Below are 72089 nucleotides of genomic sequence, written 5' to 3' on the forward strand. Positions count from 1 at the left end.
TCGAATTTTGATGTTGGATCTTTTGAGCTCATACTTAGAATAATCGAGGCCCCCGAGATTGGGTTCTACCTTGATTTTAGGTCGATATCTCCTTTGGGGCCGATGCTTATGATAGTAGGAAAACCTCAAGGTCTCGATACCTCCTGAATTTTGCGTGATAGCAATGCTCATGCGATCTGATAATGGGACCCCCGGGGTGGTCCTGCCAGTACATTTCCCAAAAAAGGCGATGCTATCATGGCCAGAATTAATTGGTCTTCTATGTAGGTGAGCAGTTGCTGTCTGCCTTTATATATTCACTTGCTTACTTCACAAATGGAGATTCTACTATTCTGAGTAACTATTTCTTCCATGGAACATAGTTCTTTGTGCTAGTTCTCCCGTCGTTTCAACTCAAAGCCTTTGCCCAAATATTCATCCTCCTTTTCCTATTTTACCTTATCCATGATTGCTACATCGATATCTGCCTATCAAGGAGATGGGAGTTCTGCCTCTATTCCGTGTCCGGTTGGTGGTACAACTCCAGTACCTGATGAGCGGGCCTCGAGATGCTTTGTCTCGAGAAGAGACTTTACATTGGAGAGACCTCCCAATGTTCAAGGGCATCAGGAGCACGCATCAAGGTTCATCTCCTCAATAAAGGAGGATCACCTCGAGGTGATTAGAAAAGATTGCAGATGGGGAGAAGGAGTGGCACTGCAGGTACCTTCCTCGGAGGAAAGTATCATGACCTATGTCGAGGGGTTTTTGAGTGTGTATACGCATCCTTTTATGTCGAGTCCTCTCGACAGGGTCATACTTGAATTCTGTAGGAGATATCAGGTTATCCTGGCAAAGGCTCACCCATCCCTTTGGAGGATAGCGATGGGGTACTTTGCAGATAAGGCCGGGCTCAACTTCACCCTCAGCCATCTCGTTAGGTTATATCGTCCGCTGCATTACCGGGGCTTGATTACTCTGCAGCATCGATCCACTCGGTCCCCTATCATTAACGACGAAGAGGATGTGGACCGAGGGTGGATGAGTCGGTTCGTTCAAGCACGGACGATCGATACCATCCCTGGAGAGTTTTTGCCTTTTCCTGAGAAATGGAATTTCACACTTAAGCGTCATACCTGTATCTTTATTGCTTTGTCCATAGCGGAGGCGGGCTCTATAAAGGCATCTTTCTATTTCATTCTTTGTAGCGATTCCTTGGTTGCCGAATGAGGTCCCTAATCTGGATGAATGGTCCCGCAAGCTGGCAGCTTGTTTGACCTATGATAAACATAGGTGGCGAAACCTGTCCAAGGGGAGATGGGAGGCAAAGCATCATGGTAGGCATTTAGTGGCTTATTTCCTCAGAAAGGTACTTTTCCTTTTAGCGCACTAACTCTCCTGTCGCAGGTGTTGGAGATTTTTCTGAGATGACGTAGTGCCCCCTGAGGGAGGAGGAGAGACCTCCGACCTCTGGGTCGAGGGTCGATAATAAATAGAAAAAGTCTCCGAGGTGTGAGGATGCTTACAGCGGGGCGAGTCCTCTTCCGAGGTTCAAAAGAGGCGAGTCGGTTGATCTTCCGGCTTTGGAGGCCTCTATTTCCGAAAGATTATTTCCCGTTCCCGTCGAAGGTACTTCGAGGAATGAGGGTCATGCAGAGCTCTCTTCTTTTTCTACCAAAGGTGCTTTGTGGATACTAGGTCATCAGACATAGGCTCGGCTTTTGGTGAGGCTCAATGGCTTGACTTATGGTAAGCTTTGGTAGTCAGTATATGCTTATCTTGGTTTCGCGCCCTTTCTTTCTTATTGAATTTTCCTTTACAGGCCTTTGACAAGCTTAAGTCTGAGCTGCTTCACCATAAGGCCAGGCTACGGAAAGCTTTGGATAGGGAGAAATCCCTTAGGCTCCTTTATGTGAGGAAGGAAAGCGAGCTGGTATACCTGCGGTGTGAGGCGAGTCGAAGTCGGAACTGCGAAAGCCACCTCGAAAGACAGGTAACCTGCATTTCGTGTCGATGTATGCTCCCCCTTTCATTTTCGGAGATTAATGTTTCGATATTTCAGTTGGAGAGCAAAACAGAGGAGCTGGAACGACTTTGGGGCGAAGTTGGCCGGGCCAAACGTGAGTTTAACAAGTTGAAGGCTCAGGTAGATGCCCAAGTTGTGGCCAAGGAGGATGGTTTGGCTAAGGCTTCTGCCATCGAGGTGCAAGTCTAGAATGCTTATGCGAATGATTCTGTCCAAGCAAATATGATCACAAGTCTCAAGTCTGAGCTTTTGAAGGCGAAGGCCAAGTTAGTGAATGCCCGGGCTGAGGATGTAATGAGTAGCACTAGGGCTAACCAGAAAGTGGCGGCCTATTTGAAGGGTGCTGCCTATCCTAGAGCTGAGCTGTGGGAAGCTCTTGATCGTGAGAGCAATAGTAAAGAGTATGTGAAGTGTAAATCTTGGAAGCAAGCCCTCGAGGAAATTCATGCCAGGGGCTTCGACCTTTCGGAAGAGATCAAGCAAGCCAAGGCGGAAGAACATGATGCTAAATTCCTTCTATGTGATGCCGAGGATGGCGAGGATGGGGCCATCGGGCCATAGTCTCTAATGGGACGTATATTTCCTTCTTTATTTCTGTATACATTATTTTCTAAGCATGTTGTAAATGGAGCTTGTATTTTTTTGCATGTATGTATAAGGAGGAAACCTCGCGGTTTTGTTTCTCCTGTATTTCTTTTTGTCTTGATTTTAGCCAGCTGAACTGGTCTTTGAGTTGAGAGGAATCCTTAGATTCGTGATATGACCTTGGGGCTCATCAGGTTGGCCCATAGGCTCTTACGCGCTTGGTCGATGCGACTTTTTATATGGGCTACTGACAATGGCTCTTACATTTTTGCTCTTAGGCATATTTAGTTAACTGTTTTGGGTTCAGTCTTCGAATCGGGTTTTGACTCGAGCTCATTCGATCCTTAAGTTTTCGAATTTAGAGCTGGCCCTTAAGATCTTACGCGTTGGGTCGGTATGGCCTTTTGTGTGGGCTAGCGACAATGGCTCTTATGCCTTGGATAGATGTGACCTTTTATGTATGCAGGCTGGAAATAGTGGATCTTACGCCTTAGGTCGATGCAACCTCTAAAATAGGCTTTAATTTTCCCTCATTAAGGATTTTTTGAAATATTGTTTGCCCGACTCTTCGATGGTTTAATAAAAAACCTCGATTATGAGTCGTTATATGGCGATGATCGAGCACCTTGGGAGGTTTGGCTCAGAGGCTGAGTATCTTGAAGCCAGTGTTTAGGAGCTGACGTGATCGAAGCTCTTTCGCCTATGTCGAGGGTAGCATGTTTAACCGGTTTTTTCTTAAGTATATTCGAAGTAATTGAAGGACTGTGATTTTATAGCGACGGTCGGGCGTCCCCGAGTTGCATTAGTTTGGCTGGTACAGCCTTGTGATAGGAGTCATTTGTGTTTGGCCGGAGCCTTTAAGTACCGAGTGAAGTAGTTTTGACATCTATATTGAGGGTATGTCTTTTTAGGGGTCTTACAAGTTCGATATATAGCCGAAATTTTGAGATCGGGTTTATGCCTTTAGTAAGGTCTTACAAGTTTTACATGCCTTTGAGGTCTTACAGTTTTGGATACTTGGTACAAGTATTATTCATGCCTTGCTTGAGGTCTTATAGATATTGTTGCCTTATATACGTCTTACGAGACCGAGGCTGCCCTCATGTGGACTTACGACCTCAGGTTTTGATAAGTCGATGGAGATAGCGATTGACGATAGTCCCCAAGTCATCGAGGGTTTCTTTTCTCGGGAGACATTACTTGTAGACTCGGTATTGCCTTATTGAGGGCTTACGATTTTGGAATTGCCAACCAAGAGGTCATGTGGTCTTGAGTTTTTGACGCCAGTCCCTGAGTGTTCGGGACATTTTTGGCTCTGGAGCCACTTTGTGATCTTGATGTTGCCTCATTGAGGGCTTATGAGTTAGGAGCTCCGACCTGGAGGTCGCATTGTTTTAAGTTATTGACGCCAGTCCCCGAGTGTTCGGGGCGCCTCTCGGCTTTGGGGCCATTTTTTTGTAAAAATATCGAGCTTCCTTGAAATGCAAAATGATTTTGGGAAGTATTCTTTGATTACTTGGTACAGGTATACATGTTTTTGCCATTGCGATCTTGGTTTTTCTATGCGGACACAGTTCGTTTGACCCGTTTGGCTTGGTACATTACTTTCCTATTGAGCCCCCGTTTGGCGTATCTTGGCTTCTCCGAGTAGGTGACCTTTCGGGGGGGTGGCCCCCAATATTTGAGTTTGGTTGCAAAAGAAGCCTTGAATACTTGTTGGATCTTCCTTAGGTAGCATATAGATGTTGCCTCGTTAAAAACCTTGCCGGTAAAACCCTTTTTGGGATAAAAACCCGGTCGAAGGAAAAGAGTGCAACACATGCCTTTTGAAACCTAAGGCCTTCGAGTTGGAGAGTGCTTTGGTTGTTTCAATTGGATACCTGCACTCAGATCAGCATAGAATATAATTAAAATAGAAAGGATACGGTCATACCTTAGTGTAGAATGTGCCGGCGATAGTTTGGGCCCTGATACGTTTTAGTCGCCTGTGATGAGGACGCGGTACGGTCCCCCGTTTCGCTTAGTCGGGGATAGTTGAGAGTGTAGTTTGTTATTGCTATTTTACTATTTGCTTATCCTTCGACTCCTTCGAAGGTGGAGGTACCGGTGTCGGGGATACATCGTGTACCGTGAACATTTCTTTCACCGCATGTTGTTCCTCTAGACGATCTTAATCCCATCCTTTGTGGGGAATTTCATCATTTGATGGAGGGTGGATGGTAATGCTCTCATGCAATGTATCCACGGCCTTCCGAGCAAGGCGTTGTACCTCATGTCTTCCTCGATGACATGGAATTTGGCATTTTGGGTTGCGGCGGCCACGTTGGCTGGAAGGGTGATTTCCCCTTTTGTTGTTTCGCTCGCCATGTTGAATCCATTGAGGACTCGAGAGGCGGGTACGATTTGGTCATGCAGTCCAAGCTACTCTACCACCCTCAACCTGATAATGTTGGCCGAGTTGCCTGGATCCACAAACACACGTTTAATCTGAAATGTATTTACAAGAAAAGAGATTACCAGTGCGTCATTGTAGGGCTTAGACAAGGTCTCAATGTCCTCGTCACTGAATGTGAGGGCATCCTCGGGTATGTAATCCCGAGTTCGCTTTTCTATGGTGATGGATATTTTTGTTCTTCTCATCATGGGCTCTTGTGGGGCATCGAGGCCTCCCAAGATCATGTGGATGACATGTTGTGGCTCATTCATTTCGTTCTTCTTGGCTGCCTCTCTTTCCCGGAATTGGTTTTTGGCCCGATCGTTGAGGAATTCTCGGAGGTGACCTTTATTGAGTAGTCTGGCTACTTCCTCTCAGAGCTGGTGGCAATCCTCGGTCTTGTGGCTGTGCGTATTATGAAACTCACATACTAAGTTATGATTTCTTTGCGAAGGATTTGATTGCATAGGCCTGGGCCACCTGGCATCTCTAATTTTGCTGATGGAGAACATGATGTCTGATACATCTACGTTAAAGTTGTACTCCGACAGGTGAGGTGCCTCCGTTGGCCCTATGTTCTTGTCGAATCCAACTCTATTGACGAATCCCCGAGGGTTTTGGCCTTGGTCCATCCTTCGGTCATTGCGGGGTATGTTACGCCTCGAGGCATTTCTCCTGTTGTCGGTGTATGGCTGGTACCTTTCCTTGTTTGGCTTTTGCTCCTTCGCCAGAAGCCTGCTTAGGTATACCGAGCCCGAGGGGGCTCCTAGTTGCTCATCATCGGCCCTAATTTTTGATTGATATCGGTTGTGAACGTCCGACCAGGTCACAGCGGGATACTCGACGAAGTTCTGTTTCAGCTACCTTGAAGCCACCGAGCTTCGTTAATTCAGGCCTTGAGTGAAGGCCTATACTGCCCGGTCGTCTGAGACTGGTGGTAGTTCCATTTGAAAGCGAGATACGAACTCTTGCAGCATCTCGTTCGACCTCTGCTTGATTTTGAAGACGTCAGACTTCCTTGTTGCTACTTTGATGGCACCGGCATGTGCCTTTATGAAGGAATCTGCCAGCATGGCAAATGAGTCTATGGAGTTAGGAGCTAGGTTGTGATACCACATCATGGCCCCCTTCGAGAATGTTTCCCCGAACTTCTTTAGTAAGACGAACTTCGAGAATGTTCTAGTATATTTAGTATGGAGCAACAGATGTTTACAAAATGACAAGGATCCCTTTATATAAGAGGGAAATCCGAACATAGTACAAATGCATTAATTACAAAGATATGGGGCTGGTACAACCATTAAATGCCTTGATTCGCCTTTTGAGCTAGTCCACAAGACTTTACCTGTCATATGCACGTACCTTGGGAACTCCACTCTAATCTGCTTAGACCAGTAATTCACAATCTCTTGGGATCGATCATTAATTATACTATCTCAAAGTTGACCATTGAGAATTCTCGAAGTCGATCACAGGAAGCCCTTGAGATGCCTCGATGCCCGTGAAATCGAGCCGTCGATTTCCACCTTATACATTAATCATTAACCAAAATAGTACTTAACATTAATTTAAACTAAAAAAATATGAAGTGCGGAAATTTTATAACAGTTTAAAACACTAATACATGACTACCCCAAAAGATCTGGTGTCACAATCCACGAACTTCTAAGAATTTTCTACAAACACTAGTTTAAAAAAATACATCTGTTCTCGAAATGAGACAGACAGTAAATCTAAGATAAAGGGGAGGGGACTCCAGGGTTGCGAACACCGACAGATCTACCTTGGGTCTCCTGTGGACTGAAGCAGCAACCCAAACTCTAATAAGTGCGGTCCAGTACCGGGATCTGCACAGAAAGTGCTGAGTGCAATATCAGTACAACCGACCCCATGTACTGGTAAGTTCCGAGCCTAACCTCGGCGAAGTAGTGATGAGTCTAGGACACGACAAATAACACAAACTTGTGTAGTTAAATCATATACGAGAAAATAACAATAACAGAAATTTAATAGTTAATGACGGGAAGGGGGAAAGCATGCTGAGGGGAACTATGAATATTCTGAAAATAGTGCAGTACAAGAACACAGTAAATATCATGCTTTTAACCGACGAAAGTAATAACATAGCAATCACGTGCACGACATCACCGTTCATGTTTTTGCTCTCATCCTTACCATAAGAAACAACAGAACAACGCGACATCACCCTTCGTGCATTAACTCTCGCATAACATGGCACGACATCACCCTTCGTGCATTATCAATATCAGAATATGGCACGACATCACCCTTCGTGCATTAACACTCATAGAATATGGCAGCATCACCCTTCGTGCTTTATCACTCACTCACAAAATATTGCACGGCATCACCTTTCGTGCTTTACACTCTCCCTCACCCAAACAGCAGAAACAATAACAACCCAACCAGGGAATCATCAAAAAACAACAACGTCGTTTCAACATTTAACTTCTAAATATAAATGTCAACTTGAGTGAATACTTAACATGAGTAATAACCAGTTAAACCATGAACAATACGTATAAAGAAACACAACGATCACAAGTATAAGACTCACTTGCATGCTATGACCCGACAACAATGTATAGATACTCGTCACATCACCTATACATCGTACTCAACAACTAAACATGTAGCAAATAAGGCAACAATACCTAATCCCTCAAGCTAAGGTTAGCCACAACACTTACCTCGATTCCATAACAAAAAACAAGCCTCAATTACCGCTTCACCTATCGATTCCACCTCCAATCCACTCGTATCTAGTCATAATTAACTTAATATTATCAATTATAACTAAAGAAATCGATTCCAATGCATAATTACAAGTTTTCCAACATTTTCCCCAAAAAGTCAAAAATCGACCCCGGCCCGCTTGGTCAAAACTCGAAGTTCGTACCAAAACCTGATTACCCGTTCACCCTCGAGCCCAAATATACAGTTGGTTTTGGAATTCGACCACAGTTTTGAGGTCTAAATCCCCAAATTTCGAAATTCCTAAATTCTACCCAAAAACACCCAATTCCACCATGAAAAGCCCTAGATTTTGTGATGAACTCTTGTAAATAGATGAAATGGATTGAAAGAAATAAGTTAGGAATCATTTACCTATGATTTAGGAAAGAAATAGTCTTTGGAAAATCGCCTCTTGAAGTTTAGAGTTTGAAAATTTGAGAAATGAATCAAAAATTCCGTCCAAAACTCATTTTGAACAGTTGCAGGTATCACATTTGCGATCACAGGTTCGCAAATGCGGACTTTATTTCGCAAATGCATAGGTTAGCCTTCCGTGCTGGCATCGCAAATGGGAACAAGTTTTCTCATTACAAATGCGACACTGCGCTTCGCAAATGCGAAGGTCCCCTCCTAGCCCTACTGATCGCAAATGCGAAGCTTCTTCGTAAATCACTTCGTAACCTATCCAAAACTCACCCGAGCCCTCAGGGCTCCAAACCAAACAGGCACACAAGTCTTAATACATTATACGAACTTGCTCATGCGATCAAATCGCACAAATAACACCTAGAACTATGAATTCAACACCAAGACACATGAAATTTTCAAGATAGTTTCAAACATCCTATTTTCTCAACCAAAGGTCCGAATCACGTCAAATTATTTCCATTTTTCACCAAATTTCACAGATAAGGTTTAAATATTATAACGGACCTGTACCGGGCTCCAGAACCAAAATACGGAAATGGGTACCAACAAGATCGAATCATTTAAATTATTGCATTTTTAGTCTTATCAATTTTCTTCAAAAATTCATTTCTTGGGCTAGGGACCTCGGAATTTAATTCTGGGCATACGCCCAGGTTCCATATTTTACTATGGACCCTCCAAGACCGTCGGAATACGAGTCCAGGTCTGGATCCATTTACCCAAAATGTTAACCGAAGTCAACTAAAATCATCATTTTAAGCCAAAAATCATCTTTTCTTAAGTTTTTCACATAAGGGCTTTCTGGATATGCGCTCGCACTACACACACAAATTGAGGAGAGATAAAATGAGGTTTTCAAGGCCTCAAAGCATGGAATCGGATTCTAAAACAAAAGATGACCCCTTTGGGTCATCACATTCTCCACCACTAAAACAACCGTTCGTCCTCGAACGGATATAGAAAAGTACCTGAGTCGTTGAAAAGATGGGGATATCTGCTCCGCATATCGGACTCGGACTCCTAGGTAACATCCTCAACAGGCTAACCTCTCTACTGTACACAAATCGTAGGATAACTCTTCGATCTCAACTAATGAACCTGCCTGTCTAAAATGGCTACTGGCTCCTCTTCGTAGGTCAAATCCTTGTCCAACTGGATAGTGCTGAAAAATAATACGTGGGATGGATCGCCGTGATACTTCCGAAGCATGGACATATGAAATACTGGATGTACCGCTGATAAGCCTAGTGGCAACACAAAGTCTATAAGCCACCTCTTCCACTTGATCAAGGATCTCAAAAGGCCCGATGAACCTAGGGCTTAAATTGCCCCTTTTCTCAAATCTCATCATGCTTTTCATGGGCGACACCCGAAGCAACATTCGCTCTCCGACCATGAATGTCACATCACAAACCTTACGGTCGGCATAACCCTTCTGCCTGGACTAAGCTGTACGGTGTCTATCCTGAATGATCTTAACCTTATCTAAGGCATCCTGTAATAAATCTATACCCAATAACCAAGTCTCTCCCGGCTCAAACCATCCCACCGGTGATCGACACCATCTACTATACAATGCCTCATAGGGAGCCATCTGGATGCTCAACTGATAACTATTATTGTAGGCAAACTCCGCTAATGGCAAGAACTGATCCTAGGAACCTCAAAATCAATAACACAGGCGCAGAGCATATCCTCCAAAATCTGAATAGTATGCTCGGACTGTCCGTCCGTCTGAGGATGAAATGATGTGCTCAACTCGACCCACGTACCCAACTCACATTGTATTGCCCTCCAGAAATGTGAGGTAAACTGCATACCTCGGTCAGAAATGATAGACACAGGCACACCATGAAGACGAACGATCTCCCGGATATAGATCTCAGCCAATCGTTCTGAGAAACAGGAAACTGCCACAGAAATAAAATACGCTGACTTAGTCACCCTATCAATAATAACCCATACTGCATCGAACTTCCTCTAAGTCTGTGGGAGTCCATCAACAAAATCCATAGTGATACGCTCCCACTTCCACTCAGGGATCTCAATCTTCTGAAGCAAACCATCAGGTCTCTGATGCTCGTACTTTACTTGCTGACAATTCAAACACCAAGCTACATGCGCAATAATATCCTTCTTCATCCTCCTTCACCAATAATGCTGCCGCAAGTCCTAATATATCTTGGCGGCGCCCAGATGAATAAAATATCGGGAACTATGGGACTTCTCTAGAATCAACTCACGAAGTTCATCCACATTAGGCACTCAAACTCGACCCTGCATCCTCAAAACTCCGTCATCTCCAACAATAACCTGCTTAGCACCTCTGTGCCGCACTGTGTCCCTAAGGACAAGCAAATGAGGATCAGCATACTGCCGCTCCCTAATACGCTCAAACAAGGAAGATCGAGTGATTTTACAAGATAGAACACGATTAGGCTCAGAAACATCAAACCTCACGAACCAATTGGCCAAAGCTTGAACATCTAATACAAGTGGTCTCCCACCAACTGGAATATACGCAAGGCTGCCCATACTAGCTGACTTCCTACTCAAAGCATCGTCCACCACATTGGCCTTCCCGGGATGATACAAGATAGTGATATCATAGTCTTTCAATAGCTCCAACCACCTCCTCTGCCTCAAATTTAGCTCCTTCTGCTTGAACAAGTATTGCAAACTCTTGTGATCCGTGAACACCTTACATGACAGGCCATATAAATAATGCCTCCAAATTTTCAGCGCGTGAACAATGGATGCTAGCTCCAAATCATGAACCAGATAGTTCTTTTTGTCAATCTTCAACTACAGCGAAGCATATGCAATAACCTTGCCATTCTGCATCAACACCACACCAAGTCCTATACGCGATGCATCACAATATATTGTATATGGCCCTAAACCTGTGGGCAACACCAACACCGACGCCGAAGTCAAAGCTATCTTGAGCTTATGAAAGTTCACCTCACACTTGTCCGACTATCTGAATGGGGCACCATTCTGGGTCAACCTGGTCATTGGGGGTGCTATGGATGAAAACCCCTCCACAGACCGACGGTAGTAACCCACCAAGCCTAAGAAACTCCAAATCTCTATAGCTGATATAGGTCTAGGCTAGTCCTTGACTGCCTCAAACTTCTTAGGATCCACCTGAATACCCTCTACTGATACAACGTGACCCAAGAAAGCAACTGAACTCAACAAAAACTCACACTTTGAAAACTTAGCATATAACTGGTTGTCTCTCAGAGTCTGAAGAACGATTCGAAGATGCTGCTCATGCTCCTCTCAGCCGCGGGAGTAGATCAAGATATCATGAATGAAAACAATCACAAAGGAATCCAGATAGGGCTTGAACACCCGGTTCATCAAATCCATAGATGTTGCTGGGGCATTTGTCAACCCAAATGACATTACTAGAAACTCATAATGCCCGTATCGAGTCCGAAAAGCTATCTTAAGGACATCGGATGCCCTAATCCTCAACTAATGGTAGCCAGACCTCAAATCAATCTTTGAAAACACCTTTGCACCCTGAAGCTGATCAAATAAATCATCAATCCTCGGTAATGGATACTTGTTCTTGATGGCGACTTTGTTCAACTGCCGATAATATATGTACATCCTTATTGATCCATTGTTTTTCTTTACAAACAACACTGGAGCACCCCAAGCCAAGACATTGGGCCTAATGAAGCCCTTATCAAGCAAATCTTACAATCGCTCCTTCAATTCTTTCAACTCTGGCAAGGCCATACGGTATGGCGAAATAGAATTGGGCTGAGTGCCCGAAGACAAATCAATACAAAAGTCAATATCCCTGTCGGGTGGCATCCCCGGTAGGTCTGCAGGAAAGACCTCTAGAAACTCATGAACAACTGGTACGGAATCCATGGAAGGAACCTTTGCACTGCAATCGCAAACATAAGCCAAATAATCCAAACACCCCTTATCGACCATACGCCGAGCCTTCATATAAGAAATAACCCTACTAGTAGAATGACCAGGAGTCCCTCTTCACCCTAATCGAGGCAACCCCGGCAAGGCTAAGGTCACCGTCTTGGCATGACAATCTAGTATAGCAGGATACGGTGACAGCCAATCCATCCCCAAAATGACAACAAAATGGACCATATCAAAAACTAGGAGATCTACACGGGTCTCAAGACCCCCAATAATAACCACACCGAGCGATAGACACGATCTACAACAATAGAATTACCCACTGGCAGGGACACATATACAGGAGCACTTAAAGAATCACGAGGCACAACAAAATATGTAGCAAAATAAGATGACACATAAGAGTATGTAGACCCTAGATAAAATAGAACTGAAGCATCTCTACTGCAAACTAAAACCGTACCTGTGATAACGACATCAGATGCCTTAACCTCAGGCTTGGATGGGAAAGCATAATATCGGGGTTGGGCCCCATCACTCTGAACTACATCTCTGGGATGACCTCCTACTGGCTGGACTCCACCTCTAGCGGCCCTGACCTCCACCTATAATAACTCGACCTCCACCTCTAGCTGCCTGAACCCTACCTCTAACTAGTTAAGCGGGCGGTGGAACACCTGGTACTGGAACCATGGCATGAGAACCCTGATGCTAAGAACTGCTCGATGCTCGAGGGCAAAATGTAGCAATGTGCCTCGGATTGCCACAAGTATAACAAGATATCGGCTATTGAGATTGCTGACCCTGAAACTGACCCTGACGGCCTGGATACTTACACTGAAAACTCTAGAGCAGAGGTGCACTAATAGGAGCTAGTGGTGCACTGTAGGGTAGCTGATCAGAATACTGCATATGAGGGCCACGACCACCTAGAGCACCATGAGAAGCCTGAAATGCTGAATGAAACGGCCTGGGAGGATGGCCCCTACCAAAGGAATCCTGCCTCCAGATGAGGCACCACTGAACCTACCAGAATGACGAGGCCTCTTGGCAGACCCTTGACCACTCCCCTAAGCGAGAACTGCCTCAACTCGCCTGGACACATTGGCCGCATCCTATAAAGAAATCTCGCTCCCTGTATCCTTAGCCATCTGCAATCTGATAGGCTGAGTGAGTCCCTCAATAAACATCCTCACTATCTCTCTCTCTTGGTGGTGAGTATAAGAAGAGCATGACGAGTCAAATCAACAAACCTAGTCTCGTACTGAGTGACAGTTATAGAACCCTGCTGAAGATGCTTGAATAGCCTGCAGTAGTCTTCTCTCTGAGTGGCAGGAAGGAACTTCTCGAGAAATAGCTGAGAGAACTGGTCCCAAGTCAAGGCAGGCAACCAAGGTGGTCCTGTCAACACAAAATTATTATACCATCTCTTGGCGAACCCTATCATCTGGAATACAGCAAAGTCGACCCCATTGGTCTCTACTATCCCATGTTCCGCAACACCTCATGGTAGCGGTAAAGATAATCCTGGGGGTTCTTAGAAGCTGCCCTGCTGTAATGAACCAGGAAAAGTTTGGTGAATTTATCCAACCTCAACAAAGCCTCAAAAGACATAGATGATCCACCAGCGGCCTGAGCTGCAACACCTGGCTGAGCTACTCTTACTGGCTGAGCTGCTGGAGTCTAGAATTGAGGAGCCATCTGCTCCGGAGTGTGGGTAGCGGGAGTCTAGGCTCCTCCACTAGTCCGACAGACGGCTGGTGCTACAGGAAAAGTGCCAGTCTGAGCTACACTCTCCATAAGGCCCACTAGGCGGACCAAAGCATCCTGAAGTACTGGGGTAGCGATGAACCCCTCGGGAACTTGAGTTGGCCCTGCCGGAACAGTATGAGTCGGAACATCATCATCGGACTCCACCTGAGGCTCCGCTGCTGGTGCTGCTGCTCGAGCTCTAGGTTGAGCCCTGCCCCTACCTCAACCTCTAGCACGACCTCGGCCTAATCCTCTGCCCTTCGTGGGAGCTGCCATTGGGGGCTCGGGCTACTGATCAACTGATGAAGTAGTACGTGCTCTCGCTATCTGTGAAAGAACATAGTAGAAGTTTAATTAGCATTGAGAAATCAAATCGTATGACAGAGAAGAATAGATGTGAAGTTATTTTTAAACTCTGTAGCCTCTAGGGGATATGCACAGGCTTCTCTGTACCGATCCCTTAGACTCTACCTAGCTTGTTCGTAAATTGTAAGACCTAGGAAACCTAGTTCTCTAACACCAACTTGTCACGACCCGAATTTCCCACCGTCGAGATCGTGATGATGCCTAACTCTTACAATGCTATGCAAGCCAACAGATACAGTTCTAACACATTAATCATTAAACAAAATAGTACTTAACATTAATTTAAACTAAACAAATATGAAGTGCGAAAATTTTATAACAGTTTAAAATACTAATACACGACTACCCCAAAAGATTTGGTGTCAAAATCCATGAATTTCTAAGAATTTTCTACAAATGCTAGTTTAAAAAAAATACATATGTTCTCGAAATGAAAGAGACATGAAATCTAAAATAAAGGGGATAGGACTCCAGGGTCTGCGAACGCCGACAGATCTACCTTGGGTCTCCTGTGAACTGAAGGCAGCAACCCAAACTCTAATCAGTGTGGTCCAGTATCGGGATCTGCACAGAAAGTGCAGAGTGCAGTATCAGTACAAACGACCCCATGTACAGGTAAGTGCCGAGCCTAACCTCGGCGAAGTAGTGACGAGGCTAGGACATAAAAAATAACACAAACCTGTGCAGTTAAATTATATACGAGAAAATAACAATAACAGAAACTTAACAGATAATAACTGGAAGGAGGAAAAACATGCTGAGGGGAACTATGAATATTCTGAAAATAGTACAATATAGGAACGTAATAAATATCATGCTTTGAACCAACGAAAGTAATAACACAGCAATCACGTGCACGACGTCACCCTTCGTGTTTTTACTCTCATCCTTACCATAAGAAACAACAGAACGACACGGCATCACCCTTCGTGCATTAACTCTCTCATAACATGACACGATATCACCCTTCGTGCATTAACACTCAAAGAATATGGCACGACATCACCCTTCGTGCTTTATCACTCACTCATAAAATATTAAACGGCATCACCCTTCGTGCTTTACACTCTCCCTCACCTAAACAACGGAAACAATAACAACCCAACCAGGGAATCATCAACAAACAACTACCTCATTTCAATATTTAACTTCACAATATAAATCTCAACTTGAGTCAATACTCAACCAATATCCAATACCAGGAAAACATAATAAGACTTTTTTAATATGAGTAACAACCAGTTTAAGCATGAACAGTACGTATAAAGAAACACAACGGTCACACGTATAAGACTCACTTGCATTCTATGACCCGATAACAACGTATAAATACTCGTCACCTTACCTATACATCGTACTCAACAACTAAACATGCAGAAAATAAGGCAACAATACCTAATCCATCAAACTAAGGTTAGCCACAACACTTACCTCAATTCCATGGCCAAAATCAAGCCACAATTACCGCTTTACCTCTCGATTCCACCTCCAATCCACTCGTGTCTAGTCATAATTAACTTAGTAATATCAATTATCGCTAATGAAATCGATTTCATAATTACAAGTTTCCCAACATTTTCCCCAAAAAGTCAAAAACTGACCCCGGGCCCGCTTGGTCAAAACTCGAAGTTCAGACCAAAACCCGATTATCCATTCACCCTTGAGCCCGGATATACAATTGGTTTTGGAATCTGACCTCATTTTGAGGTCTAAATCTCCAAATTTCAAAATTCCTAAATTCTACTCAAAAACACCCAATTCCACCATGAAAAACCCAAGATTTTGTGATGAAATCTTGTAAAAAGATGAAATGGATTGAAAGAAATAAGTTAGGAAGCATTTACCTATGATTTGGGGAAGAAATGGTCATTGAAAAATCATCTCTTGAAGTTTAGGGTTTGAAAATTTGAGAAATGAATCAAAAATCCCATCCAAAACTCGTTTTGAACAGTTCCAGGTATCACATTTGCGATCACAGGTTCGCAAATGCGAACTCGCAAATGCGGACTTTATTTCGCCAATGCGATGGTTGACCTGGCCTGCTGGCATCGTAAATGCGAACACTTATTCACAAATGCGACGCTGACCTTCGCAAATGCGAAGGTCCCCTCCCAACCCTACTGATCGCAAATGCGAAGCTTCTTCGCAAATGCGATGCTCGCATTTGCGAACCAGACCTGCAACATACTAGAAATTTTCTTAAGTTTCAAATCACTTTGTAGCCTATCCAAAACTTACCCGAGCCCTCGGAGCTCCAAACCAAACATGCACACAAGTCTTAAAACATCATATGAATTTGCTCATGCGATTAAATCGCCAAAATAACACCCAGGGACCTCGGAATTCGATTCTGGACATACGCCTAGGTCCCATATTTTACTACGGACCCTCCAAGACCGTCGGAACACAGGTCTATTTACTTAAAATATTGACCGAAGTCAACTAAAATCATCTTTTCTTAAGTTTTTCACATAAGGGCTTTCGGATATGTGCTTGTATTGCGCACGCAAATCGAGGAGAGATAAAATAAGGTTTTCAACGCCTCGGAGCACGGAATCAGATTCTAAAACAAAAGATGACCCTTTGGGTCATCACATGCTCGAATTAACTTTCGACCTCTCAAATTAACATTCGGCCTTCTCGCCCAAATTAACATTCAGCCTCCTCGTCCGAATTAACATTCGGCCTCCTTGCTCGAATTAACATTCGGCCTCCTCGCTCGAATTCAACACGCATTCGACCTAGCTTGAACTTGGTTCACAGCTAGACCTCGTTCGAGTTAAATATTGCAACGTTTGACTTCGCTCGGACTAATCAAAGACACTCGATCACGTTTGAATTAATGCCTACCAACGATTCCTTTGAAACCATCAATCGAGGAAAACATTCAAGAAAAAGAAAAACAAAATGAGGAATAAGCAGAAAAAGTAGCATTCCAAATCAAAAGAAGTATCAGAAAAGGCATCTTACAAGGGCCAAATTGCCTGTCCAGATCTGAGGACGTTAATGACCTCCTCTGATGCTGCCATACTTGCCAAAGCCGCCATCCTGGCCTCATCGGCCTTCTCCAACTCTACTGTCTTCTCGATTAACTCATCACTCGAGTCATTGGCCCTGATCGAACTCTGCTCAAGTTTAGCCCACTGGGATACCACTTTGACCTAAAGATTGGCACCCTCAGCCGAGATCCTCACTAATCGACCTCCCTATCCGAATTTCTCGAACTACGATTAATGAAGTCTGCTCACCGAGCTCTACCAAAAGACGACCTCGATAAGCAGAGGGACTAACTGTATGGGTCAAAATAAAATCAGAGAAATTCGACATGCAGCGACAATTGACTGAGGTCGAGCAGTGATCAATAAGGTCGCGGTCGAGCAGTGATCAATAAGGCCGAGGCCGAGTAGTGATCAATAAGGCTGAGTTCGAGCAATGATTAATAAGGCCGAGGTCGAGCAGTGGAGATAGATGTACCAGCTAGTTTTGCTTTGAAATCTTCAAAGGGAATATTCTACTGGATATTCCCTTTAATTGTACTTTTTAGGATTTTCTAGGGATATTCCTTATAAATAGGAAGAGAGGACTTCTCAAAAAGGGGGCAAACTCTCTCTCTAGAAAATATATAAACACATTTCTCTAGAGAGAATAAATTATCTGTCATCCCTCTAGTATTTTTTTTTTTACAAATATTTAAATAGATGTTTGTGCACCCCAAGTCAAATTATCATATGAACCAACGGGTTATTTGGTGCACCTCTTTACGTGAGATTAGTGGTTCAAATCTTACGCCTATCTTATTGTATTTTCCTCTCTTTTTCTAGAACTAGGTTTCATCGGGGCGTAAGCCCCATAGGTATTTAATTTTTAATATTTTATAAAATAATATAATGACAATAAATATTTATAAACAGGTAAAATTGCATAAAAATTGAGAAAAACTATAAATGTGTGAAATATATATATATATATGCGCTCTAACCCCATAAAAAACTAGTCAAACAATCTATTATACGTTACTTCACACACACACACACACACAGATATATATATATATATATATATATATATATATATATATATATATATATATATATATATATATATATATATATATATATTTTTTAGAAAATCAAGATAGAACAATGATGATTTATTGAATTCTTGAATTGTGTGACCATCTTTTCTATAAGGCCGCTTGGTACACGGACTAATTTAAGCTACTAAAGAGATGGAGCCCAAAGTTTGATGGGATATAGTGGGATATTTAGGATTAAGTTTGAGATTAAATTTATACTATGTTTGGTTGACGGTAAATTTATTCCAGGATAAATTTATACCATTAACAAAATATAGTATAAATTTAAACACACATAATATCCCACCTTATCCTGCGCACCAAATGAATAAATTTATACCGTCAACCAAATATAGTATAAATTTAAACACACATCATATCCCACCTTATCCTGCGCTCCAAATACCCCTTAAAAGTTGAACCCCTAAAATTTATATCCTTGATCTATCTCATCATAATAGTGCACTCATCTTATTAAAATTATGAATTTATGTCAGTGTGAGAAGTGTGTTGAAGATATAATTAAGTAAATAAACGTATATTTTTAGTGACGGCTTAAACTTTTAGATGATGCGGCAACACATTTCAACATAGTTGTTCTTGGATAACAAAATTTCTGCCAATTAGCCTACTCTTATATTGAAAAGGCCTTTTTGTTCTTCAATCTTTAGTTTGCTGAACATTCCTTTATTACTTTACTTGGTAAAAAGTTTGCTAATCTATTTCCATCAAACACAATAAGTACCATATTTACTTAGACTGTCCTTCCAAGCTAACTTGTATATAAATGAGACATAAAGCACAAATGCTAATACTTTCTCTTTTCATTTTATATGCTAGTGTTTGAATGAGAATAGATCTCAAGAAAGAAAGACATGTCATTAAAGCATAAAACGAGAAGTTTAAAATTAAAAGAGTTTCTAAATATAAAATTATGTCATTGTTTCTTAAAGAGACTAAAAAGAAAATATTATCATATTAATCGTAATAGATGGAGTACTATTATGGCATACATTGACAAGTCACCCATAGATTATTTTTGAATTAGTGCTTGGTTTATTCAAACTACTATCCTCATAGGCGAATGTAGTGTACTACTTATGGGTTCAACTGAACTTATAACTTTTGATGCGGAGTAAAGATTTGTATGTTAAAATTCATTAAAAGCAAAAATAGTAGATATGAACCTATAATTTTAAAAATATAATGGATTCAATGTTAAAAACCTTAAAATTGAACCCACAGGCTTTAAATCCTGAATCCTGATTATATGTTTGTGCAACTCACTTTGTGCAGGTGCCATTTTGTGCCCATTTATCCTCCTTATAGTCACCATAGGAAACTTTGCCATAATTTTGGGTCTTTGGCCAATGCACCTGTTCTATGCATGTTACTCTCTTTTGAGGTATGTGTTAGGATTTTATCCTGATATTCTTCCCATATTGAATTTTACATTTTCTTAAAGGAATTTTTTTACCATAATTGATTGTGAAACTCTATAAATTCTTATAAGAAAATAATATAAATCTTTAACAATTCATTTCTTACAGAAAAAGATTGTGAAACTTTATAAATTGAGGATCCCTTGTTCATACACAATAACAAATAGCATTTTCAATGCAGTTATTAAGAGAGTCTTGTTTTGGGCATTATTTATTCTCTCATAGGTTGTTTTTTTCTTCTTCTGCATTAGTAGGTTGATGTAGGTTAATTGACCAAATCATATTAATATAGTATGTCTCTTTTAATATACTTTTTTGTGTCGTCTGATTTATTGTCACCAAGATTTGCTTTATTAGCTTCCGCATGACGTCTTATTATTTTTTTATCCCGACAAGTGGTATTAGAGTTAATAGTAGGCTATATAGTTGATATTTACACCTTAATATGACCATACTTTATTGTTGTTTTATAGATAAATTGCCAATAAAATGCTTTAAATAGTGTTCTTTTGTTTAGCAGGGAATATTATATGAGAGGAAGCAACATGGAGTGTTTTGGAGGCGATAATGTAAAAACAAAAACGCCCACTTAAGAAGTACTCGAACACAAATAGTGTTTTGTAAAACCCTTGTAAGCTTTAGAAACTCGCCCAACTGAAGAGGGGAAGCTAATTTTATACTACTTTTGGAGGAAGAACAAGTGTGAGAAGATCAACCAACCATTAGAGTTTTTCTATCTCCTTTTAATTCTGCAATTTTATATTATGAATAATTTAGTAGTTCTCTCTTATTTTGTTATGAGTAGCTAAATATTTATCTAAGGTTGATGGAATCAATTGTTAGTTGAAGTCTTGACTCAAGTTGTTATAATCGAGCCAGATTTATGATATGATTGTTCAACTATGTTTTGTATGGTGATTAATTGAATGGGCCCTTGATTAATCGTGTCTAATTGCCTTATATTGCTTGAGAAAGAATATTAGGTTAGATAGCTGTTGAACAACACCACTTTTGGGTAATTGAAGAGATTCATTACTTGAATTTAAAAGTGGGTTTAGAGATAACAAAACTTTGGTGGGATAATTTAGAGTTGCATAATCATAGTCATCTAGAGTAGTTCGAGAGAATGCTCTAGCAAATTATTGTAGTTGATCGAGAGATAATTACGATAGCCCATAACTCTTAATCCTCATAGAGTATTACGGTGAGATTATAGCGGAAGAGTCAAGACCTAAACTAGCAATTGGGGAAATCACTGCCCTAGACACTTTTTACCATTAAATTATCTTTGTTTTAGCTTATTGTTATTTTTAATAGTAGTGAAGTAGTTAAACAAAAGAATCCAGTGTTTATTGATCAAATATGTTGCATCTAGAAATTGATTGAGTTGATAATAACATTGCCGAAAAGTGTAATAGATAAGTTAGTTCCTTAAGGATTCGATTCCAGACTTAAAACCAGATTATATTTGCAGCGACCGCTTTATCTTTTAAAAGTCATAGTTGGGCGTTATCAAATTTTGGTGCCGTTTCCAGGGAACTAACGGTGTTACTTATTACAACTTAGAAGTAGTGTTAAAAATTATTAGTTCAAATCAAATTTCAAAGGTGTTAAAAAAAATTCATTGAAATTCTAACGTTTGAACTCTTGTAGAATTCAGGTGTATGCCTAGAAATTCTTCGAGGACTGGTGTGACGACCCGACCAGTCGTCTCATGAGTTACCGTTCCGTTTCCCCCATTTCAGCTTCTTTATGCTTCGTTATCTGTATTTTATGTGATCGAGTTGATTAGTTTGAGTTCGAAGCGGATTTGGTAAGAAATGCGACGCTTAGTCTCTTTTAAGAAGGCTTAATTTGGAAAAGTCAACCAGGTGTTGACTTATGTGTTAGAAGGCTCGAAAGTGAGTTCCGATGGTTCGGTTAGCTTCGGGAGGTGATTTGTGACCTAGGAGCGCGATCGGAATGGGTTTTGGAGTTGTAGAGAAGATTTAGGCTTGAATTGGCGAAGTTGATATTTCGGCAAATTCCGGTTGATAGGCGAGATTTTGATATAGGGGTCGGAATAGAATTCCGAGAGTTGCAGTAGCTTCATTGTGTCATTTGGGATGTGTGTGCAAAAGTTCAGGCCATTCAAACGAGATTTGATAGACCTTTTGATCGAAAGCATAATTTAAGAGTTCTTGGAGTTCTTAGGCTTGAATCCTATGTTAAATTGGTGATTTGATGTTGTTGTGAGCGTTCCGAAGTTTTGAGCAAGTTTGAACGATGTCATGGGATGTGTTGGTGCAATTGGTTCGAAATTCTGGGAGTTCTGGGTAGGTTCCGGGATGTTTTAGTGCAAAAAATCATAGCTGTAGCTCTACAGGGGTTGCAGGTTCCGGAACTCACTCACGTAGTCCGCACAAAAATAAGTGCACCCGCGTTGAGTGCTGTGTGGACCGCACAAAAGCGGTCACGGCCGCGGTAGGCGTAGCGCGGACCGCACAAAAGCGGGCGCGGACGCGGTAGGCGTCGCGCGAACCGCACAAAAGTGGGCGCGACCGCGGTAGCTGAAAGCTGAGGGGTACCTATAAATACGAGGTCTTGGGTTTTATTTAATATTTTAACCTAGAGAGCTCGGATTTTGGCGATTTTTTGAAGGCTTTTCAAGAAATTCATCGCGGTAAGTGATTTTAACTCAGATTTGGCTAGAATACATGAATCTATCACTGAATTCATCATTTAATTCGTGATTTGAGATGGAATTTGGGAAGAAAATTGTGAAACCTTTCAAAAATGTAAAATGATGATTTGAATGACCAAATGGTATCGGAATTGGATAATTTTTGTATGGTTAGACTCGTGAGGGTATGAGGATTCTGAAAATGTAAATTTTACCTGATTCCAATATGTGGGCCCGGGGCTCGGGTTTTGCTAATTTCGAGATTTTTGATATTTTTCGAATGTTTTCGCTTGGGCTTTGTTCCCTTAGCATATTGTGACGTATTCGTTCTGATTTTGGATAGGTTCAACGTGCGTGGAGGCCAATTGGAGGGGTAAAGGCGTCGCGAGCTAGAGAATTAGCTAGTTCGAGGTGAGTAATGGTTGTAAAGGATGTTCTGAGGGTTTGAAACCGCGGATTGCACAACATAATGCTATATGGAGGCAAGATACGCGCTGGATGATGAGCGTGGGGTCTTTCACTACTGGGGATTGTGGCTTGGTCCATCCCGATTGATGATTTTACCGAATATTTGACTGAAATTCATTTGTTATCATCATGATTTGGGTTGATTGCCATATTTGGGCTTCGTGCCAACTATTTGAACCCTTCGGGGATTTTTATCACTGTTTTCCTCAATGCTTGACTTATTATTTGAACTCAGTCCTACTGATATCTACTGTTTTACTAACTCAGCCACTTTTACTCAGATTTGAAACTTAAATGATATTTCTACATCATATTTTGGGCTGAGAACTACTGCTTTTACTAATGCCCAAGGGGCTTGTGATGATTTTGGACTGAGTGAGGCCGAGGGCCATATGTGAGAATATGCTGAGTGATATAAGGTCGAGGGCCTAAGATACTTTATATGCCACGAGGTGGCTTGAGTAGTGTGAGGTCGAGTGCCGAGTGATGATGCCACGAGGTCGCTTGATATAGCGCTTGGGCCATAAGGGGCCCCTCCGGAGTCTGCACACCCACAGTGAGCGCGGGTACCCATTGTTCTGAGTGATTGATGCTATGCCCGAGGGGCTGATATGAGTGATTGTGAGGTAGCCCGAGGGGCTGATACTATTCCGAGACTGAGCCCGAGGGGCTGATATTGTACTGAGAGTGAGCCCGAGGGGCTGATACTATGCTGAGCGATTGATACTGTGCCCGAGGGGCGAATTTCTACTTGTTATTTACCTGTTAAATTACCTGTTTTACTTGTTTTAAAAAGGAATATCATTTGATTCTTCACTGATTTACTGCTTTAAATTTTTTTACTGCTTAATATGGAATTGCTTTGTGTCTTTACGTGTTTTCATACTTTCAGCCATTATTTATAATTGTTACTCACTGATTTGGAGTACTCACATTACTCCCTGCACCATGTGTGCAGATTCAGGCATCACAGAGTCCGCTCCTGAGTGCTGATTTCTCCCAGTCCAGGTAGTGATTTGGAGACTACGAGGTAGCTGTTGGCGTTCGCAGCCTCGTGCATCCCTTATCCTATCATTTCAATGTTTTTTTCTCTGAACTATTGTATCGGATTTTGTGTTCAGTAGACTTGTATCCGAACTTCTTAGTTGCTCATGACTTGTGACACCCTGGTTTGGGCTATGTCGGGATGGTTCCTGTTGTTGTTAACGTTAAAATTCCGCAATTTATGAGTGTTATATTATATGTTATTACTGTTTATGATGATTAACTATTTAAAAGAGGTGTTCCGTTTTGGTCTGGCTGGCCTTGTCTTCACGAGAGGCGCCATCACGTCCGGGTTCGGGGATTGGGTCGTGACAAGTTGGTATAAGAGCCTAGGTTACTTAGGTCTCACGAGTCATGAGCAGGTTTAGTAGAGTCTCGCGGATCGGTATGGAGACGTCTGTATTTATCCTCGAGAGGCTGCAGAACCTTTAAGAAAAACTTCATATTCTTGAAACTCCTGTCGTGCGAACTTGTTGATCTGAACGCTAAACTTCTGTTTTTCGATTCTCTCGCAGATGGCGAGGACTCACGCTACCGGACGAGGTGGACGACCACCAGTGCCACCACTGAGGCCACTAAAGGCCGTGGACACGGTCGTGGATGTGGCAGAGCAGCAAGGGCAGCACCTGTTGACCCACCAGCTGCCCCGGCTCCGGATCAAGCTCCAACTATGGGTGCTCCAGCAGCACCAGTTCAGGGACCAGTTGTGCCTATCGTGGTTCCGGTCTTTAGGAGGCCTTGGCACAGATCTTATTAGTTTGCATTGGCCTGGCTCAGGCAGTTTCAGTCACTACAGCAGCAGCTACTTCACAGGCCGGGGGAGGCAATCAGACCCCCGCTGCTCGCACACCTGAGCAGGTAGTGCAGGGACTACAGACACCGGGGGCACCTCCAGCTCAGCCGGTTGTACCAGCTCAAGAGTTTGTTGTGCCAGTTATGCCGGATGATGAGCAGCGTCGTCTTGAGAGGTTTGGTAGACTCCAGCCTCCGTCATTCAGTGGTGCCGAGGGCGAGGATGCCCAAGGGTTTCTTGATAAGTGTCAGTGGATGCTCCGTACAACAGGGATTCTTGAGACTAGTGGTGTGGCATTCACCACCTTTCAGTTTACTGGGGCTGCCTTCACATGGTGGGAGGCGTTTGAGAGGCGTAGGGCGGTTGGAGCAGCACCCCTTACTTGGCAGCAGTTCTCCACTCTCTTCTTGGAGAAGTATGTGCCGCAGTCCCGGAGAGAGGAGCTGCGTAGACAGTTCGAGTGGTTGCGACAGGGGGATATGACTGTGTCACAGTATGAGTCGAGGTTTTCTGAGTTGGCTCATCATACCATTTGGATGGTTCCGACAGATCGTGAGAGGATCAGGAGATTTGTTGATGGCCTTAACTATCACCTCCGTATTCTTATGACCCGAGAGAGGGTGTTGGGTGCTACGTTCGAGGAGGTGGTCGGTATCGCTCGCGATATTGAGACGGTTCGCCGTTAGGATCGAGAGGAGAGGGAGGCATAGAAGCCTCGATGATCTGGTAGTTATAGTGGTGCTTCTTCAAGGGGCCAGTTTCAGCATGGTAGAGGCCGTTCTTTTAGGCCTGCTCAGTCAGCCCGCCCAGAGTATCGCGGGGCATCTTCGGGTCATGGTCATCATGGATCTCAGCGGGGCCAGTCATCACTCAGTGCCCTTCCATCCTAGAGTTCATCTCGTGCCCCGTCAGCTTAGGGTTCTTCTATGCCGAGTACATCAGTTGGTCACTCCGGTGCGAGGGGTTCCTTTCAATCCCCTTCTCTAGCACCTGGGAGTTGTTTTGAGTGCGGAGAGTTTGGACATGTGTGGAGGCAGTGTCCTCATCGTGTTGCTAGTTCGTCCCAGTAGAGGGGTCAGCCCTCGACTTATGCTCTAGTTACTTCACCACCCGCCCAACCATCTAGGGGTGGAGGTCAGGCAGCCAGGGGTCGCCCCAGAGGGGGAGGTCGATTAGGGGGCGGTCAAGACCGTTTCTATGCACTCCCGGGCAGACCCGATGCCATTGCTTCGGATGCTGTCATTACAGGTATTGTTTCAGTTTGTCACAGAGATGCCTTTGTATTATTTGATCCCAGTTCCACCTTTTCTTATGTGTCATCATACTTTTCTCATTATTTGGGTACGCCCCGTGAGTTTCTTTCTTTGCCTGTTCATGTATCTACCCCAGTAGGCGATACTGTTATTGTAGACCGTGTGTACCGGTCATGTGTGGTGACTATTAGGGGTCTGGAGACCCGAGTGGATATATTGCTATTGAGCATGGTGGATTTTGATGTCATTTTGGGAATGGATTGGCTATCTTCATGTCGTGCTATTCTAGACTGTCATGCTAAGACAATCACTTTGGCTATGGAGGGTGTACCACAGATCGAGTGGCGTGGTATGACTGATTATATCCCTAGTAGAGTGATCTCTTTCTTGAAGGCCCAACGTATGGTTGGGAAGGGTTACCTTTCATATCTAGAATTTGTAAGGGATGTTAGAGCTGAGACTCCTAGTATCGATTCTGTCCCAGTTGTGAGGGATTTTCCCGATGTGTTTCCTGCAGACCTACCGGGCATGCCACCGGACAGGGACATTGATTTTGGTATTGACCTGGGGCCGAACACTCAACCCATTTCTATTCCGTCATATCGTATGGCACCAGCAGAGTTGAAAGAATTGAAAGAACAACTTCAGGAACTCCTAGATAAGGGGTTCATTCGGCCTAGTGTGTCCCCTTGGGGTGCACCGGTTTTATTTGTGAAGAAGAAGGATGGCACGATGAGAATGTGCATTGATTATAGGCAATTAAACAAAGTAATAATTAAGAACAAGTATCCTTTTCCTCGCATTGATGATTTATTTGATTAGCTTCAGGGAGCGAGGGTATTTACCAAAATTGATCTCCGTCCGGGTTATCACCAGTTGAAGATCAGGGATTCAGATATTCTTAAGACAGCTTTCAGGACCAGATATGGTTATTATGAGTTTCTTGTTATGTCTTTCGGGATAACCAATGCCCCAACAACATTCATGCATTTGATGAACAGCGTGTTCCGGCCTTATCTTGATTCGTTCGTTATAGTTTTCATTGATGATATCCTGGTGTACTCGCATAGTCAGAAGGAGCACGCGGAGCATTTGAGAGTTGTGTTGCAGAGATTGAGGGAGGAGAAACTTTATGCAAAGTTCTCCAAGTGTGAGTTTTGGCTCAGTACAGTGGCTTTCTTGGGACACGTGGTGTCCAATGAGGGTATTCAGGTTGACCCAAAGAAGATAAAGGTTGTTCAGAGTTGGCCTAGACCGTCCTCAGCCATAGAGATTCGTAGCTTTCTTGGATTGGCAGGCTATTATCGCCGGTTTGTTTAGAGATTTTCATCCATTACATCGCTCTTGACCAAGTTGACTCAGAAGGGTGCTCCATTTGTATGGTCGGACGAGTGTGAGGAGAGATTTCAGAAGCTCAAAACAGTCTTGACCACAGCTCCAGCGTTGGTTTTGCCATCAGCTTCAGGTCCATATACTGTGTATTGTGATGCTTCTAGAGTTGGGATTGGTTGTGTGTTGATGTAGGAGGGTAGAGTTATTGCTTATGCTTCTCGTCAGTTGAATCCCCATGAGAAGAACTACCCTGTTCATGATTTGGAGTTGGCTGTCATAGTTCATGCATTCAAGATTTAGAGGCATTACTTGTATGGAGTATCTTGTGAGGTGTTCACTGATCATCGCAGTCTTCAACATTTGTTCAAGCAAAAAGATCTTAATTTGAGGTAGAGGAGATGGTTGGAGTTTCTTAAGGATTATGATATCACTATTGTGTACCATCCGGGAAAGGTCAACATGGTGGCCGATGCATTGAGTCGAAAGGCAGTGAATATTCCAGTTGGGGAGAGACCCCTTGTAGTTGATGTTCAGACCTTGGCCAATCGGTTCGAGAGATTGGATATTTTGGAGCCCAGTCGGGTGTTGGAATGTGTGGTTTCTCGGTCTTCCTTATATGATCGTATCAGAGAGCGCCAATATGATGATCCGCATTTGCTTGTCCTTAATGACAGAGTCTAGCATGATGATGCTAGAGATGTGACTGTCGATGATGATGGTGTGTTAAGGATGCAGGGCCAGATTTGTGTGCCTAATGTGGATGGGCTTAGAGAGTTGATTCTGGAGGAGGCCCATAGCTCGCGGTATTCTATTTATCCGGGTGCCGCGAAGATGTATCAGGATTTTAGGCTGCACTATTAGTCGAGAAGAATGAAGAAAGATATCGTGGGATTTGTAGCTCGGTGTCTCAATTATCAGCTGGTGAAATATGAGCATCAGAGACCGACTTCAGCAGATGGTTATTCCTGATTGGAAGTGGGAGAGGGTCACCATAGATTTTGTGAGTGGTCTTCCTCGGACTTTGAAGAAGCTCGATGCTATTTGGGTGATTGTGGATCGGCTGACCAAGTCTGCGCACTTCATCCCTGTGTGTACTACCTATTCTTTAGAGCGGTTGGCAGGGATATATATCCGAGAGATTATTCGGTTGCATGGTGTTCCGGTCTCCATCATCTCAGATAGAGGTACTCAGTTTACTTCGCAGTTTTGGAGAGCCGTGCAGAGAGAGTTGGGTACTCAGGTAGAGTTGAGCACAGCGTTTTATCCTTAAATAGACGAACAGTCCGAGCGTACTATTCGGATATTGGAGGACATGTTGCGTGCTTGTGTTATTGACTTTGGAGGTTCATGGGATAAGTTTCTACCACTTGCAGAGTTTGCTTACAACAACAGCTACCAGTCGAGTATTCAGATGTTTTCATATGAGGCTTTGTACGAGAGGCGGTGTAGATCTCCGGTTGGTTGGTTCGAGCCTGGCGAGGCTAGACTATTGGGGACAGATTTGGTTCAGGATGCCTTAGAGAAGGTGAAGGTGATTTAGGAGAGGCTTCGTACAGCGCAGTCGCGTTAGAAGAGTTATGCAGACCGGAAGGTTCGAGATGTGTCCTACATGGTCGCTGAGAAGGTCTTGCTGAAGGTTTCGCCCATGAAGGGTGTTATGTGGTTTGGGAAAAAAGGCAAGTTGAGTCCTCGGTTCATTGGGCCTTTTGAGGTGTTTCGGAGGATTGGGGAGGTGGCTTATGAGCTTGCTTTGCCACCTAGCCTGTCAAGTGTGCATCCGGTATTTCATGTTTCTATGCTCCAGAAGTATATTGGGGATCCGTCTCATGTTTTGGACTTCAGCACGGTTCAGTTGGATGATTATTTGACCTTTGATGTGGAGCCAGTAGCTATTTTGGGTCGCCAGGTTCGGAAGTTGAGGTCAAAGGATATAACTTCAGTGAAAGTGCAGTGGAGAGGTCGGCCCGTGGAGGAGGCTACCTGGGAGACCGAGCGGGAGATACGGAGCAGATATCCTCATCTGTTTGAGGCTTCAGGTATGTTTCTTGACTCGTTCGAGGACGAACGTTTGTTTAAGTTGGGGAGGATGTGACAACCCGGCCAGTCATCTCATGAGTTATCGCTCTGTTTCCCCCATTTCAGTTTCTTTATGCTTCACTATCCGTGTTTTATGTGTTCGAGTTCGCAGAGGATTTGGTAAGAAATGAGACACTTAGTCTCTTTTAAGAAGGCTTACATTGGAAAAGTCAACCCGGTGTTGACATATGTGTTAGAAGGCTCGAAAGTGAGTTCCGATGGTTCAGTTAGCTTCGGGAGGTGATTTGTGACCTAGGAGCGCGATCGGAATGGGTTTTGGAGTTGTAGAGAAGATTTAGGCTTGAATTGGCGAAATTGATATTTCGGCAAATTCCGGTTGATAGGCGAGATTTTGATATAGGGGTCAGAATAGAATTTCAAGAGTTGAAGTAGCTTCATTGTGTCATTTGGGATGTGTGTGCAAAATTTCAGTCCATTCGGACGAGATTTGATAGACCTTTTGATCGAAAGCATAATTTAAGAGTTCTTGGAGTTCTTAGGTTTGAATCCTATGTTAAATGGGTGATTTGATGTTGTTGTGAGTGTTCTGAAGTTTTGAGCAAGTTTGAACGCTGTCATGGGATGTGTTGGTGCAATTGGTTCGATGTTCTGGAGTTCCGGATAGGTTCTGGGATGTTTTAGTGCAAAAATCATAGCTGTAGCAGGTCTACAGGGGTTGCAGGCCCCGGAACTCACTCACGCGGTCCGCACAAAAATAAGTGCGCCCGCGTTGAGTGTTGTGCGGACCGCACAAAAGCGGGCACGGCCGCGGTAGGCATCGCGCGGACCGCACAAAAGTGGGCGCGACCGCGGTAGCTGAAACCTGAAGGGTACCTAAAAATACGAGGTCTTGGGTTTTATTAAATATTTTAACCTAGAGAGCTCGGATTTTGGCCATTTTTCGAAGGCTTTTCAAGAAATTCATCAGGGTAAGTGATTTTAACTCATATTTGGCTAGAATACATGAATCTATCACTGAATTCATCATTTAATTCGTGATTTGAGATGGAATTTGGGAAGAAAATTGTGAAAGCTTTCAAAAATGTAAAATGATGATTTGAAGGACCAAATGGTATCGAAATTGGATAATTTTGGTATGGTTAGACTCGTGAGGGTATGAGGATTCTGAAAATGTAAATTTTACCCGATTCCGAGACGTGGGCCCGGGGCTCGGGTTTTGCTAATTTCGAGATTTTTGATATTTTTCGAATGTTTTCGCTTGGGCTTTGTTCCCTTAGCATATTGTGATGTATTCGTTCTGATTTTGGATAGGTTCGACGCGTGTGGAGGCCAATTGGAGGGGAAAAGGCGTCGCGAGCTAGAGAATTAGCCAGTTCGAGGTGAGTAATGGTTGTAAATGATGTCCTGAGGGTTTGAAACCGCGGATTGCACAACGTAATGCTATATGGAGGCATGATACGCGCTGGATGATGAGCGTGGGGTCTTTCACTACTGGGGATTATGACTTGGTCCATCCCGATTGATGATTTTAACGAATATTTGAATGAAATTCATTTGTTATCATCATGATTTGGGCTGATTGCCATATTTGGGCTTCGTGCCAACTATTTGAACCCTTCGGGGATTTTTATCACTATTTTCCTCACTACTTGACTTATTATTTGAACTCAGTCCTATTGATATCTACTGTTTTACAAACTCAGCCACTTTTACTCAGATTTGAAACTTAAATGATATTTCTACATCATGTTTTGGGCTGAGAACTACTGCTTTACTAATGCCCAAGGGGCTTGTGATGATTTTGGACTGAGTGAGACCGAGGGCCATATGTAAGGATATGTTGAGTGATATGAGCCCGAGGGCCTGAGATACTTTATATGCCACGAGGTGGCTTGAGTGATATGAGGCCGAGTGCCGAGTGATGATGCCACGAGGTGGCTTGATATAGCGCTTGGGCCGTAAGGGGCCCCTCCGAAGTCTGCACACCCACAGTGAGCGCGGGTACCCATTGTTCTGAGTGATTGATGCTATGCTCGAGGGGCTGATATGAGTGATTGTGAGGTAGCCCGAGGGGCTGATACTATTCTGATAGTGAGCCCGAGGGGCTGATACTGTACTAAGAGTGAGCCTGAGGGGTTGATACTATGCTGAGCGATTGATACTGCGCCCGAGGGGCGGATTTCTACTTGTTATTTACCTGTTAAATTACCTATTTTACTTGTTTTAAAAAGGAATATCATTTTATTCTTCACTGATTTACTGCGTTAAGTGATTTTACTGCTTAATATGGAATTGCTTTGTGTCTTTACGTGTTTTCATACTTTCATCCATTATTTATAATTGTTACTCACTGAGTCGGAGTACTCACATTACTCCCTGCACTATGTTTGCAGATTCAGGCATCACAGAGTCCGCTCCTGAGTGCTAATTTCTCCCAGTCCAGACAGTGATTTGGAGACTACGAGGTAGTTTTTTTCTCTGAACTATTGTATCGGATTTTGTGTTCAGTAGACTTGTATCCGGACTTCTTAGTTGCTCACGACTTGTGACACCCCAGTTTGGGCTGTGTTGGGATGGTTCCTGCTGTTGTTAACGTTAAAATTCAGCAATTTATGAGTGTTATATTATATGTTATTATTGTTTATGATGATTAACTATTTAAGAGAGATATTTTGTTTTGGTCTGGCTGGCCTTGTCTTCACGAGAGGCGCCATCACGACCGGGTTCGGGGATTGGGTCGTGACAACTGGAGAACTGCTTGAAGGACTTTCAGACCTCGAGAAAATATTCAGGGCATTAAACCTTGCCAACAGGAGGATCCAACAATCAGAACAACCACATCAGCTTGACTTTGACATGGGTGACGTAGAGAACGTCAACGGAAACATCAGGGATGAGCAAGCTGACCCAAATGTTAGAGTGGTGGCACCTCTTGTGCCAGAAGCTGCACTTTATGATTGGGCTAAACCCACAGCTGACAACCTAGCAACTGCCATAACTGTACCCACAATATAAGTAGAGACATTCTAGATCACCAACAACATGCTGCATCTGCTGCAAAATAAGTGATTGTTCTCCGGGTCACACATTGAAGACCCTCAGCAACATTTGAAAAAATTTATGTCAATTTGTGTGACTTAAAGGCAGCCAAATGTGACCCCAGAAGCTATCAAACTATTACTGTTCCCATTCTCTATGACTGGGGAAGCTCAGACATGGCTGAAATCGCTCCCAATCAATTCCATTGTCACCTGGGAGGAATTAGTAAAGCAGTTTTTGAATAAGTTCTACCCACCCAACAAGATTGTAAGGCAGATTGATGAAATATTGCAGTACAAGCAGCAACCGACTGAGACCTTGCAAGAAACTTGGGAAAGATTTAAAGGGATGCTGGTAAAGTGTCCTCACCATGGCATTCCAGACCAAATGCTTGGCCAGAGATTCTACATGGGATTAGCTGACAATCTAAAGGCCAATGTGGATGCTTCAGCTGGAGGTGCATTTTTGAGTAAGACATTCACCGAGTGCAAGGTCCTTCTTGACAAGATGTCCTAGAATTCGGGATGGATGACTAGAGGTACAACACTGGAACTCATAGTACATTCAGTGCCCCTTGATCTAAATAATTCGCAGGCGGAGAACATGGCCACACTTCTAACCCAGATGAGTATTTTGACAAAGAAGATAGATGAGATGGGTACCAAACAGGTGCATATTGTTGACACGACAAATGGAGGACTGTGTACACCCTATGTTAATCAGTCCTATGTGTGTTCATGGAGCGGAGAAGGTGAAAATCAAGGGGCAAGGGAAGATATGAATTATGTTAACAACTTTGGGGGTAAGAGACAAGGAGGACAACAGTGTAGACCGACATCAAATCAGTAATACAGACCCAACATGCCTCAGCATGGGGGCATGCAAGCTCAAGGCCAAATGGTTCCATACCACCCGAGACAACAAGGATACCCACAGCAGAATCAGCAACAGTTGACATATCAGCCACCTCCTCAGCAGCAAGATAACAACATGGTAGAGATCAGGGGGATGCTCTAGTAACTCATTGGGACAAACGGTAAGATGCAAGAAAAGTTGGCAGTACATGATTCAACTATAAAAACATCGAAACTCAGTTAGGGCAGTTATCTATGGCTTTAAACAATCACCCCCAGGGAACATTGCCAGCGGATACAAATATTAACCCCAAGGAGCAAAACCCGAATCAGCTAATGGCAGTAAGTTTTCGGAATGGGAGATATTTAGACAAAGAGCAGGAGGTTGCACAAGCTAGCAATGAGACTACGCCAGCCACGCTAATTCCACTAGAGGTAGATGAACCAACAAATTTGACTGAAGTGGTAGTTGAACAGGGCTAAGATGAAAAGGATAAGGCTAAGGTTAATGAACAAGCTACAGAACAGGTGGTGCCTCCTGTTCCACAGAACCCCAACAGAGAGAAGCCAACAAGCAGTGTACAAAGGGTGATACCTGCACCATTCCCTCAGAGACTGGTAAAACAAAAGAAGGAGGATCAATATAAGAAATTCATGGAGATGCTGCGTCAAATTTAGTTGAATATTCCTTTAATGGATGCCTTGAGGGAGATGTCAGGTTATGCAAATATGATGAAAGACCTAATGTCACGGAAGTTTGATTTTCAGGATCTATCCACAGTAACTCTGACGCAGACCTGCAGCGCGGTAGTGACCAGACCGATGGCTGAAAAGATGTCCGACCCAGGTAGCTTCACTATTCCGTGCACGATTGGGAGTTACGCCTTTGCAAAGGCATTATGTGATTTGGGATCCAGCATAAATTTGATGCCTTTGGCTGTATACACCAAACTGGGCATTGGCAGAGCTAGACCGATTTCGATGCTGCTGCAGCTGGCTAACTGCACGGTAAAACGACATACGGGGATTCTTGATAATGTATTGGTGCAAGTGGGGAAATTCGTGTTCCCTGCAGACTTTGTTACTCTGGATTTTCAGGTAGATGAGGGGATACCTATCATTTTAGGTAGGCCATTTTTGGCCACTGGGAGAGCCCTGATCGATTGTGAGACTGGGGAATTAAAAATGAGACTGAATGATGAAGAAGTCATATTCAATGTTCTACAATCTATGAGGAGACCCGGTGAATATGCGAATTGCTCTCTAGTGGAGGCAGTGGATGTGATCCTGCAAGAAGATGATGTGGCCCTGACTGATAAAGATCCATTAAAGGCATGCATGATAAATTTAGAAGAAATGGATGGTGAAGGGTTGGCCGAGTGGGTCATAGCACTTGAAGGCCAAGGGATTCTGGACAAGGGAACCTCAGTTCAAGTCCCTTGAGTTAGAAAAAAGGGCTACACCTCCAGCAAAACCATCGGTAGAGGAACCACCCAAGTTGGAGTTGAAGCCACTCCCAGCTCACCTCAGGTACGTTTTCTTAGGCCCCGATTCTACGTTGCGTATTATTATATCATTCGGTTTGTTAGATGTGCAGGTAGAATAGCTCTTGCAAGTACTGCAGGAAAGCAAGACTGCCATTGCCTGGACCATGGCAGACATAAAGGGTATCAGCTCAGCCTTCTGTATGCACAAGATTCTCTTGGAAGAAGGGCACAAACCTTCTAGAGAACATCAACGAAGGCTAAACCCGAACATGAAGGAGGTGGTAAAGAAGGAAGTGATCAAATGGTTAGATGCGGGAATCATCTTCCCCATCTCTAATAGCAATTGGGTCAGTCCTGTCCAATGTGTGCCGAAAAAGGGGGAATGACTATTGTGTAAAACGAGAACAATGAGTTGATCTCAACTCGTATAGTCACGGGACGGCGAATTTGCATGGATTACCGAAAATTGAATACATCCACCCGGAAAGACCACTTCCCCTTGCCTTTCATTGACCAAATGTTGGACAGGCTGGCCGGGCGCTCGCACTTCTGTTTCTTGGATGGTTATTCGGGGTACAATCAGATATCAATAGCCCCTGAAGATAGAGAGAAAACATCCTTCACTTGTCCATATGGCATCTTCGCCTTTCGGAGAATGCCTTTTGGGCTTTGCAATGCACCGACGACATTTCAACGGTGCATGTTAGCCATTTTCACAGACATGGTGGAGGATATTATGGAGGTCTTTATGGATGATTTTTCTGTGGTGGGGGATTCATTCGAGGACTATCTTCACAACATAAGAAGAGTGCTTAAAAGATGTGTGGAGATAAATTTAGTGTTGAACTGGGAAAAGTGCCATTTTATGGTACATGAAGGGATAGTCTTGGGACATCGAGTGCCTAGTAAGGGAATTGAGGTCGACCATGCCAAGGTTGACGTGATTGAAAAACTACCACCGCCCACTTCGGTCAAGGCGGTGAGAAGTTTCCTTGGGCACGTCGGGTTCTACAGGCGATTCATCAAAGATTTCTCCAAAATTGCTAACCCATTATGCAACTCCTTGAAAAGGATCACCCCTTTGTGTTTTCTAATGAATGCAGGTTCGCATTTGAGGAATTGAAGAAAAGATTGGTGACTGCACCCATCATTGTTGCACCCAACTGGGAGAAACCATTTGAGCTCATGTGCGACGCCAGTGACTACGCCATAGGAGCAGTCTTGGGGCAGCGACATGGTAAACTGATGCACCCAATTTATTGTGCAAGCAGAACGCTGAGCGGTGCACAACTCAATTACACTGTGACGGAAAAGGAGATGTTGGCTGTTGTTTTTGCATTCAATAAATTCAGGTCATATTTGATTGACTCGAAAGTTATTGTTTACACTGACCATACAACAATTAGATACCTGATAGAAAAGCAGGAGTCAAAGCCACGCTTGATTTGCTGGGTTCTTCTGTTACAAGAATTTGATCTGGAAATACGTGACCGGAAAGGGACAGAGAACCAAGTAGCTGATCACCACTCAAGGTTGTAAGGAGCTGAAAAGAAGGTAGAGGTTGAGGATATAACAGAGACATTCCCGGATGAACAATTACTGACAATGACAATGGAGGAGGCACCTTGGTATGCTGATATTGCTAATGATTTAGCAAGTGGTATTGTACCTTATGAACTCTCCTCAATTCAAAAGAAAAAGTTCTTTCGTGATTGTCGACATTATTATTGGGATGAACCTCTATTGTTTAAAATATGTGTAGATAACATGATCCGGAGGTGTATCCCCGAGAAAGATCAACATTCTATTTTGCAGGCTTGCCATGCTTCACCATATGGTGGACACTTTGGAAGGATTCGGACAACAGCTAAGGCGTTGGAGTCAGGCTTGTACTGGACTACTCTGTTCAAGGATGCCCATGCTTGGAATAAAAGCTGCGATGAATGCCAAAGAACTGGTAACATATCCCGTAGACACGAGATTCTAATGACCACAATTCAAGAGGTGGACATTTTTGACATGTGGGGGATTGACTTCATGGGTCCATTCGTCAGCTCGTATGGTAATAAGTACATATTGGTAGCAGTTGACTATGTCTCCAAGTGGGTCGAAGCAGTAGCTCTTCCGACCAATGATGCTAAGGGAGTACTAGGCTTTCTAAAGAAGAACATTTTCACACGTTTTGGTACCCCAAGAGCTATACTCAGTGATGGCGGAACCCATTTCTGCAATAGAGCATTTGCACGACTGTTGGAAAAATATGGAGTTCGTCATAAAGTGACCACCCCGTACCACCCACAATCGAGCGGGCAAGTTGAAGTGTCCAATAGGGAGATTAAAATTGTCCTCACAAAAATAGTGAATGCAACAAGGACTGACTGGGCAAAGAAATTGGATGATACATTGTGGGCATACCGCATAACCTTCAAAACCCTAATTCGGATGTCACCGTACAGGTTGGTGTTTGGTAATGCATGCCACCTCCCAGTTGAGCTAGAGCATAAAGCACTTTGGGAATTGAGGCAGTTGAACTTAGACATGGAGACAGTAGGCACTAACAGAGTCACGGGATTACATGAGCTCAAGGAATTCAGGTTCCAGGCCTTTGAGAGTGCTAGATTATACAAAGAAAGGATGAAATTAATGCATGATAAGCACATCTTGGATCGAAACTTCAAACCCGGAGATCTAGTATTGTTATACAACTCGAGATTGAGATTGTTCCCAGGTAAGTTAAAGTCCCGATGGTCAGGACCGTTTAGAGTGGTGCAATTGTTCTTGAGTTGAGCTGTAGATATTGAATCAGAAGACGGGACAAACAAGTTCACAGTAAATGGGCAAAGGTTGAAACATTACCTTGGCATGTCTGATGAAAAAGGCGATAGAGTGGTAATCACTTTGGGAGAGCCCCAGTACGCGGATGAGGAGTGATGATCAAATGTTTGCATCGTGCCGCGATGTTAAATCAGGCACTGCGTTGGAGGCAACCCACGAGTGTGTTGATTAACTGTTCATGTAACATAAAAAAAAAACTAGCACCGCGGTGGAAGGCAAACATTCTGCCTCGAATTTTTTCTTCCCACCGCGACGCGGTGGAAAGCAAACATTCTGCCTCAAATTTTTTCTTCCCATTGCGACCGCGGTGGACCGCGGTGAGGCGTAAACTTTCTGCCTCAGATTTTAGAACCCACCGCGGCCGCGGTCGACCGCAGTCGGTCCAGGTAATTTTAATATTTTTTTTCTGTTTTTCTTCATTCATTTCTTCCTCTTTTAATTTTACAACCCAAATCCCCCCCTCTGAAACCCAAAACACGACCCCTCCCTCATATTCCCAATTTCTCTCTCTCTCTAAACCCTACCCTCCCCGATTCCTCTCTTCTTCTTCTTCTCCTTCACTCACACCACCCATATCTCCAATTCCTCTCCTCTTTCACCCTTTAAGGTAAGGTCTTAACTCTTCTCTCTCTTTTCTTTGGCACTGTGTTGTATTGTGTTGTAATTTTAAGTTGTGTTGAGATGTAGTTGTTGGTATACTCCTTTTCTTCTTGTTTTTGCTTTTCTATTTCGTTTTTAAGTTTGCTTGGTGAAGGGGCTGTGAATTGCATGTTTGAACGGTGTTATTGGCGGGTGAATGAATAACGTAAGTGTGGGGTGTGTGGTGTGGTAGTATACTTAATTGGGGAAGAATTTGGATGTACCCATGAGGGCTAGATGTGACTGGGTAGTGCCTTGCTCACAAGGTGTTTGGGAAATTGCCCTAATGGGGATATAAGGAACTATTGTGACATGGGTATGGTGAAGTCTGAGTAACCATCCCTAGTCACATATTTTGCGCACTCACTAATAGGCATTCCATTGTATGACAGGTACAATGAGCTCCTCCAGGAAGAGACGAAACACCGTACCATCCATCAGTGGACCGGGAAGCTCCTCACGATCTAGGAGCCAAGCCAATGCACCTCAGTTCAATAACACTCGATTTGTCTCCAGCGCAGCGGAGAATAGGTATAACCAGAAAGCAGCCAAGAAGCTACAACCAGAGGTACATATTGATCGAATGGCTTTGGAGGTGGAATGCCCCAATATGTTGAATGAGCTGCAGCGGTGTCAGCTGGACATCTTCTTCAAGGTACCGGAGGAGGCTAATGTTCGGTTAGTAAGGGAGTTCTATGCAAACCTGCCAGAACATGATAATGGGGTTGTGATGGTGCGCAATACCCCGGTAAATGCATCCCTTGATGCCATCTTCAGGGTATATAGGCTGCCTGTGTTTCGGGGTGACTTTGATCCTTATCGTACTTTTAGCAAAACACGGGCCTTGTGGGGCACTCTTCTTGATACTATCTGTGTGTTGGACGGAGAACACCTATGGATCAAACACAGGATTACTCTCAACTCCCACTGTCTGAATTGGGACGCCAAGTGTTGGCTCACCATTGTCAACAGTCGATTGTTGCCATCCAGCAACACGACGGATGTTAATCTACCACGGGCGTCCGCAATCCACTATTTTATGTCCCATACTGATTTTGATGTGGCCCGGCTCATTCATGACGAGATGTTCATTCGATCACCTAAGCTAACCAAGGGCCACTACTTCCATTCGTTGATCACCCGGCTGTGCCGTATTGCTCGAGTCCCTGAAGACTCTCGAGTTGATGGGAGATTTCCACTAAAAGCCCCATTCCGGGTGACAAAAAATGGAATTGGACGAGAGTCGGTGGTGAATGTTGATGAATCTGATGATAATTTGGCTGATGATGATGATGATGATGCTGAGGTAGCTGAGGTTCCCCCTCCTCCGAGAGTTGATGTGGCAGGCCCATCACAGGCACGCCGAAGCACCCGTATAATAGCTTTGGAGTAGGATATGGCTGGGTTGCGTACCTCAGTCACTGATTTGGGTGTCCGTGTTGATGCGGTGGCCGAGAGACAAGTGAAATCGGAGAAGAAATTCTTGGGCTAGTTGAGAGCGCTGGGACGTGCATGCAACGTGAACCCAGACACTGTCTCCGATCAGGAGTGAGCCTTCAGGAAGTTCCTTAATCTCATTGTTCTTTAAATTTTGAGCCATGGGGACATGTCATCATTTTAAGTGTGGGGTAGGGATACTTCATTGTATGTTTGTAATTGTAATAATTGACTGTTTGATTTTGCTTGTTTTGTCTTGTTTTGATTGTTTTGGTGTAGAGTAATAGTTCATTAGGAAAGCTTAAATAGTAAATGACTTGTCCCGACAACAGATCTCTTTCGGCGGGGTTCTTGAGGGACTAAGTCGGAAAAAAAAGTGGAATATGGAGACTCTTCCTGATGACGGATCCGTTAGACAATTTTCTTGAGGGAAGTAGTCTAGAGAAAAGACCAAAAAGATTTTTTTAGGTAGTGTAGTAACTCCCCCTTGGTTTTTCTTTGGGCCACGATTCTTTTCCAAGGGTTTAACTTGAACCGGGTATAGGTAGTTTTGTTTTTGATCTTCTTAGTTTTAGGTTAGGAGTACCTAAACACGATAGACACTAGAGTCCAACACCTAGCTTCATTGGTTAAATCCTGTTAGAGTGCCTTAAAATTGTACGTTTGCATCTAACTTGAACACTCAAAAGAGAATGTCTTGATAACCCAATTCGGAGTAAGACATGTGCCATGTGTGTGTGAGTTTTACTGTATTCCATGTTTCATATTTGATGCCTAGAACTTGCCCTGTGTGTGTTCAAAGCAAAATAGTAGGTCTTTCAGTTTTAGAAGTGATATAGGCACTCTTTGTTGAGCCAGATATATAAAGTGACCCACCTGAATGCAAGACATCGTAGTTAACCTCGTTGAGCCTATAAGCCTAATTCTTTGGCAACCACATTGTAAACCTTACCCAATTGTTTGAATAGCTAGTTGTTTGAACCCTTTTACCTCCCAATAAGCACTTGAACGATAATGGAAATATGCAAAAGGAAAAATGTGGGGTGGTGGTTTGGTTTTTGAGTGGAACCATTGAGATAGAGAAAATAGGAAGAAGTTGAAGCGTAAAAGAAAAAAAAAGCACCACGAATATATATATATATTATTCACAATGGTTGAGAAGTGGTGGCTTGTACAAATTGTATCTAATGGAAGGGGATGTTTTAAACAAATAAGGTGGAGTGTTGGTTGGCACAACTATGATCTTTGAGTTAATGTAATTGTATTAAAAAGTGCTTAAGGAGGTTAGTCACTATACCTAAATATATCCTACCTGTTCCTTAGCCTACATTACAACCAAGTAAAGTCCTATTGATCTTAGACTGAATGAGCTCAATTAGTAAAGTATTACACTACGGGCAAGCCTATGGTGCATCTTTGTGGCATGTGAACGTTCTTTCTGAGAGTGAGCGAATTCTGTCTATCTCAGTTCCTACTTGTTTTAATTATAGTTATATGTGGAACTACTCTCTTGTGTGATGTGAGGGCATGTGATTCACAAAGGAAAGGTAAGTCTTGACTCTTGTATAGAGTAGTTTGAGTAAATGTGGATGTGCATGGTACAAAAGGTTTGACTCTTGGAGTAAAAGTTGTTCACTACTAGGTGCAAATTTTTTGTAAAATGTTCATGGTGTTAGCTGTCAAAGGAGAAGCTTGTAAAATGACCATACTTTGTTGTTGTTTTATAGATAAATTGCCAACAAAATGCTCTAAATAGTGTTCTTTTGTTTAGCAGGCAATATTATATGAGAGGAAGCAACATGGAGTGTTTTGGAGGCAATAATGTGAAAAACGAAACGCCCACTCGAGAAGTACCCGAACACAAAGAAGCATAAATGGTCGAGGCAAGAAGGCCACCGCGACCCCAGTGGCACCACAGCGAACCGCGGCAGATTAATGAAGGGAGACAGAAAGCTAAGTATTCACCGCGGTTGGCCGCGACCACGGTGAACTGTTCACTCCGCTGGAAGTTGTGGACCAAAGTGTAATTTCGGGGAAACTTTTGTAAAACCCTATAAGCTTTAGAAACTCGCCCAACTGAAGGGGGGGGGAAGTTAATTTTAGACTACCTTTGGAGGAAGAACAAGTGTGAGAAGATCAACCAACCATTAAAGTTTTTCTATCTCCTTTTAATTCTGAAATTTTATATTATGAATAATTTAGTAGTTCTCTCTTATTTTGTTATGAGTAGCTAAATATTTATCTAGGGTTGATGGAACCAATTGTTGGTTGAAGTCTTGACTCAAGTTGTTATAATCGAGCCGGATTTACGATATGATTGTTCAACTATGTTTTGTATGGTGATTAATTGAATGGGCTCTTGATTAATCTTGTATAATTGCCTTATATTGCTTGAGAAAGAATATTAGGTTAGATAGCTGTTGAACAACACCACTTTTGGGTAATTGAAGAGATTCATTACTTGAATTTAAAAGTGGGTTTAGAGATAACAAAACTTTGGTGGGATAATTTAGAGTTGCATAATCATAGTCAGCTAGAGTAGTTCGAGAGAATGCTCTAGTAAATTATTGTAGTTGATCGAGAGATAATTACGATAGCCCATAACTCTTAATCCTCATAGAGTATTACGACGAGATTATATCGGAAGAGTCAAGACCTAAACTAGCAATTGGGGAAATCACTGCCCTAGACCTTTTTACAATTGAATTATCTTTGTTTTAGCTTATTGTTATTTTTAATAGTAGTGAAGTAGTTAAACAAAAGAACCCAGTCTTTATTGATCAAAAATCTTGCATTTAGAAATTGATTGAGTTGATAATAACATTGCCGAAAAGTGTAATAGATAAGTTAGTTCCCTGAGGATTCGATTCCGGACTTAAAATCGGATTATATTTGCAGCGACCGCTTTGTCTTTTAAAAGTCATAGTTGGGCGTTATCAAGAGTCAATAGTTCAACAAGGTTAGAGATTTATTCAAGGTGGTTCGGATCAAGTTATAACCAATTTGACGATATAGAAGATTCTTATCTGAAAAAAAAAAGAATGAATACTACATGTGGAAACACACTTTCAATCATATATTTTCAGCATACATGTTGCTGCATCTTTAAACCAAAAATTATTTTTAACTCATGTGTACGAGTTCCAATTTTCAACTCCTGCTTTCTTTTAATGCATGTGCTCCAGATTTTAACTCATGCATTTTTTAGCACATGAGTTCCTACTTTTAACTCAACTCACTTTAACACAGGGCTCCAATAATTTTTAATCCGTGCTCACTTTTAATGCAGGAGACTCCAATTTTCAACTCATACATATTTTTAATCATGACAAGCAATAGTGACGAAGATTATACGAAGAAGACGGATCAGGTTTGTCACGAAAATTCTCCATATTATATCTTACCTTTTCTTGAAGGAAAGGAAAAAAAGTTTACTATAATTGTTTTTAAAAATATAAATTGAGAATATCTCCTTCATACACAATAACAATTAGAATCCACAATATCGTTCTTAAGAGAGTCTTGTTTAGAGGGGAGAATTTATTCTTTCATAAATGTTTTTCTTCTATCTTAATAGATTGATGTAGGTCAATTGGTCAAAATATATTAAAATAATATGGCCCTTTTAATATACTTTTTTGTAAAAATTGCACGGGGCGCCCTATTTGGTCACCCCCATTTAACCTGCACGAGGCGCCCTTCTTCTTCCTTTTGCTGCTGTTGGTGCTGCCATGAAACTTTAGTTCATGGGATGATTGCCATAAGTATGTTTATCAGATTATTTAAAAATAAATTATAAATAATTACGTAAGTTAGTAGACAATAATTTGTAAATATTTGAAAGTAAAGGGGGGGTGAATTGTAGCCTTTTTAAATTTCTAGTCGACTACTCTTCAGACCTAGTCGACTTATGCGGAGACAGCCTGCACATAACTGCTAGTCCTTTCGATTTAAACAAGTGTTAATCACAATAAACAGTAAAGGAACAGAATATAGTATAAGAGCGATAAAGTAAATGACTCCAGAAATTTTATACTAGTTCGTAACCAATATGGTATCCTAATCCAGTCCTCTTGGGTTGCAAGAGTGTTGTCTTTTAGATCTCTTCATAAATTGAATTGAGTACAGCCTTTGTGATTTTCAGCGATCACCACCAACGCTGACAGGGTTGGTTTTCACTCGCCAACAACGACCCTTTGGTTTTCACTCGCTCACCAAAGAAACGAACAATGACACAACCTCTAGGACACACTGCCTCTCCAATATTTATCTGTCTCTCTTCTCTCTTTTGGGTACACAGTAAATCTACTAAAGTGAATTACAATGCTTGTTAAGAGCAGAATAAAGAACTTGTAGTTGGATAGATAATTGTATAGAAGGCTGCGGAGTTTGCTGTTGTAAGTGTCTTCACTTTTATACTTGGTCATTGAATATTCTAGCCGTTGCAGCGGTCTTCTAAATTTGGAAAAGGATTTCCTTTGCTGTTGCTCCAACTTTCCTTTACTGCTTCTTACCCTTTTGAACATGATCACAATCTACAAGGCAGATTTGGATATCTTCTGTTAATGCAAACTTTCCTTTTGAATTGGACAATTTGAATTTCCAATCATGATGCCAATATCAATTCCTTCTTTGAATAGATCCATGATTAATAATTCTCTGCAATATATAATCTTTATGAATATCTACTTGAGAATAGTCATAATGATTCAATCAAAATCCCCATGATTTACTTTTCCATGATTGTAGTAATTTATTTATTGACTCTAGTAACTCATGCTTCTTTCCATAAGAATAGTACTTTCCATCTCATCCCGTAGTATATATTTTGAATAATAAGCTTCTTTGTGCAACATTCCTTAAATGCAAGACTTGGCCAATTCCTTGTAGTACTTGTTCTGGTAAAAATATCTATCACGACCCAAACTCCGCTCCGGTCATGATGGCGCCTCTCGTGAAGACAGGGCCAACCAACAAACCCATATCGCCTTTTCAAAAATAGTTAAACATTAATAAACAGTTTAAATATAATTTAATGATATAATTAACGGAAGCACAACCTGACACATCCCTAACCGGGGTGTCACAAGTCACGAGCATCTACTAGGGTATAAATACAACTGAAAGCCTGGAGTGTACAAATATAGACTAATGAAATGAGGAGAGAGAAAAGCAGTGATGCGAACGCCGGCAGCTACCTTGCTAAACCCTGGTGACTCTGCCTCCGATCAGCCAAAACATACCTGAATCTGCACACAAGGTGCAGGGAGTAATGTGAGTACTCCGACTCAGTGAATAATAATAATAAATAAAGACTGAAGGCAAGAAATCACGCAAAAATACAAGGTATTCCATACTGAAGCAGTAAAATCACTTTAAATAGTAAAACAGTGAGAAATCAAGTGAAAATCCCTCTTTTCAACAAGTAAAGCAAGTAGTTTACAAGTGAGTAACAAAAATGATAGAAATATAAACAGCCCCTCGGGCAAAACATGTACAACAAGTGAGTAACTAATTTTTTCCTTGCTTCACATTAATTGGAATGTGAAGATAAGGTACATTCTCCATTATACTCATTTCCAACTCGACCATCTACCAGAGGCTTAAAAATGCTTGACATGCTTTTGGTTAGTATTACAAAACAAAAATATGCTCTTGTAAATACATCTTTGGAAAGAATAATCGTCGGATGATAAACATGAATTTGTTTCAAATGGTAACTAGTCTTAGTCACATGAATGTGATTCAAAGAACTTTCAATTCCAGAGAAAGGCTAGAGAATAATGTTATGTAGTTTTTTCAAAATATTTCAACATCCATATAAAAATACTTTACAAACATTGTAATAAGCATATGAAAAATGCTATTCTAACAAAACTTTCAAGGAAGAAACAGACTTTCTTGTTGTGAAACCTTGGGCTACACATAATTTTTACAACCTTACCAATCTTATCCGGCTTTAGATATCCATGATTGCAGCTCATTTGCTTGGTACTGGATTTTCATACTGTTGATTCTTTCAGCTTCGCTCAACAAATTTTTTATTGCTAGAATCCAGCATTCATCGTTTAATGCTTCTTCATGACTGTCTAGTTCAACTAGTAGAGATGTGTCACTAGCAAATTAATTCACACTATCCACTCTAATTCTCCATCCTTATTCATAAATTGCATAGAAAAATATTAGTATAAAGAAAAACGCGCATGATGAGATTTATTTACAACTAATGAATAAGAAATATGTAAGATAACCAAAAAATTGATTTTTCTTCCTTCCCATAGCTCAGACAGAATTTCATTCAAGATAAGATTCAATGTAAATATTAAAGCACATATAAGCCAACGATGATAATTTATGCAAAAATGATGCTTTCTTTTCAAGTCTGCATTCAGTTCAGGCACCAAACTAAATAAGAGAAGAATCATGTATGACAAAGAAATTATCGAACAAATACTTTAACTTACATCTATAATCATCATTTTCTTATTAAGGTATATAACCTAAGCAAAAGTATAGATAAACATCAATAGAAACATATACATGTACCTTCCAAGCTTTTGAGTCTTAGTAATGGTCGAGTATCTCCATATGTGCACAAGTTACTGAGGCATCAAGGTTAAAACAATCTTCTCAAAAATGAATGAAATATTGAAACTTTCACTAAAAGAATGAATATAAGAAGTAATTCTCTTCACAAGTTATTTTAAGCTCACAACTACATGAAAGGAATGCATGCATGCATACTTGCTTATCCTAATACTTATACAAATGGCATGGTTCATGAAATATATTCGTTCTTATTTAAATCTATAAGTCACGGATAAGATTAACACCAAACATAATAGTAGTATGTTGTAGCTAGTCGACTCAAGCAATATTTAGTTGTACATAACAAAACAAATGTTACTAGATGCGTATCCCCTTATAAAGCATCCGAAGGAATTTGAATAACCTTTAGTGATACCAATCACTTAAGCTTTACCATCACATGTAATAGTTCCTTCATCATTTTTAGAGTATGTATGAACGTTGAAGCCTTTTTAAGCATGTGCCTTGACCAGCCATTATGCAAATTTCATTTATCCTTTTTTATGGCTGGACTCAGAAATCCTGCAAAACAGATTAATTTATTTTTGGTACCTAAATCTTTTTGGGTCCTTCATGGTTAGTAGATTAAATAATTCGAGATGCATGTAACTGTTTTGGTCTCCAAACATATTTTGATCTAACATAACCTTTGGCATAATTACATGCAAATACTTTATGTCCAGAATTGCCACAATAGTTGCATATAATGTGAGAATAAAAGTGTTTACGTACAACTGCCTTATTAGTTGACTTGGAGCTTTCCTCAGTTAACTTGTTCAAAGTAGGACGTTTAGCAGTAGATCCCTTTTCAGTCGACTTATAGATGTTAAGCCAATGAGACGACTTTGATCGATCAAAGTAGTGGATGGGGGATTTGTGCAAGCTGCTTATTTGTTTGCGAAGCTCAAAATTATCTTCTTGACGTAAGTTGTTCTCCACCAGATATGCTTTAAGCTGAGTATCCCACTTATTCTTTTCATTTCTCAACTTGTTGTGTTTTTTAAGTTGGATCTCCCAATCTTTCTTCTCATGCGGCAGCTTCTTATATTCTTCAAGTTGGATCTCCCAATTCTTTTTCTCCTTGCTCAACTTATTATATCCATTTAGAACTTTCTTACATCCATTGAGAACCAATTCGATGTCATCCTGCAATTCATCACATTTATCGCAATACGTAGTAGGAGTGGGGCATACCTTGTTAATTTCTCCCATTGCCATGAAATATTGATTCTCCATTCTTTCATGATTGTTTTCTTCTTCATATTCATCCTTGTTGCTCCAAGATTTGTGATTCTCTTTTTGAGATCACAATCCAGAATAACATTAAAGCACGCCTCGTCAGTTTCTTGTCTTTTCTTGAGACATATGTTTGTCATTTCTTCTTGATCATCCTCGTCGCTCCAAGATGAGATTCTATGATTTTTCTTCTTGATGTTGGGACATTTTAATTTCATATGTCCAGGTTTACCACATTTGTAGCAGTATGTATTCTCTTGTTGTTGAACCTCATTCTTTTGATTCTTTTGATGAATCTGGATGGATTGAGATTTTTTATTCTGTTTCTTTCTACTCATGTTTTTTCTCGTCCTGGGTATCACGCCCGAGTCTTCTCGATCTTCACCATTTTTAGATTCTTCAAGAGTTAAAGTGGATTCAATTTCCTTAACTTTGTTGGCGTCCCCGTGGATATTTTCCAATCTGTCCCATATATCTTTAGCAGTCTCACAGGTGGATATTCTCTTATATTCTTCTTCACTAATCGCACAATAGAGCATGTTGATTGCTCTAGCATTTGTTTGTATAATATTCAACTGTTCTTCTGTGTAGTCAAATATGGATGCCTTTTTTACAAGCTTCTTTTCATCACTGTTGTTCGGAATACGTCTGGGTCCATTCTGAATAACTAGCCAGGCTCGATAATCTAATGATTGAATATAAACTTTCATTCTTTCCTTCCAATGGCTATAGTGTTGACTATTTAAGTAAGATGACCTTCTTGTTGAGTATCCCTCTTGAAGTAAGGTCCCAACAATTTTATGACCTGCCATGGATCTTTTCTCACGTGCTGTTAAGCAAAAAAAAAATGATGTGAGACCTGCTCTGATACCAATTGAAAGTACAAGAGGGGGGGGGGTGAATTGTAGACTATTTAAATTTCTAGTAGACTACTCTGCAGACCTAGTCAACTTATGCGGAGACAGCCTGCACATAACTGCTAGTCCTTTCGATTTAAACAAGTGTTAATCACAATAAACAGTAAAGGAACAGAATATAGTATAAGAGCGATAAAGTAAATGACTCCAAAAAATTTATACTAGTTCGTAAACAATGTGGTATCCTAATCAAGTCCTCTTGGGTTGCAAGAAGGTTGTCTTTTAGAGCTCTTCGTAAATTGAATTGAGTACAACCTTTGTGATTTTCAGCGATCACCACCAACGCTGACAGGGTTGGTTTTCACTCGCCAACAACGACCCTTTGGTTTTCACTCGCTCACCAAAGAAACGAACAATGACACAACCTCTAGGACACACTGCCTCTCCAATATTTTTCTGTCTCTCTTCTCTCTTTTGGGTACACAGTAAATCTACTAAAGTGAATTACAATGCTTGTTAAGAGAAGAATAAAGAACTTGTAGTTGGATAGACAATTGTATAGAAGGCTGCGGAGTTTGTTGTTGCAAGTATCTTCTCTTTTATACTTGGTCATTGAATATTCTAGTCGTTGCAGCGGTCTTCTAAATTTGGAAAATGATTTCCTTTGCTGCTGCTCCAACTTTCCTTTACTGCTTCTTACCCTTTTGAACATGATCACAATCTACAAGGCAGATTTGGATATCTTCTGTTAATGCAAACTTTCCTTTTGAATTGGACAATTTGAATTTCCAATCATGATGCCAATAGCAATTCCTTCCTTGAATAGATCCATGATTAATAATTCTCTGCAATATATAATCTTTATGAATATCTACTTGAGAATAGTCATAATGATTCAATCAAAATCCTCATGATTTACTTTTCCATGATTGTAGTAATTTATTGATTGATTCCAGTAACTCATGCTTCTTTCCATAAGAATAGTACTTTCCATCTCATCCCGTAGTATATATTTTGAATAATAAGCTTCTTTGTGCAACATTCCTTAAATGCAAGACTTGGCCAATTCCTTGTAGTACTTGTCGTGGTAAAAATATCTTTCTTAAAATATTTCCTTTCTGATAGATCTCAATAAATCTTTGACTCCTTTTTTTTTTATCTTGAAAAATAATCTCTTTCTATAATATAGAATATACTACACCCATAATATATTTTCTTTCCATAGAAAATATATTCTTCTCCCATTATATTGAAAATATTTTTTTCTTGATCTTGGAAAATAATATCTTTCCATAATATAGATTGTACTACATCCATAATATATTTTCTTTCCATAGAAAATATATTCTTCCTTGTCCTTGTAGTATCTTTTACATATAGTATCTTTCTTTCACAAAATAATAGATATTCTCCATGATTTTAGTAACTTTCCTTTCAAGATGTTAAAAAGCCTCCCATCCATAATTTCCGTAGATTCTTCTTCTGATATTGTAGTAAGACATTCAATATTTGAAATTTCACTTTCAAATATTTTTCCTTCTATGGTGCTTGGAGATCAAATCTTTGAAAATAATCTTCCTTGAGAAATTCTTCACACGATATCTCTTTTCCCATATTTGTTTGGATCTTTACCAGCATCTTCTTTCTTGAATAAACCTATACAAAAAATAAGATTATCACAAGTAAATGTTCTTATATTAATAATTGTATTGGTTTGTTATCATCAAAATTAATACGTGAAACCTTGAAGCTAATAATATTTTCACGTAATTCTGTTCTTTTCACGTTTATTGTTTCCAAAATTTATGATTTATATATTGTTGGCAATCGGATTATTTTATACTAGTAATACACTATGAAAGAATAATGTGATTATTTATCTAGTATGTTAGAAAGCTTTTTCAAGAATTCAGCTTATATAGTGCTGACGTTTTTACAAATGAACTAAATAGCTTCAGCATCTTCTGCTGAAGTTTTTGAAAAAGCTTATCCAGGACAAAAAAAAACTTCAGCTTATTTAGTGTTGAAGTTTTTACAAATGAACTAAATAACTTCAACATCTTCTGCTGAAGTTTTTGAAAAAGCTTTAAGACAAAACTAATAAATCCAGGACAAAAAAACTTCAGCTTATTTAGTGTTGAAGTTTTTACAAATGAACTAAATAACTTGAGCATCTTCTGCTTAAGTTTTTGAAAAAGCTTATCTAGGACAAAAAAACTTCAGCGTATTGTCTTTGCTACTTCAGGCCCGTCTACTAGAATACTGAAGTTTTGCGTTATTGCCTTTGCTACTTCAGCCTCGTTTGCTGAAGTTACGCGAAAAAGTGAGTACGCTTGCAGTTTTTTTTTGCAAAGTGGGCACAAGTTAAAACGTGACCAAAAAAGCGGGTATAAATGCAAATGCCCCTACTTTTTTGTGTCGTCTGACATGACACCTTGTTATTCTCTATCCCAACGGTATGTTATTTCCCTATTTGATTGTTTCTAGTCTTATGTATCTTCCAGTGACTTACACCTATCATTGCAGGACAAAACAATTTGGCCCGGTTTTGAAAGTTGTGCTATGCATATGCGTCCTTGTTATTTTAATTTTGTGTCCATTGATCGGATTAGCTAGCAGCGTTGTTGGCGGGGCTGGTTATGGTTTTCTCGCGCCAGTGTTTGGCACCTTTAGAGCTGTGGGTGGAGGGAGGACTAATGCCTTTTTCCATATTTTATATGTATGTGTGATGGTTCCTGTTTCCAGCATTTCTGATTTCTTATTTCCACTTTTTCCTTTGATATTGTGAATAGCCCCATTATAATTGTAGGATGGAATTTTGGACACGGTGAAACGAAGCTTTACTATTGTGAGGGATGTCAGGGATGTTTGTTACCATTCCTACTTATCATTCATGGATGATTTGAGACTTGAAGGACCTCCTGGTGGAAAATACTATGAGATCAGGTCTTTTTTAATTATTTTCCTGAAAGTTATAGAAGTTTGTTACCTTTAAACTACTGCATCTTACTCTATTTTTATGTGATTTCGCCATTACATGAATAAGGGCTTCAGTTTGGTTTGGGAAATTGTTTTGTTTGTCACATCATATGGATCTTGAGAACATTAGCTCTTTAAGTTTTCGAAGGTGCTCCCATGGCTAGGGGGAAAACAGTCTTGAGGCATTCACACGTGTGAGGTTCACACCTTCTTGCGCGAGATTTTCCCTGTGCATGAATCAAAATGTCCTTGCTTATGACAGACTAGGAATATTGGTTTAAGAAAACTCTCAACTTCCACGACAAAGTACTGTTACACATTCCTGGATTCTCATTAAGTTGTTCTGCCACGAGCATTGTTGAAATGTCAAATATTTCAGCTTCCCGCATCGGTGGGTTAGCAATAGTTGGGGGGATTTTCCCCCAATAAAAGAAGGCTTAATGTTTAGGATTTAAACACACCTCTCATTTGTCTTCTCATCTGTTTAAGGCATTTGTATCTTCTCTCTTTAGTATTATTTCACTTGTATTTTTGGAGTGAAATAAAATATTGGTTGTGTCCGAGGAGTAAGCAAAATTAGCCGAACCTCGTAAATTCTGGTGTTCCATTTATTGTTGCTTTATTGTCTTATTTATTATTTGGTGGCTGTCATAATTTTTGGTGTAGTAGTTGTGACTTATTCACACTATATACATTTGGCTTCCGCAATAATTGGTATCAGAGCCAAGGTGCTGTCTAAGTATGCTCTGTGGTTGCAGCATAGTCTGATCTTCCACATCAGAAAAGATTTATCTGGGTAACTGAGTCAAGGTTCTGTCTGAGTATGCTCTGTGGTTGCAGCTTAGTCTGATCTTCCACACCAGAAAGGAAATAATCTTGATTTGTGTCGTCAGCTATTAAATAATATTTGTGTCAAAGATGGGAGACAATAAACAAGAAGAATCTACATCAAGTGTCAACAATACGTCATCATTGGCATCTTCGCTTATGACAAGAATTGTGTCAAATGCGAAATTTGCGGTAGAAATATTTGACGGGTCCGGACATTTTGGGATGTGGCAAGGCGAGGTTCTAGATGTCCTTTTTCAACAAGGGCTAGATCTGGCCATTGAAGAAAAGAAACCAGATGTTATTGGAGAAGAAGATTGGAGAATTATCAACCGTGTTGCTTGCGGTACCATTCGATCCTACCTTGCTAGAGAGCAGAAATATCCATACACAAAGGAAACTTCTGCAAGTAAATTATGGAAAGCACTGGAGGATAAATTTTTGAAGAAAAACAGTCAAAATAAATTGTACATGAAGAAGAGACTGTTTCACTTCACCTATGTTCCTGGTACCACGATGAATGAACATATCACCAGTTTCAATAAGTTGGTCACAGATTTGCAAAATATGGATACAACTTATGATGATGGTAACTTGGCCTTAATGTTGTTGGCGTCACTTCCTGATGAGTACGAGCACCTTGAAACTACTCTACTCCATGGAAATGACGAAGTTTCTCTCGGAGAAGTTTGTTCGGCTTTGTACATCTATGAACAAAGAAAGCGAGAAAAACAGAAGGGCGGAGAAGGAGAAGCACTATTTGTGAGGGGTCTGTCCTCAAAATCAAACGAGGACAAAGAAGGGAAGATCCAAGTCAAGATCAAGACCCACCAAAGATGAATGTGCCTTTTGTCGAGAAAAAAGGCACTGGAAGAAAGACTGTCCGAAGTTGAAGAATAAGGCCAAACATAACAATGGAAAGGCCATTATGGATTCAAATATAGCTGATTGTGATGATTCAAACTTCTCATTAGTTACAACAGAGTCATCAACATCATCGGACATATGGTTGATGGACTCGGCTTGTAGCTATAATATGTGTCCCAACAAGGACTGGTTCGTGGAATTTCAAGAAGGAGAATATGGAGTCGTTCACACAGCGGATAACAGCCCTCTTACCTCATATGACATTGGTTCAATACGATTAAGGAACCATGATGGAATGATCAGAACATTAACAGATGTTCGATATGTACCGGATTTGAAGAAGAATCTCATCTCTGTGGGAGCCCTAGAATCAAAAGGGTTCAAAATCATTGCAGAAAATGGAGTGATGAGAGTATGCTCCGGTGCACTAGTGGTAATGAAGGCTAATCGGAAGAATAATAATATGTACCGCTATCGTGGCAATACAGTTATTGGGGCAGCGACAGTGACATCCAGTGACGACAAAGAGGCAGAAGCAACCAAGCTATGACACATGCGCTTGGGACATGCTGGAGGAAAATCCTTGAAACCTCTATCAGATCAAGGATTGTTAAAAGGAGTAAAGGCTTGCAACTTGGAGTTTTGTGAGCATTGTGTTAAAGGGAAACAGACAAGGGTTAAATTTGGTACAGCGATCCATAATACTAAAGGCATTTTGGATTATGTACACTCTGATGTTTGGGGTCCTTCCAAAACACCTTTATTGGGTGGGAAGCACTATTTTGTAACCTTTGTTGATGATTTTTCTCGAAGAGTGTGGGTGTATACAATGAAAAACAAAGATGAAGTGCTGGGAATTTTTCTCAAATAGAAGACGATGGTGGAGAATCAAACAGGCAAGAGGATCAAGTGTATTCGCACAGACAATGGAGGTGAATACAAAAATGATCATTTTAATAAGGTCTATCAAAATGATGACATCGTCCGACACTTCACTGTCAGACATACACCACAACAGAATGAAGTGGCTAAACGTATGAACCGGACCTTGCTGGAGAAGGTACGGTGTATGTTGTCCAATGCTGGCTTGGGCAAAGAATTTTGGGCTGAGGCAGTTACATATGCATGCCACCTCATTAATCGCTTACCATCTGCTGCTATTGATGGCAAGACACCATTTGAAAAATGGTATGGAAAGCCTGCTTTAGATTATGACTCTTTGCACGTGTTTGGCTCAACTGCATATTATCATGTGACGAAGTCAAAATTGGATCCAATGGCAAAGAAGGCTATTTTTATGGGAATTACTTCTGGAGTCAAAGGATATCGCTTATGGTGTCCTATGACAAAGAAAGTAATATTCAGCAGGGATGTTACCTTTGATGAATCTGCTATGGTAAATAAGGTAACAGAAGACACCAAACAAAATAAAGGTGCTTCTAAGCAGGTGGAGTTTGAGGGAAAATTTATTTTTCCTACACAAGAAGCAAAAGAAGAAACAAATGAAGATTACCCTCTGGAAGAAGAGCCAGTATTGGAGATTCCAACTCAGGAACCTCAACAACAACTTGAATCAATAACAACCAACAGGCCAAAAAGAACAATGACGAAACCTGTTCGTCTCATAGAGACGGTTGCTTGTGCAACCTCAATTGTAGCTGATGATGTTCCTACCACTTATAAAGATGTTGTCCAAAGTTCAGAAGAAGATAAGTGGAGGATTGCCATGAATGATGAAATACAGTCCCTTCATCAGAATCATACATGGAGATTGGCCAATCTCCCGAAGGGAAAGAAAGCAATTGGGTGCAAATGGGTATTTGCAAAGAAGGAAGGATTTCCTAACCAAGTAGATGTTCGCTACAAAGCAAGATTGGTGGCCAAAGGATATGCTCAAAAGGAGGGAATTGATTACAATGATGTATTTTCTCCAGTTGTAAAACATTCCTCTATTAGAATTATGTTGGTTTTGGTAGCACAATTGGATTTGGAACTAGTTCAGATGGATGTCAAAACTGCATTTTTACATGGAAACATGGAAGAGGAAATCTACATGACTCAGCCAGAAGGATTCAAAGTTGCTGGAAAAGAAAATATGGTGTGCAAAGTTGAAAAATTATTGTACGGATTGAAACAATCTTCTAGACAATGGTACAAGCGATTTGACGAGTTTATGTTGCGGCAAGGGTACAAGAGAAGCAAATACGATCATTGTGTGTATTTGCACAAGCTTAAAGATGCTTCCTTTGTATATCTTCTCCTATATGTTGATGATATGTTGATAGCTTCCAAGAATTCGGAAGAAATTGATAAGTTGAAGATTCAACTGAAGAAGGAGTTCGAGATGAAGGATCTGGGTGAGGCAAAGAAAATTCTTGGCATGGAGATAATTAGAGATAGACGTTCAAAGAAACTCTGTTTATCTCAGAAAGAATATTTGAAGAGAGTACTACAACGTTTTGGCATAGATGACAAGACTAAGCCAGTTAGTACTCCACTTGCTCCCCATTTTAAGCTAAGTACTACTATGTCGCCAATGGATGAAGCTGAACGAGAGTATATGTCAAAGGTACCATACGCAAATGCTGTTGGTAGCTTGATGTATGCAATGGTTTGCACAAGGCCTGACATTTCACAAGCTGTTGGAGTTATTAGCAGATATATGCACAATCCAGGGAAGGAGCATTGGCAAGTTGTGAAGTGGATTCTACGGTATATTCATAATACTGTAGATGTCGGGTTAGTTTTTGAGCAGGAAGACAATCAGTTTGTAGTTGGATATTGTGACTCAGATTTTGCGGGTGATATAGACAAACGAAGATCAACTACTGGTTATGTGTTTACTTTTGCAAAGGCACCAGTTAGTTGGAAGTCTACTTTGCAGTCAACAGTTGCTTTGTCTACAACAGAGGCAGAGTACATGGCTATTACAGAGGCTGTGAAAGAGGCAATTTGGCTTCAAGGATTGCTAAAGGAGCTTGGTGTTGAACAAAAAGGTATCACAATTTTTTGTGATAGTCAAAGTGCTATTCAATTAGCGAAGAACCAATTTTATCATGCAAGGACGAAGCACATTGATGTTCGGTATCATTTCGTACGAGAAATCATAGAAGAAGGTGGAGTCACGGTGAAGAAAATTCATACTACGGAGAATCCTGCTGATATGCTGACAAAGGTGGTGACTGCGGTCAAGTTTCAACATTGTTTGGATTTGATCAACATTGTTGAACACTGAAGATTGAAGATGAAGACACAACCAAAATTTGTTATAGAGAGAAAATTGAAGACGTGGAATTTTTGCCAAGGTGGAGATTTGTTGAAATGTCAAATATTTCAGCTTCCCACATCGGTGGGTTAGCAATAGTTGGGGGGATTTTCCCCCTATAAAAGAAGGCTTAATGTTTAGGATTTAAATACACCTCTCATTTGTCTTCTCATCTGTTTAAGACATTTGTATCTTCTCTCTTTAGTATTATTTCACTTGTATTTTTGGAGTGAAATAAAATATTGGTTATGTCCGAGGAGTAAGCAAAATTAGCCGAATCTCGTAAATTCTGGTGTTCCCTTTATTGTTGCTTTATTGTCTTATTTATTATTTGGTGGCTGTCATAATTTTTGATATAGTAGTTGTGACTTATTCACACTATATACATTTGGCTTCCGCAACAAGCATAAGCTAGGGTCCGGAATCAATTTTCCTTGTGCATACTTACTTCTTTATCCAGAAATAATTTTCCTATTGTAGGTTACTTTATATTCCTGGAGCACTAATAGCTGGAACACTAGGAATCTTGGTAGACGCACTGATGATCACAGGAATTGCAGTTTGCAAATGCCCTTACATGCTTATCAAGAGGCGGAGTCGTTTGTTTCAAGACTGTATAGGTGGGGAAGGCCCCTTTTTAGAGACAATCTGTATCCCATTTGCGGGGCTTGCTATCTTGCTCCGGCCATTTGCTGTTGAATTGGCAGTCCTGGCCTCAATGTTAGCGAGTATCTTCCTTGGTGCTTATGCAGGAGTTGTAGTGTATCAGGTTAAGTTGCACTAACTCTCCGCTTCTAATGTCCCTCAACGTTGTGGCTTGCGTATGTTTCCCATTTTCTTGAACTGGAAAATTTACCTATGCCTTTGAACTACAGGAAGAATCATTTTGGTTGGGGCTTTGCTATATCGTTGCTGCCTTGTCCATATATGATGAATATAGCAATGATGTTCTTGACCTGCCAGAAGGGTCCTGCTTCCCTAGGTTCTGATAATTGCGTCCTTTCAGCTTGATACGTGTTTGAATTGATATTCATAATTTTGACAGTGGCCGTAACTGTATGAGATTCATACAGGCCACAGTACAGAAAAAAGACAATGTCAAGTTCCAGCTCTCATGCAGATTCTTTCTCGCGGCCCAACTCTTTCAAGAAACCACTTTCTCATACAAACTCCATAAGCACTCCTTTGATCGGGGTAAAGTCCCTTGAGGTAAACTTTAGTGATCGATGATAAACAGATTTAAAGCGAGAGATGCAGTTTTGTGAAGCTACACCTTAATCTGGCTATGGTTCAATGATTCTCTTAACTTGGTGCCAATTGCCTCCACATATATCATGTAGCTTGCTGATGCCTTTTTTAAGGCCTGTCAATGTTACGGTGAAATCATGATATCTGAAGGTGTAATTACTCTACAAGACATTGCAGATGCCAAGTCTAACAAAGATAGTGATCAGGTCATTACCATTGGTTTACCTGCCTATTCCATCCTTATACGATCTGCCAAAGCCGACAGTACCGGTCTTTTGTTAAGTAAGTAAATTATGTAAGCTTTTACGGTTTAATATAAAAATTGGGATTGTCAAGACTGATCTTGTAAACCCTTTACAGATGACAATATTACTGAAATAACTAGCACAAACAGGCCCAAAGATGCCTTCTATGAATGGTTTTTCAATCCGTTGTTGATCATCAAAGACCAGATCAGAGCTGAAAATCTTTCTGACAGTGAAGAGGAATACCTTGGCAAATTGTTTTGTTAAGTGGTTATCCTGAGAGGTTGAGGATATCAAGTATTGGATCACCACTAGAATCCGATCTGAGGCGAGCTGAATTTGATGCATTAGCTCGGAGGTGATGGATGATCCATGTTATTCTTGCAAATCAAGATTCCAGCTTTTTATGTGATGCTTTTTTCTGTTTTTTGATAACACGCCTGCATTTCATCAAGAGAAGGCTTCGAGGAATTATCAAATCTATATCGAGGTACCCAACATTTAGGCGCCGCTTTGATGATAGCAGCAAGATTATTTTGGATGAACTGGCCAAGAAGAATGGTGATAGCAGAAAATCAGAAGATTTAGCACGTTTAACACTTTCCAGGTCAAAAAGCATGTTTGCTCGTATTTTTAGCCAGAAATCTTTCAGGAGCAGAACAAACAACAATGGATTAGATCAAGAGGTATAGCTATAGTAGCTGATGACAGAGATGTTAAAATTCAGTGATGAAACATTTACCGTTAGTTATATATTAGTCTCAGTTTCAGTGTTACTTCCTTGTTAAGATGATCAGATTCCATGTGAATATATCAGTTACGAATATATTAGGATACAATTTGCTGGTCTTTATTAGGTTTTAGTTAACATCATTCCCACTTGGTGCAGATTAATCATAAATGTCGATTGTTCAGCAGTCATAAATATCCTGTTTGTCAAGTGGCATTATCACTCTCTGACATATTAAGCAAATGACCTAAAATACAACCTGTTGACACTCCTTGGAAATTATGCTATCGTGTTGAATATTCAAGTTTTACAGATGAAAATAGTATGCGTAAGAAAAATTAACTAAAAACTACAGAAGTGCATAATCGTGTCAAATATGGTACAAAACTTCCAATGTGGGAAAGGAAAACTAGCAACGCAGCCGAAAAGTATTATTAAACGGAGTGATTATCTGGATGCAAATATGGAAACTGCATTCACCACAAATATATGTATTTTTTTTAGATGAACCAACTTGACGAACACCGAGAACAGATGACATGTTCCGTTGGTGTTTACTTCATGAAGTATGAGAATAAATTTAGACACATATCCGTGGCCATTTCCATCAAGTCAAATAGAATTTGTTTAAGGGGATTTTATGCAAAGCTACAAATTATAACACCTCATATCAGATCAGAGAACCATGGTTAATGGAGCTCGGTAAAACCTAGATGATTAGTGGTTTCACACTAGGTGTCGTACCCGGCTGACTATAACGCGGCTCGGTAAAGTAAAATAGGTACATATATATAATGTATACTGGATTCATCGAATCACATTCTAAACCTTTCGGAGTGACGTAAGGTCGGTAATCTCCGTACACTTTATTAGAGCTAACTCATTATCATGAATCTTATAAGAATTAAGAAATACCTACAACATTTGATAACATAAGAGCAAGAGAATCAACATCAATATCAATCATTCAATAAGAAGGGAAATAATATAAGTACTGCTAGCTTCTAAGAGTGAGGTATCTTTGGAAGCTCATTCATTTACGTTACGTACAATCAGAGTCGTGCAAAAGAAAGAAAGGGATAGCCTCACATACATTGTATATACTGCCTAACCTCAAGTTATGCAAATGACGGCTCCTTAGTCTACAATTAGAGAAATGATACTATCGTTATCGTTTAAGTGTCGTAACTATTAATATACATCGACCAGAACCTATTTTACGATAAAACAGACAGCACCTCCCCTATTAATGTGACTTCCCACAAGTTACAACGATCACCAAACATCCCAAATAATATCAACAATAATCATATTAACCCTCCCAAACAACCCACCAATCAACAACATTACTAACAAGCCTTTCGATAGATATCTCAAAAGTTCTAGCTTCAACGACTTAGCCACAACTTGGATAACCTTAAATATATGTAGCGTAAGAGGTTCCTTACCTTTAAATATATATAACAACTCCTATCTGAAATTACTTTACCATGAAGTATCCTTCCAACGCAACCACAAGAATAAGGAAGATAAATTAGCAAGCACCTCGGATTTCTGGACACTAGAATCACTTAGAAATAATTGAATTACTTAGGGTTGATATGAAAACCTTGAGAGATTTTTAGAACTTAACCCAATTATAACAATCCCCTACCCTCCCCCCCCCCGGCTAGAACCACACCAAAATCAACAACTACAAGAAAAACAACAAATTCACTAGCCCAACGGGATTCCTGGCACTTGATTTATATTGTTTGTACTTTGTTTGGGTCTTGGATCATGAGAGAGCTTTGGGAGAAGGTTTGTAGATATCTAGTGTCTGGAGAGAGTGAAAATGAATGAGTGAAAACGAGCTATAAACGTCACATATATATCAAGATATCTCAACCACCTAAGTGGGTCCCATAAGAAGGCAGTCTCACAAAAATATGAATATATCTCTACTCTGACATCGTATCGATAAGCAGCTTAATGAGTTGGAAACTAGACTCATAGATATTTAATTTGGTGGGTGGATCACCCTATAAATACAAGTACATTTGGAAAAAATCTCAGTATTATTAGACCCAAATTTTTAGTAATATTATGAACGTAACTCGTTAGACTTCAAAACTTAACGTACGATTATCATACAACAAAAATACCTCATAATATCACCTTCTTATCATGTTAAACACCCTAGTATCATTCCTAAAAATATAGGTTATAATATTTCCAACTTGCCGAATTTTGACGAAACTTATTTTCTTCGATTCGTTTAGCTTCTAAATCTTCCAACCCTCACGATACTTTCTTAAAACTCTTTTTAACCAATCATTTCTTTGTAAAGGTCCTTCAATTCTCCAGCTCATATTGATTCACTTATGACGAATTCTAACATGAAAGTACCGGGTGTAACATCTTCCCCCCTTTAAAACATTCGTCCTCAAATGTAAAGGAGTCTTAGAGAAGAAACTAGCTCTTACGGATTTTACAGAAATTTCGATAGAGCCTCCTATGCAAATAGGGCTACCCATACCTTGTGTCCAATAATTCTACTCCTGAAAACACTATAACACTTCAATTATGTTAATTAAAATCACATAACCTGGGCTAAGAAAACACATGATCAAGCTACAGTCGTTAAGAATCTTCTATCGTAAACAACTGAGGGTGCTTTAGAATTTATTTCTTATTCATATTCCCACTTATTTCCTTCTACGTTCTAATTCCTCCATGATATCTTTACGAAAGTTACTTTCTTGGTCCCCAACTTGCAGTGTGCCGATCTAAAATAGCAACTAGAGCCTCTACGTAAGACATGTTCTCTATAATCTGAACATCATGTGCTTCTGTAGCATAGATCCCTAATTCATTTATAGGTACCCAAATATTTTCTCTATTATGTGTATATCATTTAATGCATTTCTTCAATATCAGAACATGATAACTAGGTGAACGGATCCTAATTCTGAGGGAAAATTCAATTTAGTCTCTACTATGGGTAATTTGGACGTGGCTTTTTATATGGCTGGATTAGCTTGTCCCATTATGTTATTATGCTCTTCGTGAGAGAAGTTTCAAGAAGACCTCATTATTAACTCGAGATTTTCTTAAGTCTTATCGTCACGCGTTTGGGTTCGATCTGTGACGCTTCTAAGCACAAATACTCTTCAATAAGGCTCACTTTTCTATAATTGTCTTATGGGGAATCTACATTTCCTTCCGCATCATGCTTTATATGGAGTTACTCCGTCCAGTGAAAAATGTATCCTTATGATCCTCCAGTATGTGTAGATACTACTATAGTTATTATTGTACACTAATCAATAGTAGATAATTCATTATCCCATATTTCCGTAAGGCATCTTAGCTTGTAACATATCTTTGAGCATCTAAATTGTACACTTCACTTGTAAGAATTATCTTATGTACCCAAGTTTCTTGAGAGGGCTTTAAGAAGTTATCTCTAGAGCACCTGTATTAACCGTAATCTAGGCAAAAATATTATGTAATCGATCTACCTTCTACACCATCCTTTTTACATACCTTTTGTAATTTGTCTAGTAAAGTAAACTGATTTTGTCAAACTAACAACAATCGTCCATGTCGAATTGAACTTGCTATATTTGTAATGAATCTTATGGCAATAAGTCATGCCCCAAACCTGAAGAGGCATGGATGGCACCCTGTGCCATACTTAGCCCGAGCGTACCATTCTATAAATGTAAACTCTGGAGGGGTAACCCTCAAATTAGGCCAATGAGGCCATATTCTAAATCATCCGAAAATAATGTCTCTCTCATCTGTGGGGTACATACCCAAAAGCTGATATATATACATATATATATATATATATATATATATATATATATATATATATATGTATATATATATATATATATATAACACAGGGCTGGCAAGGCCACAATACTGATATACAAAATACACAAGACTCGTCTACAAGCCTCTAGAGATAACTGAAGTGTACCATGGTCGTTATAGGGCCTCAACCTACCCATCAACTTGTATATATAAAATGAACTCCAAGGTATAGACCTGGTAACTCAGAGGAAGTGGAGCTTACCAACCAAGCTGATGTTTGACTCTGTCCATTGGGAGGGTCTGTCCAACTATCAATGAGGACCTGCAGGCATAAAATGCAGCGTCCCCAACAAAAGGGACGTCAGTACAAAATAATGTACCGAGTATGTAAGGAAACAGAATAATTGAAAATTAAAACTGAACTGATAATATAATAACTGAAAGTAACTGGGAGTCAAAGATAATATGAAGATATGCCTACCTGCTGATACTGACTCAACTCTCACAATATAGTAAGAAAAATAGATGTCCGGCCTTATAAGGCTCAGTATGTGTAACTGCTCTGCCATAGTAGGCTCGCTCATAGGCACTCGGCCATACTAGGCTCTGTATCTCAGCTATTCTGGGCTCACTCATAGGCACTCGACCATAGTAGGCTTGGTATATAACTCACCATCTGATCAGAGGTTGCACAATAGGGGTCTGCCCATCGATTATAGCTTGATGGTGGTGAAAATACTGCAATACTATATATGTATAGACTCTCTACTCTCTTGGCTGAAGGAAAACAAAACTAAACTGAATTTGAAGTCCCGATAAGGGAGAATGCTGTAACTTATGAGACTAGGAAAATGTACATAAATTGAGGAATATGAACTTCTCTTTATGTCTCGTTATCAAACACATGTAGTTACTGGATCATGCCAAAATGAAGGGAAGGTTTAGCCTTAACATACCTTAACTTTGTTGAGTTAAGGCTAAACGTACATAAATTCAGGAATATGAAATTCTCTTTATGTCTCGTTATCAAACACATGTAGTTACTGGATCATGTCAAAAATGAAGGAAAAATTTAGTCTTAACATATCTTAACTCTATTGAGTCCTTAATACCTTCCAAGAAATTCTTCAAACAACTCAACTCAATCTACCACAGCATAAGGAGATTCAAAATCAGTGTTGAGTATAGACTAAGTTCGTAACTTAAAATAGTAGCTCGTTTACGTAAATTTGGGCAGTATCTCCCCCGTAACAAGGCCCTCCTCCAATACCATATACCAAAAACACCAAGAAAAAAATAATAACAATATGTATGCATCATGTTCCAACATTATATCCATCACAATATATCACAAAACATCCCACACACCCTAATCACTTCATACATAAAACGACAACAAAAGTAGTGTCAAACAACCTAAAAATGTAACGATGAATGACCAGCCCACAATTCCATAATTATGTGGTATTTATACACACCTTTTATCCTTCTAAAACTCCATAAAACATAAGCAAAATAGATGGCCCAAAAGCAATACGAAACAGCCCACAAAATAGTCCACTACAAGTCGAATAACTCGAACCCACGGCTTCCGATCATCGTCCCGTGAGTTCTAACTATTAGGAAATGAATTATCAACCTTTCTTGTTATTTAAAGCTTAAATAAAGAAATTATACATTTTTTTAACTATGAAGTACCTTCCAGAACTCAAACTACAAAGAAAGAGAGAGGCGATATAGCGATATTTACGTCGTAGGGATTGTTCTAGTGTTATCGCTTCTTGATTTCGTAGCCGAGATGTTAATATTCTTGAAAACCCTTGTGGATAGCTTGAGGATAGGTTTAGGGGTCTTATTCTGGTTGTGGTATGTGGAAAGTGAAGAAAGAGATGACATATGACCTATATATATCCATTTTTGAAAGGCAAAGAGGTGCTAGCTTGGCACCCTATTATTGGCTCTTCTTTAGACGCTTATATCTGTTTATCCGGATATCGTATGAACAAACGGTTAAGAAAGTTAGAAAATAAATTCCAAGGCCTTCAATTTGGTATATAATATGTCCCAAAAAGAGCTCATATAACACACAAAATATATTGCTCAAAAAGCTTTAGTGACATACGTAGTTGTCACCTATGCAATCTGCGCGGTCTCGCGAAACTGGAAATTTCTCTCTACTCTGATGTTGTATCGTCAAACGGTTTAATGAGTTTGAAACTAGACTCATAGACATGCAATTTTATATGTTTATCATCTTCCAAGTATATTGGGAGAAAGGCTCATCTACATTTGACCTAATTTTTAACATGTTTATTAATGTAACTTGTGATGATCTTTGCCAACTTTTGTTCCACAACCCGCTTGACTTCAAAACATAACACACGACTATCATAAGATAATATATAACTCATAAAATAATATCCTTATCATTTTGAGCACCCTAGTCTCATCCCAAAAGTATATGTTTCAACATTCCCAACTTGTCGACTTTCGACGAAACTTATTTTCTTCAATTGGTTTAGCTTCTAAGCCTTACAACCCTCTTGGTACTTGCAGTCCATGATCTTAAATATTTTTAACCTCAACATAACATGATTAACTTACTTTATGTACTTTCAAAGATGATCCCATTTTAGAGCTTACATCAATTGACTTACGACATACTCTCACATACAAAAATATGGGGTGTAACAATTTGCCTTTGTCTATCTAGCCTTATGGCTTTACTATATATAGGTAGGTTATACTATACCATAACACTTACTTCCGTTGATTATTACTGAGATTTGCTACCCAACTCCATGTTGCACTCTCGCTGATTATCCTATATGTATAAATCTAAGTCCTTTAGTTCTTCCTCATTACTGTTCATCTTAAGAATGACGATCTAATCTCATCTAATACTTTGGAATTTTTATCCGCCTATTGTTGATTCACCTTATGTTGATCTATAATCTACTACTGATAACTTGAAATCTCTTACGTAATACATTATTGTTAGGGCTCACGTCACAACGGGGAACATCTGGAGTTATTTATCCGATCCACCTAGGGACGATACAATACTTCATTAACAGTATTTCATAGCATCCCAATATGATTCACCTTATGGGGGTATTTTAATCCTGTAAAATTAATGAAATCCCTTTTTTTGAATCATTACCCAATCAAAGGCCTAAACGTCATCCTCTTATCTATCACAATTTATACTGAGCTTTTTATAACTGTCACGACCAAACCGATGGGCTACGACGGGTGCTTGAGTCCTACCTGTCAAACACCCCTAAGCATGTGTCTAAGATATAAACATGAATAACATCTACTGAATTACGAGAATAATGTACATGAAGGAAATCTGCCCAAAAGGCATACATACATATACGTGCAACATACGTAGGGCGAGTCGACAAGGCTGCTATAGACAACTATACATCTCAAAACTCGAAGCCGGCAAGGCCACATACTATCCAACTAGACATACTGTCTACAGACCTCTAATAGAAATATAACTGTACAAAGACGGGACTGAGCCACGTCATACCCATATATATATACAAATGTATCGTACCAAAATCAAAAGCAGCTCCGAATCAAGTGGAGCACGCCTGTAGACATGCCAACTCTCACTGATTAGGGATCCTAAGAAGGGGGACCGTCAGCTTGCCTTCCTGCACCTGCGTGCACGAAATGCAAGCCTCGTGAAATAGGGCGTCAGTACGAAAAATGTACTGAGTATGTAAAGTGTGAAAATCTATACGCAGAAGGCATAAATGAAACATGGAATAAAGAAATCCATTGGTAAATCTGAAACATTTATAATGTTATGCACGTGCATATTAATGTCGTGACATGCATGGGTATAGGTGTACATAACATCATCAAGCCACTGATGGCATCTCATCATATCATCTCGGCCGCTGTGGGCAACATCATCAACATATACCAACTGATCAGGTGGTGGTGTGTATATAACGCCGTAACCTTTTTCTCATATCCCATATATATATATATATATATATATATATATATATATATATATATATATATATATATATGCGTATATAATGCCATCTCGTCATGGGTCAATGTATATGTATGCACGAAAATATGTTAAAAATCTCAATATTCTTTTTGGATAAACTTTATCAACTGCGTATTATTTTGAGACCCATGAAGAGAAGATATAACAATATGTCACATGGGGAATCAAGAACAAAGAGACCCCTAGTATTTCTATGAATAGAGTAGTTTATAAAAACTGTGTATTTGTTCATTTCTTATGTATAATTGGATCATAATAAATGAAGGAAGGGGTAGCCTTAACATACCTGGAGTAGGTAAAACTCCGTATAATTTTCTTGGAGAAGATTGCACATTGGATTGAATTTAGAATCGCAAGAACTGGATTGAATTAGCTTCTTTTCTTGAAACAATTTGAACGAACTCAGATTCTGCTCCTTGAAGTATTTGGAACTAGGAAAATGATATTCAGCTCCTTGAAGTATTTGGAACTAGGAAAATGGTATTCTGCTCCAAATAAGAAGGTAGTAGATGGACCAGCTAACTAATTCTGACCAGAAAGGAAAAGAAAAAGTGATATTGATGATATCACAAATTTGTTCTGCATACTTTGATGTATTTATGGATAAAATAGTTAATAAAGAGAAGGTTGTTATATACTAATAGATAGGATTAAGCTAATCAGTCACATATACGTGCAATTTCTTTGTCCTTGGGTTATGGACGTTCTTTTCTTTCTTTGTCCAAATGAAAGATAAGATAAGACTTATCATAAGTCTTTACTTTGTTAAATTTCAATTCAACCTTACGTAGCCACCAAGGCATAAATGACTAAGAGTCATTCTTAGTCTTGTGTCTTTGTGCCACGTTTTTTTGGGTGTAATTTATTAATTTTTATCCACTTATTAGTTAACTGGGTAATGTCCCGTTATCTGGTAATTAGCCAATCACCCGCATAATTTAAAAGTTACCTCAAATTACTTAAAATTTTACTTATTTTTAATATACTTTATATATACTTTATACATTATACTACCGTGGTCATATGGTACCTTGTATGATACTAGTTCATAATTATCGGGTATTATCGCTCGACCTGTATTTTATTCTGAATTGGCATTTCAACGAAACTCGTTTTCTTTAATTCATGTACCCTTAATCCTTCATGACACTTATTTACCGCTTGTTATAAATATCTTAAATACGTTAGCATCAAGATGATCTCATCCCCGAGTCTACGTCAATTAACTGAAGACGAAACTTTTAACGTACGAAAATGTGAGATGTAACATCCTCCCCCCTTAGAAACATTCATCCTCGAATGTTTAACTCCCTGGGGTCTATATAAATTTGGTAGGGTCGCCTTTGTAACAATGCTACTAGCCTACTCTTCCTGTACAAACTCAATAATTTAGTGCCACATAGGACCATGATCCTCAATAACGTTAATGGCCTCACACGACCAACGACATTAACCAACATAAGAATTTATACATGTACCTTATGGTTATGACGTCTCAGTCGGACCCTTCTCTGGAAGAGGAAATAAGTAGGGATATCTAGACTTCATGTCTTCCTCGGCCTCCTAAGTCATTTCTTCCACACTGTCCTCCAAAGTACTTTCACGGAGGCTACCTCCTTATTCCGTAGCTTGCGAATTTGTCGGTCTAGGATGGCAACTGGAAGTTCCTCGTATGACAAGTCCTCTGTAATTTGTACATCATCCGTGGACATCACTCAGATAGGATCGCCAATGCACTTCCGTAACATAGATAGATGAAAAGTCGGATGGACAGACTCCAATTCTAAGGGCAATTCTAACTCATAAGCTACTTGGCCCAATCTCTGAATGATCCTATAAGGCCCAATATATCGTGGGCTAAGTTTTCCTTTCTTTCCAAATCTCATGACAACTTTGTCGGTGATACCTTTAGGAATACCCAATCGTCAACCTAAAACTCCAAGTCTGTTGTCTATTATGCGCATAAGACTTCTGATGGCTTTGAGCTGCTAATAGCCTTTCCTATATAAGCTTGATTTTCTCGATTGCCTACGGCACAATTTTCTGGTCCTACTAACGTAGTTTTCCCATCATCGAACCACCCTAGAGGCTATTTACCCTTCCGTCCGTAAGGAGCAATCTGAATACTAGAATGGTAGCTATTATTATAAGCGAACTCAATAAGCGGCAAATAATCATCCAGCTACCCTTAAAGTCTATCACACAAGCTCGTAACATATCCTCAAATGTCTGAGTATTACACTCAGCTTAGCCATCTGTCTGGGGATGAAATATTGTATTAAGACTTACCTAAGTCCCTAATCCTTTTTGGAAGGACCTTCAGAAGTTAGCTGTAAATTGAGGTCCTCTATCTGAGATAATAGATACAGGGACACCATGCAGTCGTACTATCTCCTTAATATAAAGCCTTGCATAGTCCTCTGAGGAATATGTAGTTCTAATGGGCAGAAAATGGGCTGACTTTGTAAGCCTATCAACAATCACCCATATCGAATCAAACTTACGCTGGGTAAGAGGTAAGCCTACGATGAAATCCATATTGATTATTTCCCATTTCCAAGTTAGAATCTCCATTGCCTGCAATAATCTACCGGGTTTTTGATGCTCAACGTTAACCTACTGACAGTTAGGACACTAAGCAACAAACTCTGCTATATCATTTTTCATTCTATCCCACCAATATACTTCCTTGATATCATGATACATCTTTGTCTCTCCTGGATGGATAGAATAACGAGAATAGTGAGTTTCTCCCATAACCTGCTGACGCAGCCCTGCAACATTAGGGACACATAATCGTTCTTGAGATCTAAGGACCCCATCTTCTGTAATCTCAAGCGGTGTCTTATATTTCTGAGGGGTGGTATCCCTATAATGAACCAACACAGGATCCTCGTACTGGTGTTCCTTTATTTCAGTTACTAAAGACGATGTTGCCGTATCCTGAATAGTAATTCCAATATCACCTGAGTCCAATAACTGAACTCTGAGACTAGCTAGCTGATGAACCTCATGGGATGTTCTCCTCTTTTGATGGCTGTAAATATAACAGGATACCCATAGATCTATGGCTGAGGGCTTCAGCTACTACGTCTTCCTTCCCCGGATGGTATAAAATATCGGCGTCGTAATCTTTAAGTAGCTCCAACCATTTCCGTTGACGTAAATTCAATTCCTTTTGCTTGAACATATACTGGAGGCTCTTATGATCCGTATAGATATCAACATGAATGCCTTATAAGTAGTGCCTCCACATCTTTAGTGCATAGATCACCACAGCTAACTCTAAATCGTGGGTGGGGTAGTTCTTCTTGTGCTTTCTTAGTTGTCTAGAAAAATAATCTTTAAACTTACCATGCTGCATCAGTACACAACCCAACCCAACACCCGAGGCGTCACAATAGATAACATAACCATTGATCCCTTCTGGAAGCATTAAAACCGGTGTTGAAGTTAATCTGTCCTTCAATGCCTGGGAACTCCGTTCGCAAGCATTAGTCCATTAAAACTTGTATCCCTTCTGAGTTAACTTATATGGCTATTCTAATCTATCACAATTCATGAAATTCCCCTCTTCGAAGGCCCAAACTTCATCCTTTATTTATCACAACTACGCCCTTAATCCACTACCAGGGCAGCATTTCATCTATTTCAAATGTTACTAGTCTTAGACTCCTTTGAGTTCATTCAGGATACACTGAGCCTTCTATAACTTAGAGAAACCATCAACTCTCTTATGAGCTTAACCCCAAGGACTTATCCATTATCATCACATTTTCACTCATTTTTTCTTATCCTTTCTCGTGTCTTCCTAAAAACTTGTCTCTCTACCATACTTTAGCTTGCGACCTACACATATCTATTTATGCTTATTCGCAACTTTCCTTCAACTTACTTGCACCATAGATTTCCTTATGTTGTTCTGGATCATCAAGTGAGACACCACATACCACTTTGGTCAAAGGTGCTAAAAGAGAAGAAACTTTCGTTAAAAGTTTCCTGTAATAACCTGCCAAATGGAGAAGCTACAAACCTCTGTCGGTGTTGTGGGTCTAGGACAAGTCTTCATTGCCTCAATCTTTTGTGTATTCACCCGAATGCCTTCACCCGAAATGATATGCCCAAGGAAAGTTACAAAGTTCAAACAGAATTCACATTTAGAGAATTTTGCATACAACTTCCCTTTTTTGTAGAACTTTGAGCACCGTACGCAATTGATCAGCATGCTCAGCCTCTGAACGAGAATATACCAATATATATCGTCGATAAATACAATTACGAACATATCAAAAAGGGCCTGAACACATGGTTCATCAACTCCATAAATACTGTTGGGGCATTGGTCAAATCGAACGACATAACACGAAACTCAAAGTGCCCGTGTCTGGTCCTGAATGATGTCTTTGGAATATCTTCCTCCTTAACCCTTACCTGATGGTACACGGACCTCAAGTCTATCTTTGAAAAACACTTGGCATCTTGCAGCTGATCAAATAAATCATCAATCCTCGGGAGTGGGGTACTTATTATTGATCTTTACCTTATTCTACTGTCTATAATCAATACATATCTGTAAGGAACCATCTTTCTTCCTCACAAATAACACAGGTACTCCCCATGGTGATGTACCAGGCCTGATAAAGCCCTTTTCAAGCAAATCATTTAGTTGTTCCTTCAACTCTTTTAGTTTTGTGGGGGACATTCTATAGGGAGAATAGATATTGGATGTGTATCTGGTAGTAGGTCAATAACAACTTAATTTCTCGCTCTGGCGGAAGACCCTAAAGTTAATCGAGGAAAACATAGGGAAACTCATTATATATAGGGAAGGACTGAATGGTTGGTAACTCTACTTCCACATCCCAAACCCGAACTCAGTGATAAATATAGTCCTTTATGATCAACTTCCTTGCCTTGAGATAGGAGATAAATTTACGTCTTGGCGATGCCGTATTACCTCCATTCTAAAAGGGTCTCTCATAGGAACTGAAATCAAACCATCTTTGATCTACACTCGATGTTAGCATAACAAAAGGCCAACCAATCCATATCCATTATAATATTAAGTTCTACCCAACCGAACACCACATACCTTATCCTTGTTTATTATCAAATCTATCACGGGCCATTTCGTGTCACATATATATATATATAGGTAATAATGTTAAAACATAACTTGTATAACTAACTTAGAAAAAGTTTTATATACATAAAGGTCAACCAGGCCGCAGACATGTCATACCCAAAACTATATAGATGATATTGTCTGCAAAACCTCTAAGTAAACATAACCATAGTATATATACAAGTCGGGACAGAGCTCCTTACGTCCTTATAAAACAACCTAACACATGCTGAACCGTGAATTGGTAATATTTCCAGAAGAAGTGGAGCTCACCAACCAAAAGCTGACATCTGGAGGAAGTCTAGAGTAGAGGGTCCTTGCCTCGTCCTATATGAGAGCCTAGATCGGACACACATCGAAGTGGAATCTTCATGTTCTTATCAGTTACCTTCCTCCTCTTAGCTCGACTACTATCTTCTCCCTCTGCATATCCCATAACATTTGCCGACTAACCTTGATTTACGGACTCCCAAGACTGTGGACTATCTAGAACCTCAGAAGAGCTGGTGTCTGCAAATACCTTGACATAGTTTTGAGCCTGAAGGAATCCCGACTGTGCCAATCCATGCACTACTCCCCTCATACCCTGATCAACGGCATGTGATAATGAAACTAAGGGCCTTGGTGAGGTCGGAACTTCTCTCACC

The 72089-nt window shown here is 40.4% G+C and overlaps 1 pseudogene; it reads left to right on the top strand.

Annotated features, from left to right (window-relative positions):
- The first annotated feature begins 2227 nt into the window (after nt 1–2227).
- Nucleotides 2228–58579, top strand: LOC107764960 (putative membrane protein At3g27390; annotated as a pseudogene).
- The last annotated feature ends 13510 nt before the right edge of the window (nt 58580–72089 follow it).

The sequence above is a fragment of the Nicotiana tabacum genome, chromosome 1, assembly GCF_000715075.1.
Source record: "Nicotiana tabacum cultivar K326 chromosome 1, ASM71507v2, whole genome shotgun sequence".
Classification (NCBI taxonomy): domain Eukaryota; kingdom Viridiplantae; phylum Streptophyta; class Magnoliopsida; order Solanales; family Solanaceae; genus Nicotiana; species Nicotiana tabacum.